Source organism: Triticum dicoccoides, chromosome 1A (assembly GCF_002162155.2).
Source record: "Triticum dicoccoides isolate Atlit2015 ecotype Zavitan chromosome 1A, WEW_v2.0, whole genome shotgun sequence".
Lineage (NCBI taxonomy): Eukaryota > Viridiplantae > Streptophyta > Magnoliopsida > Poales > Poaceae > Triticum > Triticum dicoccoides.
Genome location: NC_041380.1, coordinates 543192672 through 543257809, shown reverse-complemented (window position 1 = coordinate 543257809; position 65138 = coordinate 543192672). Strand labels below are relative to the sequence as shown.

The following is a 65138-nucleotide window of genomic DNA, read 5'->3' as shown; positions in this document are numbered from 1 at the left end:
GGTATGAACCATGGTGAAGTTGGAATACAGTAGATATAGTTCTAATATGAAATTGGAATGAGTTTGCGGCAGTACCTAAAGGTAGTGATTTGCTTTATTATACTAACGGATCTCACAAAGTTTTTGTTAAAGTTTTGTGTGGATGAAGTGTTCAAAGAACGAGGAGTTACCGATGTGAGAAGAATAAAGAGAGGCAAGATCTCAATCTTGGGGATGCCCAAGGAACCCCAAGTAAATATTCCAAGGATACTCAAGCATCTAGGCTTGGGGATGCCCCGGTTGGCATCCCATCTTTTTTCTTCAACAATTAACGATATACCTCGGTCTATGTTTTGTTCACATGATTTGTGTCCTTTGTGCTTTTGTTTTTTCTTTAAGAATAATGCTAGTATGAGACATCCCTTTATTGATTTATATAATACTTCATGTGCTTCACTTATATCTTTTAAGTATGATCTTATAGAATTGCTCTTTGTGCTTCACTTAAACCTTTTGAGTATGGTTTTATAGAATGCTTCGTGTGCTTCACTTATATATTTTGAGCTTGGATATTGGTTAGTCTATATTAATTGTAGAATGCTCCATGAACTTCACTTATATCTTTTGGATTATGAATAATACTATCATCTAAAGTGGAATTAGAAGAAGTTTGCTCCCACTATTCCGAATGAGAAGAATTTTGCTTATATGGAGAGTAGTAAAAAATTTATGCTCGTAGATCATGAAAAGAATGCTTTATGTGCTGGTTATATTGTTGAACTCATCCATGATGCTACTGAAAATTATTATGAGGGAGTAATATATGCTTGTAGGAGTTGCAATAATATCATTTTTCCTCTCTATGTGCTTAAAGTTTTGAAGTTATTCTTGTTTTGCCTTCCTATGCTAGTTGATCCTTGTTCCTATAAATTGTGTACTCACAAAATCCCTAGGCATAGGAAGTGGGTTAGATTTAAATATGCTAGTCATATTCTTCATGATGCTCTCTTTATGTTTCAATTCTTATCTTTTATGTGAGCATCATTGAAACCATCATGCCTAGCTAAAAGGCATTAAAGAAAAGCGCTTGTTGGGGGACAATCCAATATTTAACCTTACTGTTTTTGTGTGTTCTCATGATTAATCTACTGTATTAATCATGTATTATAGGTTTTGTTTCAATAAAATGCCAAGTAAGACCTTTGAGAAGACTTTGGTGAAAGTTAATGTGATCTTGCTGTAAAAAAACAAAAACTTTGCGCTCACGAGATTAGATGCCATTTTTTACAGAGGAGTACGTTTGAGTTGATTCTTTTTAAGAAGATTAATAGGAAAATTCCTCACGTCCACCAATTTATTTCATAATTTTTGGAGTAGTAGAAGTATGGTTGGTGTTCAGATCATTACAGACTGTTCTGTTTCTGACAGATTCTGTTTTCATTGCATAGTTTGCTTATTTTCTGGTTTCTATGGCTTATATTCCTCAATATAAATTGTACAAATGATATGGTACAGTAGGCATTGTGTGAGAACAATTATGAACCTTGTCTTTGACAGTACCAAAGTGAATGGTTTACTCTTTATCATACTAACCTATTTCACGAAGTTCTGTTAAGTTTTGTGTGACTGAAGTTTTCAAGCTTTGGGTGAGATATCGATATGAGGAGAATAAGGAGTGAAAAGACCCTAAGATTGGGGATGCCCAAGGCACCCCAAGCTAATATTCAAGGAAGACTCAAGCGCCTAAGCTTGGGGATGCCCTGGAAGGCATCCCCTTTTTCGTCTTCAAAACTATCGGCATACCTTGCTCGGAGCTATATTTTTATTCGTCACATGATATGTGTTTTGCTTGGAGCGTATTTTCAATTTTACTTGTTGTTTGAATAAAATCATTGGATCTGAAATCTTGAATGAAAAATAATCCTCCCATGGCTATTTAATTATTTGACTACTCAGTATTCTTCACTTATATCTTTTTGGAGTAGTTTATCATTTACTCACGCGCTTCATCTATATCCTATGAGTAAATGGTTGAATGAATTGAATATCATAAATCTGAATTTATATATGTTTCATATGCTTATAACATGGGAAGTTATGATTTCACACATAATAAGTATATGTAGTAAACTTATTGAAAGTTAGAAAACGCAGAATTGGTAACTTGAACAATTCATGAAAGAATATTGAAGGAAGAGAGATTTCGCATATAAATATACTATCTTGGAAATCTTTTGCAATTGTGAGCACTCATTAAAATATGACATGCAAAAAGGTTGATGTTGGACAAGGAAGACAACTTAATGGGTTATGTTTTCCTATATCCGAAACGCTATATTGTCTTGGATCATCCAACATGTTGAGCTTGCCTTTCCCTCTCATGCTAGCCAAATTCTTTGCACCAAGTAGAGATACTACTTATGCTTCCAAATATCCTTAAACCCAGTTTTGCCATGAGAGTCCACCATATCTACCTATGGATTGAGTAATATCCTTCAAGTAAGTTGTCATTGTTGCAAGCAATAAAAATTGCTCTATGATTTATTAGTGTGGAGAAAATAAGCTGTATACGATCTTGTGATGTGAAAGAAATAAAAGCGACAGAGTGCATAATAAAGGTCCATATCAGAAGTGGCAATATAAAGTGACGTTCTTTTGCATTAAGATTTCATGCATCCAACCATAAAAACACATGACAACCTCTGCTTCCCTCTGCGAAGGGCCTATCTTTTATTTTTGTCTTATACCTTATACAAGAGTCATGGTGATCTTCACCTTCCCTTTTTACATTTTATCCTTTGGCAAGCACTGTGTATTGGAAAGATCCTGATATATATAGCTAATTGGATGTGGGTTTTCATAAACTATTATTGTTGACATTACCCTTGAGGTAAAAGGTTGGGATGCGAAACTATAAGCCTGTATCTTTCTCTGTGTCCAATTAAAACTTTGAACCCATTAATATCACATGAGTATTAGCAATTATGAAAGATTAAATGATAGTTGAGTATGTGGAGTTTGCTGAATCAAAGCTCTTACATAGACTCTTCCCGAAAATAAGATGAATTGCAATTGTTTGATGACTAAGAGCATGGTTTGTTAGTTCTCAAGAAAGTTTATGATCTATACTTTAACATGTGAATAGCTTGTTACTTGATCATGAGAAGTTTTATGAGTTGAGCTACTGTTATGATATATAATGATGCTAGAAAAAGTGATTGGCACTATCATTGATTAAATTTATGCACTTGTTATCATTCACACTTCATAAATTATTTCTTTTATCATTTACCTACTCGAGGACGAGCATGAATTAAGCTTGGGGATGCTGATACGTCTCCAGTGTATCTATAATTTATGAAGTATTCATGCCATGTTTACAATAGTTTTATATGATTTGAAAAGAACTAATCCGGACGGATGCTGTTTTCAGCAGAACTACCGTGGTGTTGTTTTTGTGCAGAAATAAAAGTTCTTGGAATGTGATGAAAATCAACGGAGAATTTTTTGGAAAATATAAAAAATACTATAACAAAAATCTACCAGAGGGGAGTCCCGTGGGCCCCACGAGGGTGGGGGCGTGCCCCTGTGCCTCGTGGACTTCCCGTGGGGCCCCCTGACTTGTTCTCGACGCCAACCGCTCCTATAAATGCCCAAACCTCTAGAAAATAACCTAGATCAGAAGTTCCGCCGCCGCAAGCCTCTATAGCCACGAGAAATCAATCTAGGCCCTCTCTGGCACCCTACCGGAGGGGCCATCATCACCGGAGGGCATGGAGGAGGATCTCGGAGGGGCCATCATCACCATGAAGGCCAAGGACCAGAGGGGGAACCTCTCCCCATGCAGGGGGGAGGCCATGGAGGAGGAAGCACAAGGGGGAGAACCTCTCCTCCTCTCTCTCGGTGGCGCTGGAGTGCCATCGGGAGGGGAATCATCGTCGCGATGATCGTCTTCATCAACATCACCATCATCATCACCATCCTCATCCTTTTACGTGATCCACTCTCCCGCACCCCGCTGTAATCCCTACTTGAACATGGTGCTTTATGCCACATATTATGATCCAATGATGTGTTGCCATCCTATAATGTTTTAAGTATATATCCTTTGTCTTTGGGTTGATTGATGATCTAGATTGGTATGAGTTGTATGTTTTATTTTGGTGCTGTCCTATTGTGCCCTCCTTGTCACGCAAGCGTGAAGGATTTCCACTGTAGGGTGTTGCAATACGTTCATGATTCGCTTATAGTGGGTTGCTTGAGTGACAGAAGCATAAACCCGAGTAAGGGGATTATTGCGTATGGGATAAAGGGGACTTGATGCTTTAATGCTATGGTTGGGTTTTACCTTAATGATCTTTAGTAGTTGCGGATGCTTGCTAGAGTTCCAATCATAAGTGCATATGATCCAAGAAAAGAAAGTATGTTAGCTTATGCCTCTCCCTCATACAAAATTGCAATGACGACTATCGGTCTTGTTAACAATTTCCTAAGACAATTCCGCACACTGATCCACCATTATTCCACACTCGCTATTTATAATATTTAGTAATATATTCTAACTTTATGATAACAGCACCTAATTTTATGTTTTAGCTCTCCTATATCATGCAAAGTTATCCTCTTCATACCCACGACGTAGTTTTATTTTTCGTTTCTAGTTGGAAGAAAACGTTCGGTGTACGTATAGTCGTATCAGTGGCAGATAGGGCTTGAGATAATATTGATCTTATCTTTAGCTCCTTGTGGGTTCGACACTCCATACTTATCACTTCCACCTTTGGGAATTGCTACGATGATTCCCTGCACTTGGGGATTATCATGCGCCATCCCCAGGGTGCGCTGCCGGCCACTGGTGCGGCTGCAGGGCAGGCCGCTGTTGCGGTTATGGGGCCGGAGTTCTCGGTGCCTTTCAACAAGCGGGCGCCCGTGCTGCCGGTGGCGGTGCGGGCGCATGAGGAGCACGATGACCTGGTGGAGGCCTGCTTCCTGGAGGCGGCCGACGACACCTGGCAGATGGACGCAGAGCTCGCCCGTGCCGTCCTGGTTATGGTGACTGGCAACAGGCCTACGGCGGATCTAGTGTCAGCGGCAGAGGCCTTGCATGCGGCGTTCGATATCGGTCCGGCTGATATGTCTATCCAGGCCTTCTTCCCCGACGACTTCCTTGTGCTATGTCGGGAGGGAGCGACCCGCGATAGGATGATTCGTGCAGGCCGCACGCATTCATCTTGGTTCGAGCTGAACTTGCGGCCATGGAACAGGCAGGCACAGGCCACGGCGGCATCGCTGCCATTTTTGGTCCCGATTGCTCTGTGCGGTGTTCCGGTGCCCGCCTGAAACCAGAGGAAGGCGAGTGTGATCCTGTGTGGCCTTGGGTATGTCGTGGGGGTCGATGATAGCACTGCTCGGCGGCTGGATATGGCGGATTTTCGTGTGTGGCTTCGAACGGACCGGCCGCGGCGGATCCCGCGTCGCCGGATGCTCTACGTCGACGAGCCAAGGCGGAATCTTTGGGCGGAGGAGAACGGTCATCAGGTGGCTACTGGATGGTGGGCCAAGATGTTGTGGCGTCGGATCGACATTACTGTTCTCACGGAGCCGGTGATGGTCAAAACAAATGGTTGTTTTTTCATCCCCATGAATTAGTCCCTGTGATTTGTATTGAAGCGGAAACAACTAATATGGATCGGAGGGAGTAACAATTTTAGATGAGTATATACTATATGATTTTTGGAAGCAACGAATACATTCAATCGGTTTGGCTAGCGGAACAGCGTAATAGATTATGTCTACGGGTCATCTAATCTTGCACGCTGATGTGCGGCGCTTATGCGAGCACTGCAGCATGGGTCGCTCACACGTCCCCGTTTCATGAGTTTGCCCAGCGAGCGGAGTAGACGCTAGCTAGTGAGTGCGGGGCACTAGCAAGCGAGCGACCACCCGTATTAATTTTATTTAGCCCACCCGTAAAAATGAGTCGACCACACGTCCCCCTTTTTTTTCAATCCATGAATATGAAAAACTGTTCGTAAATTTTGAATTGTTCATCAATTTTAAAAATAATCAAGAATTTTAGAAATGTTGCAATGTAAACATTGTTCAAGAGCTTCCAAAAATGTTCACGACTTTTATAGAAAATTATTAATTTGAAAAAGTATTTAAAATTTTAAAAATATCTGCATTTAAAAAAGTTACACACTTCAAAAAATGTTCGAGAATTTGAGAAACGACTGCAAAATTCTAAAATGTTCTGAATAAAAAATAAAAAATAAAAAATTTAAGCATAAAAAAAATATTATGAATTTAAAATGAGAAAAACGAAAACAAACCCTAGAAAATTTTGTGAAAAAAAGAAAGAAAACTAGAAAACCGGTGGATAAAACCCCTAAATAGAAGGTTCCCAAAACCTGCGTAGAACCTCTGCAAACCGTTCCCCGAGAATTTCCTATTTGCCGCACGTTGAGGAAAACTGTCTCAGAAACACACAGTTTTTTGTTGTTGAGGGATGCAGAAACGCACAGGTGAGGTCGACATTGAGCGAATTGGGGCCGGCAATTTTTGGGAACCTTCTCAAAGTTCCTGAACCATTTTTGTTATTTCTTTTATCATTTTTCCTATGATTTTTAGTTTTTGTTTTTTTATTCTTCTTTTTTCACTTTTCATAAATTCATAATTCTTCAAAAAATATTTGGGAATTCAAATCTTGTTTGGTTTAAAAAATATTTGGAATTTAAAAAAGTCACATTTTCAAAAAATGTTTGAATCTTCAAAAATTGAAAACAAAATCAGATTTTTTTTCATGGTTTTAATTTTTTGGGGGAATTTCATATTTTTTTCAGTTTTATTTAAAACAGTTTGGATTTTGGAAATTTGTTCGACAATTTTCAAAAATGTTCAGAATTTCAATAAAAATTCATGTTTACAAAATGTGTTCGTGTTTTCCAAACATTGATTGCATTTTAAAAAAGGATTTTTTTTCTAACTTATATGACAAATGAATACGGTACACTGGAATTGCCAGCATCACAAGTAAAATTTTGATATACAGCTTTACACAATACTAAATTTACACCCCTAGTGCCACACTAACCAAAACTTCCGTATAGCGAAGTTCAAACAAGTCTCATACACCATATATTTCTCAACAAAGAAAAAGAATAATGACCTATAAATCAAATATACTAATTACACGTTGAAAGCTTGTGCTCCCTTGGCAACCTTGATGAAGACATCCTCCAAGGTGGTGTCAGCGAGGCCCCAAGCGTGTATGCTAAAACGGCCCTTTGCACTCTCAACTTCATTGAAAACGTCTGCTATCTTCACCTCCTGCTTTGGCAGCTCAAATTTCTGTGTTCCAGATATGTGATATATCCTGTTTGCATTTGGCGACAAACGGCGAACCAGCTGTTCAACCTCCTGCTCATGTTCTGAAGATGTTGTCATTGTGAACACGTAGGTGCCCCCGTATCTTGCTTTGAGCTGCAGAACATTGCAGAGGAAAATATTGCAAGTGTTTAATAAAGTAGCATACAGTTACACAAATTGTAGTTCTGTCATTCTGTGCTTCATACAAGTGAATAGGTAATTTACCTCTTTCGGATTTCCAATGCACTGGAAACCACCATCAACAAAAATACCCAGTCTATCACATAGTACCTCTGCCTCTTCCATTGAATGCGCTGCCAAAAAAACATACTTGATGATTCACAGTATCCATCGAAGCAATGAGGAGATGGTCAGGAAAGTTGAATACTTGTAAGAATAATGGCACGGTTTTTCTTTGCTTCTTTCACAACACTCCACAGGTTATTTCTTGACGCTGGATCTAGTCCAGTGCTTGGCTCGTCCATGAAAACAACCTAAAATTATTTACGAAATTTTTAGTCGCAGATTCCATTATATTCTGTGCATGTGGAAAGAGAACAGGAATCAGGTAAGTACTTTGGGGTCTCCAATTAAGGAGATTGCGACACTAAGCCGCCGTTTCATGCCTCCACTGTACTTCCCCACTTGCTTATCCCCGACACCGCCACGGAATAGGTTAACACTCTTCAGAGAGTCATCAGTTGCCTGACAGCACAAAATATTTTGCATTTCATATGTTGATGCATTCATGCATATTATAGTCTGAACTATTGCTGCATGGCAGAACCAATGAACATATAGCACCGCATTTCACAATGAGGCAAACAACAATAGATACTGGTGCAGACATAAAGAAATTGCAGAACTATACCTTCAGTAATTCAGCGCCTTTAAGATTTTTTAATCTTCCATAAAACAATAGATGCTCTCTTCCCGTCAATGTTTCCCAAAGCAAGCTATATTTCAAAAGGCAATAACATTTTTGGCATTATAGTGTGCACGGAGAGTTATACTGAAAATATCATTAGATCAAGGCCATACTCGTGTTGTGGGCAGACACCCATATTTGTGTATATTTCATTCATATCAGTCCGTATGTCCATTCCATGGACATAAGCAGTGCCAGATGTAGGTGGAATAAGCCCAATCATCTGTGGAAGAAAAATGGAAAATACATCCGCAAGGAGTGAATATGTTGGTTAGCTTTGTCAAAAAATGAACACACTATATGTCTTGTCACCATACCATACTGATGAAGGATGTTTTCCCTGCCCCATTCGGGCCAAGCATTCCAAAACATTGGCCTTTTGGGAGGGCAAGAGACAACCCACGAACTGCAAGCTTGTCAGGATTCCCATCCTTTCCATGGTAAACCTTCGTTAGGTTATCAGATATAATAGCATGGTTTGCACTGGGTTCCAGCAGAAGCTGCTCAACTACCTCTCTCTGAACATAAAAAGAAATCAATTATCAATGAACACATATATTGTCAGGGCCTTTTCAAATAAAAAATGAATAGGCATCTTTGAGAAATATGCAAGGGATTAACCTACTTCTTGAGTAGTGTCAGGGTTCTCCATTTCGACTACGACTTTAGATCCTTGCCGCCCGAAGCTATACCTCCGAAATGACGCAGCTCGCTTCTTAAAGCATTTCAAGGAGATCAACAACCTCTTTCGGAGTCCACCACCCAATGATGAGACTTGATCAAGATAAAATGCCAAGGGGAGAAGTATTGCCCATTCGATAACCATGATAATCAATACAGTACGCATTCCATTGACCGGGTCACTCAAATTAGTCCACTCCATACCACTGGTTCCCATTGCAGTTCCAGAGAATGCATATTGACCAAACTCATATAACCCTCGGTAAAGTGAAAATCCAGGGATGATCTCCATGACTACTATCCAACCCTCTTTGTATGGAAAAACATAACTTGTCATGCATATGATGCAAACAGAGTTGTCAAACATAAATAAGGAAGTAACTTACTTGGGAAACTATTATCCTCAACAAAAAAACGCAGAAGAAATGCGCCTAGTAAACCAGAACCAAATACATAAATGTAACCAACCACTGCAACACCGTAACTTCAGATTAGTTACTCACAAATATATTATAACCACTCCTATCTTACTTTAGACATAACAAATTTTAGTGACAGACCTGTGGCGATTTTGACTGAAGAAAAGAACGACGCTGCGAAAAATGCGAGTGCAATCTGCAGATTTATGTAGATGAAGTAGAAAACAATCTGAATGCTGTAATTATTTGCTGTGAAGAAGCGCAGACCTGTACGAAATCAAACCATTTTAAGGAGATTAAATTACGTAAATAAAAGATACTTCTTGATGATTTTCGAAATATGATTTACCTATCACGGAGCCAAAAATGATAAATAGTAGCATATAGACAGCTGATAGAGCAAAGAAGTAAGTGTAAGTTATCATCCAGTAAGGGCCGTCCTTCAAACCATGCATCTTCATCATAATTTTCAGCTTTTGTTGTTTCTCATACACGAGATATGTTAGTACAACCTGAAAAAGGTATTGTACCAACTCATCATTTTATCCATTTTTGTGAACTTAAACAAGGTTGTGTCTCATACTCACTGGAAAGAGTAGTTCAACGATCCAGGTGAAGAAGAGTGCGCCAAGAAGCGAAGACAGGTCAAATTTTAATTTCGTTCCTACTTTAGGCATATCTTTAACATATTCAAGCAGCATTTCTACTCCACTTCCTCTGAGAAATTTGATGTATGCGTTGGAAGCCTATAAGAAAGATAGAGCAGTTTGTAGTAATAGTTAAAATACAAATGAAATTCACTTAATATGAATTGTGCACCAGTTAAAAGCACATACCATGTTAACCAAGCGTGGCACTCGTAGTAGTGCAATTTCAGTAAACGCAGTATTGTTGCTATATGTAGAGTTGAACCAAATACTAATGTCAAGGCTATCCTTATTTGTGCTCAAGAAGTTGTAACCTGTGAAGAGAAACATGTTATACACAAAACATGAAGAACCAATGGTAACACTTCACTGAACTAGATCAGTGGGTACCTGCAGCAAATTCATTCGCCTTCTCTCTTCCACTTTCCCTTTGTTGTCTATATCCCCTAAATAGTTCGTCATTGACAATTGATTCGCTTTCACGCCATAACATCAAACCTTGAATGCACTCTACATCTAGACATTCAAAAGAACATTGGGAATGGAGAAATTAGTAAGCACCCAAGGGATACAAAATGTATGAAAAAACTGTCACCAATGGCATATTCTCATAAAATAAAATAAACTATTTCAGTAAAAAAAGAGTAAATTTCATGCTGACTAACTTACATCCTGATGTTTTAACTCTTCAAAGGAATAGTTTAAATTCCAGTCCCATCTAATCATTTGATGAGACCTGGTCAGCTGATATGTTCCTCCTTTGGTAAATATTAACTAATACAATTAACATTCAAGCAACGAAGCTGATTATAAATTTTGATGAAGACGGAAAACACTCTAAAATCACCATTTTACAAGGTCCAATATTTTAAATGTGGTCGCCTGCTACTCCCAAAAAACTACGTTACTGGCATTTTTTTAATAGAAATCAACAAAGCAGCTTGTTGTCTTTTAAAAAAAAGTGCCACTCTCAACGCAATTAAAGCTTAGAAACATGAGGTAGTAATCCTTTTCTTTGTTGAGATCACGAAGTGGTAATTCCAAATGTTCATGCTTTTCTCCTCGCTTCATCTTAACTAACTCCTTGTTCAGAAAGCATGTATTTCTGCATCTTCGATGAAATGAGGATTCCAGTTCCAACAAAGGAAAAAAGTTACTTACTGAGTTGAAGCGGTATTATCCCAGCATTGACCAAAACTGTTTGCGACAAATTGGAGCGACACTGAGGTTGGACAATATACAGAGTGTTCCCTGGAGTAAATGCTGGCTCTAGAAGCTGTCTAAACTCTGGCGTCGTGTCCGAGCCCTGAGAGAGACAGATCCAACCAAAAGCTTCGTACATTAAAAAACAAACATGGCAGCACGACTGTATAATCTATAGGCCTGGAAGAAACTCACAGGAACAATCTTGGAGAGCGCACCCAGATAGTCGGTGAAATTCAGAGGCGAAGACAGAGCAGGGAACAGTTGACCCGAAAGACCTGCCGTTCAAAAGCACGCACGAAGATTGAGCCTGAATTATGAACGAAATAGGCGCATGTCATCATCTCCTTGTGTGGCATGAGAGGGGGGATAACATACTTTCGGCGAGCGAGCGGTTGGCTCCGGTGACGAGGAAGGCGGCGGGGCAAGACCCGGCGTCGCGGCACGTCTGGCCGGGCAAACCGTCGAACGGCTGGGAGGCGGTGCTGATGGCTCTGGACTCGGGGGTGGGCAGCTGGACCAGGGCCGGCCAGCGCGGCGGGGTGGGGATCGGGCAGCTGGCGACCTGGTCCAGCGTGGAGTACTGGACGCCGCACTCGGTCCTCCGGCAGGTCCCGTCGGCGGCCGCGTCGACGCAAGCGCAGCCGCAGCGGTACTTGGGCTTGTCGATCTCGCGGTCGATGGCGCCCTGCAGCAGCACGAGCAGGACGCAGAGGAGGATCGGGAAGAGCGTGATGCACACGTTCGTCTTCAGGTTCCTCTTCTGCAGCAGCCATGGATCACAGCAAGCAAACGGGACAACAAATCAGAAAAAGTCGGCAAATTCAAATCAGTTCACGACCATATCGCCGTATTGCGCAGGTAATCAAACCATGGAAGTGAGAAACAGAGGAGCAAGAAGGCGGAGAGAAGGGAGACCTGGAAGCAGAGGTTCTTGCGGAGGAGGGCGTTGGCCTGCGTGGAGAAGCCGGCGGGGCCCCTCGAGGAGCCGGTGGAGGAGTCCATTGCTGGCCGGATTCGGAGGAGAAAGATGGAGCTCCACTGGTCGTCGTCTCCAAATTTTATAGCCGCCTTCGGCCTCCTTGGTCAGCTCCCGCCATTTCTGCGTCACGCCGTCACGGTGGTGTGGTGTGGTGTGGTGCCTTCTCTCTGCAGCCGGTGGGGGTGCAATTTAGAGACATTACCAAGGGGTTAAATGTGATTATTAGCAAAACAAAAGTCGTCCGTTTTTTGTTTGATTGACTTCTCAAGTTTCTCGGAACCTATGTGGGCCCCACTCGCCATGTAGTTCTACGCGTAGTGCTCCTAGTACTTGTCTTCTAGAGTCCGTTGAACGAACTGTGTCAAAAAAACAAGAGGCAAACAAGCTGCCACACATTCTTGATTTGATGGTCTGTAAGATTGCTAGCCGTTCACGTCGACGATAATAAGTCACTCTTGTTTGTTTTTTTAAAAACTTTCGATCTACTCATATTCAATCAGGGCGGTATAACGAACAGTCGAACACCAGAAATAATAAAAATTACATCCAGATCTGTAGACCATCTAACGACGTCCACAAGCACTCAAGCGAGCTGAAGGTGCCCCGCCGTCACCCCCCTCCCTCGTCAGAGCCGGACAAAAGTTGTTGTAGGAGACGGTCGGAAAGTTATCGTACTAAAGCCCTGTAGTACCAAAACACCAGAACAACAATTGCCGCCGATGAAGAGTAGCGTAAATCGGAAGGATCCAATCTGAAGGCACACAAATGAAGACGAACGATGAGCAAACCCAAGCAAACCCATCAAAGACAGATCCACCGGGGACACACCTTAACACGTCTACCGACGATGCTAGATGAACCACCGGAATGGGGGCTAAACGGTGAGAACCTTATATTATCTTCAGTGAGCCGTCACTGCCTCGTCTTCCTGAGTAGGACACGAACCTTAACAAAACTCAAAAAATATCTAAAAACAGTGCCCTCCGCCGGCAAGGGCCGAGATCCACCGCGCCTCCATGACCCTAAGGCAGGCCACGGGAGACGAGGCGGACCAGCTACGGCGCCGACGAGAGGTGGAATAACCCTAATCTTTTTAGGGGAGAGGAGCCAGAGGCGGCGGCGGCTGTAACCCGAGGTACTCCTACTCTATTCGTACAGTCGCCATATTTGTTCACATAGGCTAAATCCTTTTATCCGTTAATAACAATTGAAGTATTTTCTTAGAATATCAACTCAAGCTGCCTATTAGTCAGTGATGATTGCAAATGTTGTAATCATTTTTGTTTTGTCAATGTTGCGGAAAGGTGGTAAAGAGGAGGAAACGATGACAAGATCTAGAGCTACTTCAAACGAGTATCATTCCCATGTCTAAGAAGTTACCAGAACGAAAGTTGAGCACTAGCACGAGCACAGTCCGCTTCATCACATCCAACCACACAACATTATGGAAAGTCGTCTCTTCGTTATATTTGCTTCGCACAAGTACACCCCAGCCACCATAGTCTTCGCCATCGCCATAACAACTCAACCATAGACTGAACTTGTACTCCATTTGCTTCCATGGCGGTCATTAAGATTGTAAGTCATTTTTTAACCATGCATTTTGAAAAACCATATGTAATACTCCCTCTGTTTCTAAATATAAGTCATTTTAGATATTCCATGCACTATAAAGACTACATTCAGATGTATATAGACGTCTTTTAGAATATAGGTTCACTTATCTGTTCCGTATGTAGTCTACAGTGAAATCTCTGGAAAAACTTATACGTATTTAAGAATGGAGGAAGTATATTTTTTGTACGATTCGATCATGGTGTGCGGGTAATCTCATCGGGTTAAGTATTTTGGTCAGCTGATGTTGACCAAGGCCACTACAAAGTTGTCCTTATATAGTTCTATTGTGTTTCGTTATTATTTTCTTATATATCTTTATGAAGTTGGAAAAGCTCTTGCCTGTCATTGCATTAAAAGAACAATTGACTATTTCCTTGATAGTTGATACCCTCCCGTAGCTTCATCCCCAAGTATCCAGTTTTTCAGATTCAGATAGTACAGTTAGACCATGAAGGATTATTCAAACTAATCAATTGAGTGAATCTTAGCAGAAGGCTATCCACCCACGCACCTCGATCTTTTTTTTTTGCAGCAAACCTTCATCGCAATTTGCAACAAAGTAATTGATCACCACAGATGCATCAAGTCAATGGTTACCGTGGCCCAGAGTAGTGCAAGGGCTAACCATGCACGTGGGAAAGTCACCCGGTCATCTCCATGCCAGGTCCACATCAATCACTCATGCTAGAACCATGAGACCCAAATTCTCTGAAAGAATATGCAGCATACATCCAAAAACATCGCTCTCCACCCGGGTCCATTCGTTGTGAGAACAACGTTTGGCTCAAAGGGATGGAATATGCCTCAACAATGAGAAGCCGGGGGTTTAAGCTCCTTTGGTTTTATTGGCTATATGGTCAAGAAAAAAAATATGCCCATAATATTCAGCTTTGGCTTTATTACACTCTTGTGAAATGTATATACATATTTATTCTAGAAAAAAAACATGTCACCAAATTTATCTAGGGCTCCTCAAATGCCTCCTACGTCCGGGCAGATGGCCGATGAGTGACCGGTCACAAAATCGTGATTCAGCCGCCCCCTCAAACCGGCTATTGAGGCTGACCGACAAACTCATATCGAGCACATATCTGTGGCGGATATGGGGAGGCCTAGACCGGACCCATCTCAGATTCCACCAAATTGACCAAATCCACCGCCTTCCTCCCCCATCCATCCTCCATTTCCCGCATCAAGCCGCCGCCATCCTCCACCCTTGCTCCCCGATCCGCGCTGCCGCCCCCATCCGCCGCCCTAGATGTCATCGTCAGGTACCCTGTCCCCCACCGCCAGCACGGATGATGCCTCGGTGTCGTCCGTGGGGGTCCCATCCTTGGGAGCGAGCTATAAGTCGGAGAACATCGGAGGGAGTGGCGAGCGTACCAGCGCGAGCGGGAAGCGGCGACAAAGGAAGTTCCAGCCAAGGAGGTTGTGGACGTCAACGTGGATATGTCCCCTCTATTGTGCACGGCTGCCCTGCGCGTGTCTGCCCTGCGGCCGATAAGGAAGCTGGCATCCCCCCTACTCGCAACTGGCAATGATATGATGTCCGAATGGGCGATTACGGATGGCTGGAAGCAACCGAGGCACCGGAGATGGTGTGCAACTCACCGCAACTCCAGTGCCTGCAGACAAGCACGAGAAGCGCCGGCGCCCGGTCTGCCCAGGTCCCATTTGACAAAATGTTGCAGCAGGACACGGTACATTTTTTGCTACATTTTGCATCGCTTTCGTTATTCACTATGCCATTGAATAAATTTTTGCATATGTCATTGGGTCAGTTAGTTGCATATGTCATTGGATCAATGAAGGAAATATGCCTTAGAGGCAATAATAAAGTTGTTATTTATATTTCCTTATATCATGATAAATGTTTATTATTCATGCTAGAATTGTATTAACCGGAAACTTAGTACATGTGTGAATACATAGACAAACAGAGTGTCCCTAGTATGCCTCTACTTGACTAGCTCGTTAATCAAAGATGGTTAGGTTTCTTGACCATAGACATGTGTTGTCATTTGATGAACGGGATCACATCATTAGAGAATGATGTGATGGACAAGACCCATCAGTTAGCTTACCATTATGATCGTTTAGTTTTATTGTCATTGCTTTCTCCATGACTTATACATATTCCTCTCACTATGAGATTATGCAACTCCCGAATACCGGAGGAACACCTTGTGTGCTATCAAATGTCACAATGTAACTGGGTGATTATATATAAAGATGCTCTACAGATGTCTCCAAAGGTGTTTGTTGAGTTGGCATAGATCGAGATTATGATTTGTCACTCTGTGTATCGGAGAGGTATCTCTGGGCCCTCTCTGTAATGCACATCACTATAAGCCTTGAAAGCAATGTGACTAATGAGTTAGTTGTGGGATGATGCATTACGGAGCGAGTAAAGAGACTTGCCGGTAACGAGATTGAACTAGGTATGAGGATACCGACGATCGAATCTCGGGCAAGTAACATACCGATGAAAAAGGGAATAACGTATGTTGTTATGCGGTTTGACCGATAAAGATCTTCGTAAAATATGTAGGAGCCAATATGAGCATCCAGGTTCCGCTATTGGTTTTTGACCGGAGATGTGTGTCGGTCATGTCTACATAGTTCTCGAACCCGTAGGGTTCGCACGCTTAAATGTTCGATGACAATTTGTATTATGAGTTATGTGTTTTGGTGACCGAAGTTTGTTCGGAGTCCCGGATGAGATCACGGATATGACAAGGAGTCTCGGAATGGTCGAGAGGTAAAGATTCATATATTGGAAGGTTGTATTCGGACATCGGAATGGTTCCGAGTGATTTGGGTATTTTTCCAGAGTACCGGAAGGTTACCGGAACCCCCCGGGGAAGTAATTGGGCCTTATTGGGCCATAAGGGAGAAGAGGAGGCGGGCCAAGGGAGGAGGCGCCCCCCATGGAGTCCGAATTGGACTAGGGGAGGGGGCGACGCCCCCCTTGCCCTTTCCTACTCCCTCTCCCTTTCCCTCTTTCCGCCTCCGGAAAAGGAAAGGCGAATCCTACTAGGACTTGGGAGTCCTAGTAGGACTCCCCACACTTGGCGCGCCCTTAGGCGGCCGGCCTCCTCCCTCTCCTCCTTTATATACGGGGGCAGGGGGCACCCCAAAACACATCAATTGTTCCTCAGTCGTGTGCGGTGCCCCCCTCCACAGTTTACCACCTCGGTCATATTGTCGTAGTCTTAGGCGAAGCCCTGCGTGGATCACATCACCAACACCGTCGCTACGCCGTCGTGCTGACGGAACTCTCCCTTGACCCTTTGCTGGATCAAGAGCTCGAGAGATGTCATCGTGCTGAACATGTGCTGAACACGGAGGTGCCGTACGTTCGGTACTTGGATTGGTTGGATCGTGAAGACGTTCGACTACATCAACCGCGTTACTAAATGCTTCCGCTTTCGGTCTACGAGGGTACGTGGGCACACTCTCCTCTCTCGTTGCTATGCATCTCCTAGATAGATCTTGCGTGTTCGTAGAATTTTTTTTGAATTACTACGTTCCCCAACAATCAATTTGTTGCATATGTCGTTAGTTTATTTGGAATCATGATCATGTTAGGACAATTTCATGGCGAACATGATCAATGAGGGTCAAGAGCTTGGCATGGGGGATACCAATTGGCATATGTATGATTTTGGGGGAATATCATGCACTAACAAGAAAAACGTTAAAGGTACCCAAGGCAAGAGGTCAGGCATTCACAACCTTTGAGGATGTTTTGTTAGTTGAATCATGGTTGGAAACAAGCATGGACCCTATATGTGGCGCAGCACAAATGGTCAATAAGTATTGGGAAAAAGATTCACAAACGCTATCATGAACACAAGGAATATGTGAAGGCGAAGCCTATCCATATCACCCGCAATGTGGCCTCTCTCCAATATAGATGGTCCATCATCCAAGACAACGTGAATAAGTTTGTTGCTCACTATGCTTCTGTGCTTGGCCGGAATCAAAGTGGGATTGAAGTCGCAAGTCACGTAAGTTAAAAATTGCTTCGTGTTGTCATCATTTGGATTGCTAGTTTTGTTTGTTGCATTCTCATGATTACTTATTGTTTGATAAATGGTGTTGGCAGCCACTTTGTACCAACAAACCGAGAAGAAGCCATTTGATTCTAGTCATTGTTGGATGCAATTGAGTGACAAACCAATATAGCAACATCTCGTGGATGACCTCAAGAACGACAACAGAAGGTTGAAGAAAAATGATGGCTCAGATATCTCAACAAATCCATTGGATTGGGGGAGAAGATTTGGGGCACGCATGTGCCGGGGCACTGAGTCCCTCGCGCGTGATTTTTCTGCTTTTGATTTTCAAACTTTCATATCTTTTAAATAAAAAGTCCAAATTAAGTTATGTTTTCATATTCGTGTTTTTTCACGAGGGTTTTTGAATAGGATACATTTTGATGAATTTTGAAAAACAAATATTAAGTTTCAAGTCTTGAAACTTAGTATGAGCGACCAATAAAATCATGATTTTATTGTCTGCGACTGGCAAAAGAACCGCTTATAGTTTCAACTATGAAACTATATACTCGTGACCAAGAAAAATCAGAATTTTCAGATGCAAAATTGTAAGTTCCAACCACTAAAACTTAAAAATTAGTGTGCCCTCCTGTGGGATCCAACTACTTCGCGAATCGCAAGGCAATCGAGCAGTCAGGCTCACCGGCGGCGGAGGCGGGCAGGTGGAAGCGAAATGAAGGTGGTTGGGCGGTTGGCGGGTGGCTGCTAGTTTACATCTCGTGAAGATGGAGATGCAAATTTGCATTTCTAGGTTGTATTTTACATCTTCTGAAGGTGGAGATGTAAATTTGTTTGCGTCTACATCATCGGTTGGAGGTGGGTTTTGGGGCCCGTGAGATGTATAAGTTAGTTATTTTTGCATCTACATCATATATTGGAGATGCTCTTATCTATATGAATGCGCACACCTACGCCCCACTTCTATGAGTATCTGGGACTGAGTCGATCAATCTTGAGATTAATTAGGGTTTTTTTCCGGACATGAGATTGCTCAGGTCATCACACGCGCCTCATAGCTGAGGACAATGTCGTCTTCTCTTAAATGAATATCGCCGAAAAGTCAGGAATACATCTAAAAAATGCAAATACATATGCTAAGTTTAAGGCTTGAATCTGGATGGTTGCATGTATTAATTACACCACAAAAAACATAATCATTTGGGCTACGCTCACTTACAAGGTTTTGACTCTCATAAACTCATGCTATGAGCTAGAAATGCCAAAAGGATTTGGACATAGGTTATGAAACACAAATAGTGACCGAAAACAGACGGCAGCCTGCGGCGATCCCATGTTTGCGGCAGACATGAGAAGTGAGCATGTGAGCCGTGAGCGTGACCGACCTTATGGAGGTTGGAGAGGTCAGAGTTGGCTAAAAAAAGCTGCAGTAAAACCCTTGGTGCTGTAGCTATTTACAGAGACGTATAAAATGGATCAATTTAGTCAAGTCAACCCTAATCTTGTGGTCGTCACATGATTTTTCTCGTGACTTGTTAGAGAACCACACAATGGTATTCCCAAAAGAGAACCACACAACGTTTGTTGTTAGTGGTTATCTTCACACGGAAGTTTCTTCGCCAGTATAGAGTTGAACTAACACCTCTCTGACCGGTGACCATTGATAATTTTAATCCCTCATGCTCATGGTAATGAACTAATGATTGGTACACACTTGCGTGATACCGCATCAAGGAAGATCACCTTTGGCTAAAAACGGTGGAACATCACGTAAACACGGTTTATAGCTTTGAACAATCGGCTCAAGATTCTTTATTCGTTAGGGACTGTGGCTGGAGGACCATAGTTTAGATTTTGTGATGATGGAAGGAGACATGACTTGAACTGTCTCAAAGCAGAACGCTGACAATTACTTGGTTGGATGAACATCCAGTATGTCAACTATGACAGGGAACAAAGAGTATACACGGCTCGGGTCCGAGGTTTGTTTTTTCTTTGCATCGAGTCTGAGGGCATATGCGAACAAGAGATTCCATTTGAATCAACAATATTCTTGTCAGAGCAACTCTTTTATTTTTGCGAGTAAAACAAAAACTTGTCGGAGTAACTCTAGCCGGTAGTTCTATCTGCAGCCTTCGTAATGTGTATGAAGCATGCTTTATAATTTTTTTGAAGTTGTTGAGGCAACGCGCAAATATAGAATCGCTGTAACGGAATCTTCAAAATGTCCCTCCATGTGGGACCCGTTTGTCATTGGGTTAACAAGATTATTTCTTGCCCATCTCATCAAGCAACAATTCAAACTTGAAACTTAGATTTCAACATCGACTTATAGTGTGAATTCAATTACACTATCTACTGCGATTTAATAAACAACATAACAAATATTAATCTCTAGAATGATTTGAAGCTTCAAAAACATATATCTCTTCCCCATTTAGTTTGCTCAAAACCCGGATGAATCGGTTGGGTCAGAACTGAAATGGCAGAATCTCTTGTCCCTGCGAGATCACCGAATTGTGAGACCCGTTGAAGCTGGGCGAGAAATCCGGGCCTCAATTATAGAAAAATCTGCATGAAGATTGATGCTCCAATTATCAAGAATGGCGTTCTTATTGTGAAAGATCGTATATCATTCCCATGTCCCCAAATTGATGTGTGTAAATTCCAGATATATTCAGGTGGGGAGTCTTCTCCCACGTTGGCAGTTAAAAAAAATTAATAGTATAAATTTATTTATTTATTTTACAAAAATCTCAATTATCCATTATGTTTTTCTAGTCATCATTTTGAATATAAAAAAACACAGTGCGATTGTCTCTCACGAAGCACTTAGCTCAGGCAAGATTCGAGCTTAACTAATTACTACACATAGCTACTACTCCACTTGCGACCGTCTGAAGCAAATGATGTGCAAAAAATTTCGGTCGCAAAGAACGAGATGGCGTTGCTTGGTCCCAAAGAAATCCTAGCAGATGAACCGTGAAGACGTACAGAGGCACCAAAGGACGCAGCAGGTTTCTGTGAAAAGAGTTTACTGTGTTCCACGATCTCATTCAGCCCACCGTGTAAGCAGCTATAGGACAAAGGCACGCACGCGTTGCCACACCGGAAAGCAAACAAATAACCAGGTGCGATCTGCTCACGTTTTGCTTTGTCAGCCGAATTTGCTCACGCTGATCGTCCATAATTTAAACATCGGAAACCGGGGTCAATTACTTGATGAGCAAGTATACCCCTCCTGGTAAGTTCTTGGTCACCGTGCCACATTATCGTCTGACGTGCAGTTTAAAAAACTTATCGTGTGACGTGTGATAAGAGGGTACACATAATTATTTTGAGTTCTTTTATTATAAGTCAAACATACTTAATTATTTTGAATAGTAGTGTTTTCGTGGAGCTGGTAAAACGACTACCTGACTGGAAATTTCACTGGTGCCCCCACTTCATCTCTGTTTGACCATTGCAAATTGACCACGGAAACACAATTTCCAAATAAGTAAGCTATTTGCAAACTTGACCATGAAAAGCACTACTCTTCAAAATAATTAAGAACTTATTTGGAAATAGTAGTGACTGTTTGATCTAAGAGATCCGCTCATGGCCAGCAATGACTATATTTTTCTCCGGAATGTATTTGACTATTAATCGTTTGATCTTTCCCTTTGATCCTCAATCAGGTAGCAGGACATATTTATGTGGTAGCAAACCAATCCGGGCTCGATGCGTTGCTTGGAGATGAAGAATTTCTGGTGTTGCTGCTCAATTTCCTGGGTGTTTCTTAGCCGATTAAGAGTTGACTTGGGAATGCACAACGTGTATGATGATTGGTCTTATGATGGATGCAAATGTAAGCAGCTTTAGAAAAGTCAGCCCCCGTCAAATAACATTTGCGGTGAATAGGCACATGTATACGTGCATGTGCAAACGTGCTATAGCTTTGAACGGAAATTAAGAATTGGGATATTTACATTTTGGCTCATAGTTCGTGTCAACTACTCGCTCTGCCCGTCGTCTATCAGCCTCCTGAAATTTCTAGTCAAATTTTGACTAGAAATATAACTAGTAAAATATTAGTGAAATATGAGTTAAATGCCACAAAAAGTTTATCATTGGATTCATATTCGAAAGAAGTTTCCAGTGATATATCTTTTGTGGCATATAACTCATAATTTATTAAGTCAAGTTTTTGTCAAAATTAGGCTCAAAATTGGAGGGAGGCTGGGTGTGTTGACTAACACATGATTGAAATTGTCTACATACTTTCCGACATTGCCACTTACACCTTAACATCACTTTTGAAAAATAATAAGAAATAAAACCTCACAATCTCTCCTCATCCCATTTGTCCTCCTATGGCAACTCACCCCTTCGCAAGCTCGAGCAACCTCAATCCATACAGATATCTGAACAGCTTGAGACCATGAGGGTGGGCGGAAAAATCCTCACACGAAGGGACAAAGATGGTGGGAACCAAAACAACCCTTAGTGCCAGGTGGTATGTGTGATCCCATACACCACGGACGCTCCAGCGCAAACGGGGAAAGGAGATATCTGAGGCCACATGAGAGATGGTCAACCAGAACCACCATACAATCTCCAGAACGAATAGCAATAATTTGCCCCTCCGCTAGAAAGGAAGTGTAATCATCGGAAACGAGCCTCGACCGAACCATCTTGTCCAAGTGCTTTTACAAAACAATGGATTCTAGCCACAACGGAACCCGAAGTCTCTTAGAGTAATAATAGCATAGCCACAATATTTGCGGTCGCCATTACACATATGGAGCGTGCTCCATATGGATAGGCAGTTACTTTCTCTGGAGAGAGTTACATTAGCACCTTCTTCCTCGGGGCAACTGAGATACCCAGTGAGGGCGTCAAAATCAACGAGATAGCCGAGGTAGAAGCCCCGCCCCGGAGCGAGTGCCATTGACAGGGCAACGATTCTGATGGTGGGGAACGAGATCCTCTGACTTAGATCGATCTACTGCCGAGGGAAGTAGTACGCGTTGCGCCGTCCGTTGGCGATCTGACGACTCGCTGTGAGGTGGGCTCTTTCCTTCTCTCTTGTTCACAGCCTGCGCTATCCTTCTCGCTCAGAAATAACGGCCCATACGGCCCAGTCTGACTCTAGCGAGGGAAGCCAGGGAAAAAGGCGCGAGATGCCACAGAAAAAGGGCACCAGCAGCAGCCAGGAGTACAAAACGGCGCCAAAGTTAATCGGAAGGTGATCCGGCGGCCGGCTGGGACTACTGCTCTGCTCGTCTCGTCAATCTCAGTAAGTCCCCTTTCTCTGAAATCTAACACATGAATGAAACTCTAAAATTGATTGAACTTTCACCATCAGATTACTACAGAAATTGATCAAATTTCCCTTTTCTAATTGATCGGAAGAAGCAATCTACAAGTTGATTGGAAGGAGTTCCCCGGCGCCCAACGGGAACGGCTGCTCTCCTCGTCAATCTCAGTAAGTCTCCATAGTCCTTTCTCTGACATCTAACACGTGAATAAAACACTGAGTTTCACCATCAGATTACTTCAAATATCCCTTTTCTGATGGAAGAAGCAACCTCTTGAACTGTGATCAGGCATCCCTTTTCTGATGGAAGAAGCGGCCTGCTAAGATCTAATTAGGCATCCCTTTTTCTGATGGAAGAAGCAACTGAGATGGAAGAGGAGGCTAATACAGTGCAGCATGATCCTAATTCCGATAAGTAATTTTCCTATCCAAATTGTCGCTACTCTTTGCTTATTCTCCTATAGAAATCTTTTTCCAGTACTATTAGCCCCAACATTTTGTATGCACGTCCACAAGTCTAATGTTCATGTTGCTTTTACATTACAGAGTTGTATTGCCTAGTTTGGTACCTCATGTTGGCATGGAATTCAGAGATTCAAATGAGGCTTGGGCATTTTGGCTTACCTACAGTGGACAAAAAGGATTTGAGGTCAGAAAAAGGTACACAAACAAAAGGCCAACAGATGGCAAGGTCACATCATGTAGATTTGTTTGTGCAAATGAGGGTCATCGAACACAAGACAAGAGGGATTATTTAACAAAATGCCCTCGAGCTGAAACTAGAACCGATTGTCAAGTCTACATGAATCTTAAAATGGATCGAAAGAAGGAAAATCTGAAAGTGTCTGAGTTGGTTTTGGAACACAATCACACACTACACCTGCCAGAAACCTTGCACCTAATGGTATCACAAAGGAAAATTTCAGAGTTGCAAGCATTTGAAATTGAAACGGCGGATGATGCAGGAATTGGGCCAAAAGCTGCACATGAATTGGCTAGTCGCCAAGTTGGTGGATCACTCAATCTTAGTTATACCCTCCGTGATCACAAGAACTACTTGCGTACCAAGCGCCAATGAGAAATGGCATATGGTCAAGCAGGTAGCGTGCTTAAATATTTTCAAGACAAAATTGCTGAAAACTCGTCATTCCAATATGCATTGCAAATGGATTGTGAAGAACAAATAGCAAACATATTTTGGGCTGATGCAAAGATGATCATGGACTATGCACATTTTGGTGATGTTGTCAGTTTTGACACTACTTTTGGAACAAATAAGGAGAGCAGGCCCTTTGGTGTGTTTGTCGGTTTCAACCATTTTAGAGAAACTGTAGTTTTTGGTGCTGCTCTCATGTATGATGAAACATTTGCATCCTTCAAGTGGTTGTTTGAGGCCTTTCTAATAGCTCATAAAGGAAAGGGGCCTAAAACATTCTATACCGATCAAGATGTTGCAATGGGAAAGGCAGTTGGGGAAGTGTTTACAGAAGCATGGCATGGATTATGCACCTTTCACATTATGCAAAATGCTGTCAAACATCTACGTGAAGAGAAGGATGAAGAGCTGAATGAAGAGAACAAAAAAGAGAAGAAAATGGGGAAGAAGAAAGGGAAGAAGAAAGAGAAAAATGAAGAGAAGAATGAAGAGGAGGATGAAGATACAAGTATTCTATCTGATTTTAGCGCGTGCATGTTTGAGTATGAAGACATTGCAGAATTTGAACAGAAGTTTGACCTCATGAGGAAAAAGGTGAGTAAGCAAACCTGGTTGGATAGTATATATAAGTTAAAGGAAAAATGGGTTGAATGTTATATGAAGGACATCTTCACATTAGGAATGAGAAGTACACAGTTGAGTGAGAGTTTAAACAATGACTTGAAAATCCATTTCAAAGCAGATTTTGATATCATCCGGTTCTTTAAGCATTTTGAAAGGGTTGTGCAAGGGAAAAGGAATAATGAACTGAATTCAGAATTTGAATCAAGGAAAAAGTTGCCTAAATTATTTATGAAGATACCACCACCTATATTGGTGCAAGCTAGCAAGTTGTATACACCATGTATATTTGAAGCTTTTCAAGGCGAATATGAAATATCCTTATCAGCTTGTACCAAAGCATTGGATGGTTGTAATGAATATCTTGTTGGAGATTTTACCTATGAGGAGGAGTATAAAGTTATCGACGATCCTTTGAAGCAAACAGTTGAGTGCAGCTGCTGGCAGTTTGATAGAATTGGGATATTATGTGGTCATGCCCTGAAAATTCTTGATTTGATGAATATCAAGTCACTACCGGCACATTATGTGTTAAAGCGATGGTCACGAGAAGTACGAAGCGGAACTGTACAAGACAACATGGGAAGAAATATAATCGCAAATTCAAATATGGATGCCATTCTTGGCTACCGATATATGTCCCTCAAATTTCAAAATTTGGCACATCGAGCAGCCAACTTTCAAGAATGCATCGTGTTAGTAGATAGCACACTTGACATCCTTGGTAAGCAGATTGAAGAAAAAATTACTGCATGTACAAGCACATTTGGGTACCCATGTACTATTCCCACAAATGCTAGCCCACCAAATGACTTGTTGGCTAATGCACGCCTAAAGAAAAAGGATATCGAAGCAAAAAGTGCAAAACGAAAAAGAAATTGGCTTGAGATGAAGCACAAGGCTAGGAAAAAGAGAGAAAACAAAACTACATCACAGTTCGAGGAAGAGGTATGTTTCTAAATAACTATTGTCTTTTCAATGTTAATATTTTGCCCATCAATTCTCATAACCCTCAAATTTTCTTTCATTAGAAGAAACAAGAGGTTGGACAAGTTGCAGATGTTATAGTTTACAAGGACAATATGAAGGAGTCTCAAGATTACAAGGACAGTCTTAGCTTTACTCAACTTTTGATGGTAATCTTGCCCATATAATTAGTCTACAAATTTAGGGGATGGCAATTATTCTTATAAATACTTACTTATTTAATTCAATTTCCAGGGACCAATTACAGATGATCTATTTACTGGGTCGTGGTGAAGTGCTACTGTTTTTGGGAAACCATGTGCTATTTACTTGAATGAGAGCACAAACAAGCATGGTTTTGTGAAATTTGGCCATTCAGTTCAGTTTAGGTTCTAGTTGATCAATCAGCTTTTTCATGCATTTCAGAGATATACTCCCTGGGTTGGCATCTATTTTGTTCAATGCACCTGCAATTTCTGTATGCATGCTCATTTACATTCAGCAGCCAAAGCAGGCATTATGACTTGCAAATCATTTTATTCTTGGAAGGACATGCTCACAAATTGTCAATAGCAGGTGCTATCCTCTTTAACTACACCTGTTATATGCTTTCAAATTTACTGGAACAATTCTTCAGCCAAAACAAACATTCAAGAAAGGAGAAACATTTTCCATACAAATCTGTTCAACTCTGCACATGTACAAGTACCATCCAAGTTGGACCAATGCAAATGTAGAAGTACAAACTAGAACAGTAATTCAATCATAACATTCAAAATGCTGCTGTAGCTTCTCTCTTTTTACTCTGAAAACATTAGTACATCAAGACACAGTACAAGCAGCAGAGCAGATGGGCCGCAGAAGCCTTGACGAGGTTGGCTTCGTGGCCTCGGCAGCTCCACGGCCTCGACGGCGCCGGCTCCGCAGCTCCACGGCCTCGATGGCTCTGACGCATCGCGCCCTGGACGAGGCAGCTGCTGGCTCCGCTGCCTCCACTGCTAGGCGGCCTGACACCTGGACGAAGCGGCGGCTATCTGCCGCCTCCACGGCTAGGCGGCGTCCCGTCCTCCCGGAGCTGCTACTCCCCGCCGGCGAACCCTAAGGCGAGGCGAGAGTTCCTTTTTTTAACGAGACGAGAGCTGATGCGATGAATCGATGGGTGCCGTCCTGTTGGGCCGGATGGGCTGCTTGTGTTCGTGTGGACACGAATGAGAGAGAAGGAAAGAGCGCACCTCACAGCGAGTCGTCAGATCGCCAACGGACGGCGCAACGCGTACTACTTCCCTCGGCAGTAGATCGATCTAAGTCAGAGGATCTCGTTCCGATGGTGGGGTATCGATTCTGGTGATTGGGTGCCGATTCCGGGTTGCCGGGCAGCGAGGTGCTAATTTTGGTGGGCATGAAGTAGAGAGAAGGGGAAGGAGAGGAGATGACCGGCGCGGGAGCCTAAGGAGGGACCTGAAACATTCCTTCCGGCGCAAGCGGTTGACGGATGGAATGCCCTCCAAACCAGCGCCCTCAGTCTCCAAAATATGGAGGCTTGTAGGCTCGATATGGAGTGCCCTCCATAAATTATGGCGACTCGGTCCGGATGTCAACTCTGCTAAAGTGACCTTTTAGGTCAAAACACCATATTGGCGGTTATTATGCCGATCGAGCCGATATGGCGACTTTGGTAGAGTTGTTCTTTGTTCAACAACCAAGGGGTGCCCCATTGGAGTCTTCCCTTTCTCTTGGAGGATAGATTTTCCCCTCAAAACAATTTTCTTAGGACCCATGAGGTTTTTTTCTTGTCTATGGCATCTAAATAAGGTGGGGCAGGGTGATAATCTCCTGATGGATAAAAGAAGAAGAATATAAAGCCTCATCCCCACACATCCTCAAAAGCTAAAACGATGAGTGATAAAAGCGTAGGGCAGATCGAGGCGGCAAAAGGCGCACCACCCGTAATTCACGTCTCTTAGGGAAAAAGCCACGTGACGGTGGAATGCGAGGCAGACGAGCAGTCTAACAAAGACAATGTGTTAGACTAAGGCCGGGTAAACATGGAACAAGTCACCTGTCGATGACAAGACAACGTGAAGGACTTGGCAACTCACCCGTGGTCTCATTACACATACTGATTGGGTTGGGGGGGGGGCTTATCGAGGGGGAGTGGGTTCAACACTTACCTATGCATCAGATGTTATATTGTGGGTCGTATGTTCCCGCTTGTGCACGGTATGGGAGGGTCGTGCCTGGATGACCAATTCCTCAAACGTGACACCCCTAGTTTCCTTTAAAGAACGCATGCAGTTACTAGACATAGAGAAGTCTAATGCTTGTATGCCAAGAAGATCGAGACAGAGGACGATGGCCCCAACCAAGAGCACTATATAAGGGTCTGGACCCGACCAAGAGCCCTATATAAGGGTCCCGACCAAACAAGAGAAGGGAAGGGAAGAGCATAATTGGTTTGGTGCCAAAAGTTGGCATGCCAATATTTGGCAAATGCCAAATGCTGGCTAGCGATTGGTTGGCTACCAAATTTTCTTGTCAATCTCATAAAAAGTTGCCAACTTTTGGCAACTTATGATTTTGCCGAATGTTGGCAATGCCAAATGTTGGCATCAAACCAATTATGCTCACTCCAGAATTGCTAGAAGCGTAGAATAGCTCTTCAGTAGATCTAATCTAGACATCGCATCTAGATCATCCACCTCCAACACCGGTGACTCAACTCCCAACTTGTCGGATCAAATTTACAAAATTTATCTTAAAAACATATACACTACATTAAGGAATGCAAAGAGTAATACATGGAGTACTAATTTAATGATGCATGCTTTGGTAGGATAGTATGTATTTATTGTGAGAGATATCTTCATGAATCCCCAGAATCCAATTTATACCCGCAACAATGGAGTATCCATAATAGTAACTAAATGAGATTATCTTAAATAACAACCAATAGTACTCCATTCGTTCCAAAATATAAGGTGCGTCAGTTTTGACGCAAGTCAAACTTATGCATGTTTGACCAAGATTTTAGAATAAAATATAAGCATCTACAATACACAATAAATAAAATATGAAAGTACTTTTCATGGTGGATCTAGTGATAAAAGTTTGGTATTGTACTCAAAACTTGGTCAAACATGCACATATTTGACTTAAAAAAATAACACACCTTATATTTTGGGGCGAATTATTTACTTTGCATATTATCTTTGTCTCAAGTCAAACGTTGATGAAGTATATAAAATAAATGTTAACATCCACGATATCAAATCAATACCGTTACAATGATCATAGAATATATTTTCACATCATATATGTTTGACACTACGGTAGTGTCAAAAGAAGGTCTTATATTTTGATACAGATGGGGGCATTCATTATTGTGAAAGGGTATAATATGTTCTGTAAACTTGATCAAACTCTATAAACTTTGAGTTATATCGGAACTAATACAGAGTAAATAGAAACGAGAGGACTGTATAAATTGTACTCTCTCCAATCCAAAATAAACGTCGCAGTTTTAAACTAAGATTAGTTCAAGCTTAGTTTAGAATTACAACACTTACTATGGAACGGAGGAAGTATTTGACCAAACTTATAGATCAAAGTATCAACATTCACAATACCAAATTGCTATTACTAGATTCAATATGGAATTTAGTTTCATATTACATTATCTAGTATTGTAAATGTTGATATTTTAAATATAAATTTGCAAAGTTTGACTTAACACAAATCTCATACATACAGAGTAAAAAAGAAACGGAGGGAGTACACTAATTTCCTGCATATCTTGTGTGCGATACTCACCACGGTGGCTGGTGTTAAAAAAATGAGACCAACCCAAGGACCAATCCTCATTGGCTTTTCTTTATAGAAAAAACTTCGTAAACACCATGTATCCGTGCCAAGACTCGAACTCGGATGGGCTGGCAGCAACGTCAGCTACCCAGCCAACAGGTCGACGCCCCGTCCTCTACGGTGGCCGGTGTTAAAAACTGAGGAACACAGCTAGGACAGGAGGACAGTCCGGCGCGGCTGCCTCTCCTCCAGTTTTCCGGCCGTTTTCAGTCGCCCCCCTAATAAATACCCAAACCATTCTCGGAGACCCAGGGAACTCGAACTCCTCCGCCCCCAGTCCACCCCCACCTCCACCCCCGATGGAGCTCCTGAGCGGGCCGGCGCTGGCGTGGCAGCAGTACCGCTCCCTGCTCCGCAAGAACGCGGCGCTCGCCTGGCGCCACCGGCGCTCGTCGGCGCTGCAGCTGCTCTCCTCCCTCCTCTTCATCTTCCTCATCTTCTGCATCGACCGCGCCGTCCGCTCCCGCTTCTCCTACACCACCGCCTACCAGAACGTGCGCGACCCCAAGGCGCTCGTCGCGCCGCCCATCCCGCCCTGCGAGGACAAGTTCTTCGTCAAGACCCCCTGCTACGACTTCCTCTGGAGCGGCGGCGGCAGCGCCCGCGTCTCGGCGCTCGTCGACGCCATCCGCAGGAACAACCCCGGCCGGACGATCCCCGCCGAGAAGGTCAGAGATTTGATTCCTCTGTTTTTTTGTTTTTCCAGTCATCGGTTTGACTCTGCGCGCAATTATTCGTGGTGGATTAATTTCGCGGCGTGCGTTCGGCCGGTCTTCGTGCCGCGGAGTTGGTTGCTCGCACGTTTAGCGTGACGATTTGGGGGTTTTTTCGGTGAGGGGGGTCGAAATTCTCCGTGCGTTCTTGTCGAGAGAAAACTGCCTGAATTATTTTGAGGAACTGAGTTGATTTTAACCGCTCCATGAGGTCGTCAGACTGAACTGTTTGGACTCATGTAGTAGCATTGTGGTTTGGTCCCAGGTCTGAAGGTTTTCAGTTTTTTTACTGCTCGGTACAGACAGATTTTAACTTTCTTATTGGGTGAAAACTTGATTTTGGTGGAGGACCGGCTTATGTGCGACGTCAATTTTTTAATTTATATATATCCTTCAAGCCTTTTTGAGGAGATTCGCTGATTTGATGTTGAACTTAGATCATCATTTGGGTTTGATGTTGACAATGTCGCTATGTGGTTTGCTTCCATTTGGCTTACCACCGCACTCCAACCAAACGGTGGGCACCCACTTTGGATGCCAGAATTTTGCGATTTTTCCTAAGAAAATGTTGGGGGAAAAGAGCCTATTTTGTTTCTACTTGGATGCATGCAGGTCTACCTGGAACAGCCAAATTCAGTTCTGGCTTGTCTTAGATGACTTTGATGTCATTTTCGTGCCACAGTTTAATTTATTTATCTGAGTACACAATGTCTTTCCTTGGAAACGAAGACGGTGTGAATGTAGATTTGAATCTAACTGAAAATATGCTTGCTTTAGCACAGAAGAGACGATGATATCAAAGAGTGGTGTTGGTTTATTTTTCAAAAATAATATGTTTTCTTTGCAAACATTTTTAAATGCAACCACAACCTCTTGTTAATTGAATGTAATGGTCAAATCAACTAATGTACAGGCCCTGTTTTCCTCTGTACTGTGGTCTGAAATACAGTAGTATACTTCAATTCAGCTGCTGAAGCTTTTCATTATTTTTCATACACAACTTGAATAAATTAAGGATGGTATTCGGGATAAAATAAATTTTAACTAATAGTTTACTGTCAGTTGAATAAATTTGAATTTTGTGATAAACTGCAACCTATAGCATGTGGACTAGTTAAAGTTCTTGAGTTTCTTCAGGGTTACTCAAACAACTTTGCAGGTCACCCTTGAATTGTTTATTACTCGATATGCGACAGTACATGCTACCTAAATTGTTTCATGGTGAGTTTCTCAGGTCTTAGGTTTTAGCACTCCAGATGAAGTCGATGCTTGGCTATTTGCAAACCCGATGCGCTGCCCTGGCGCTTTGCATTTTCAAGATATAAATGCCACCCAGATGTCGTATGGTATTCAGACAAACTCCACTCCAGTAGCTCGAAGAGGAACATATGAGGACCCCACCTTCAAGTTCCAGATACCGCTTCAAGTTGCAGCTGAGAGAGAAATGGCAAGGCTGATTCTTGGAGGTATTGCTGCTTCTGTGGTATTTTAAGGAATGCTTTTGTTTCACGCGTACCAATTAGTATGTAGTACCACACTTTTCATATCCTTTGGCAACAATTTTCAGATTATATGTATGCAGCATAAATAAGTGTTGCTTCCATTTTATAGTAGTACTTGGGAATAACAGTAAATTTCATGATTGACAGATCCAAATTTTAGCTGGACTGTGGGATTCAAGGAATTTGCTCACCCAGCAACTGAAACCTTCTCTACAATTGCCCAAGCAGGGCCAACTTTCTTCCTTGCCATTGCAATGTTTGGATTTGTTTTCCAAATCAGTGCCTTGGTTACAGAGAAAGAACTTAAACTTCGTCAGGTTCAAGCTTTTTCCGTCTCTCCATCTGCATGCTACGATTTGTGTATCTTTTTTTTTGTCGAGGTTTTTATGGCTTCATGCTTGGCATCACTATTAAGTTTGGTACCATTCACAGGCTATGTCTATCATGGGTCTCTATGAATCGGCTTATTGGTTATCATGGCTTACCTGGGAGGCCTTGCTTACATTACTCTCAGCACTTTTCACGGTGCTCTTTGGGATGATGTTCCAGTTTGACTTCTTCCTGAACAATAGCTTTGGAATCTTATTCATCCTATTCTTCCTCTTCCAACTGAACATGGTAAGCTATATATACTGATCGGTATGCTTGTTTTGCTTGTCTCTATTTGGAGTGTTAAATATAGATAAATATCATGCTTCCATGAATGAATTTTGTTTATTAATTTTCTGAATTTCTATCAGAATCTGCAGACAAATGTTTTTTTTTCTTTTTTCCTTAACAGTCTTCTTCATGATAATTTCTGCAGCTTGGTTTTGCTTTCATGATATCCACATTTGTAGCAAAAGCAGCATCAGCTACTACTGTTGGATTTGCAATATTCATCATTGGATTCTTGACACAGGTAATGCTTGCTTAATCATCATCTTACAGATACAGTATTTCAAGTTGTCAGAAAATAAGCAAACCCCTTGGTTACTTGCTTGTGCAGCTTGTTACAACCTTCGGGTTCCCATATTCAAATACCTATGAGGCGTACTACCGGACAATATGGTCCTTCTTTCCTCCTAATGTTTTTGCCCAAGCCCTCAATATTCTAGGTAAGGCAACAGCAACTCCAGAAGACAAAGGTATTAGCTGGAACCAGCGTAAAACGTGCCAATCCTTTGAGACGGACTGCGTCATTACAGTAGTATGTACAAAACTTTGCTCATTAGCAGGTATTTACTTTTAGTGCTTATGCAACTTAAATCCCTGATTGTTTGCAAACATCTGTCAGGATGACATCTACATATGGCTCATCTCCACATTTTTCTTGTGGTTTATCCTGGCGATCTACTTCGACAACATAATTCCAAATGTCAATGGTGTTAGAAAGTCAGTGTTTTACTTTCTGACGCCTTCATACTGGACAGGGAAAGGAGGCAAGATGCGAGGTCAGAGTTTATTTAAGTGTGCAGTAGTTCTTCACCATGTTTTTAGCTGTATTATGTAACGATACTCATTAATCTGATTGATCCACTCCAGAGGGAGGCCTTTGTAGCTGTTTTGGTTCGAACCGGCCGGCTGATGATGCTAGCCCTACTGATGAGGATGTTCTTACCGAGGAAAATCTAGTAAAAGAACAAGCTGCAGGCAATGAGGTAGATCCTGGTGTTGCGGTTCAAATACGCGGCTTGCGGAAAACCTATCCAGGAAGTTTTAATATGGGTTGCTGCAAGTGCAAAACAACTAAGCCATTCCATTCTGTCAAAGTGAGCTCTCAGTGATCTTCTAGTCTAGTACTAAAAGCAAGCAAGCTTTGGTTCCTATGATATTAACCACCTAATAAATCTCACCAGGGCTTATGGGTTAACCTTGAGAAGGACCAGCTATTTTGTCTTCTTGGCCCAAATGGAGCTGGTAAAACAACTACAATCAGTTGCCTGACTGGTATCACACCAATTACCGGCGGCGATGGTCAGTGTCATTCCTTCCCTGCAGCAATGGTTGGTGATATGATATGTTATCAGTAACTATGAATATGCTAACAAGCCACTTTGAACATGTGACAGCTTTGATTTATGGTCATTCCGTTCGAAGCTCTGCGGGTATGTCTAATATTCGCAGAATGATTGGAGTCTGTCCGCAGGTTGGTCTTTTAAACATTCATTCACATATTATCATGCAGGCGCTGTCCAGTTTTAATGGAAGATAAATATGTTTGCTTTGCAGTTTGACATCCTATGGGATGCATTGACGGCTAAGGAGCACATGGAGTTGTTTGCCAGCATCAAGGGGTTGCCATCATCAACAATCAAGTCGGTATGTTTCTTAAGAACCTATAGACAACTACTCCCCAACACTCTCCATTGTTTTGCATATTAATCTTTCTCTGTTCATCCAATGCAGGTAGCAGAACAGTCACTAGCCCAAGTGAAGCTCAGCCAGGCAGCTAATGTTAGAGCAGGTAGCTACAGTGGTGGAATGAAACGGCGGTTAAGTGTTGCGATTGCTCTAATTGGTGACCCAAAATTGGTGTTTCTTGATGAGCCGGTAGAGACCTGTCAGATTTTCATCGGTTCACTTGCTACACATAAAATGCAACATGTTAATCTAACCATTTATATCCTACACAGACAACTGGCATGGATCCAATAACAAGGAGGCATGTCTGGGACATCATCGAGGAGGCAAAGAAGGGAAGAGCCATTGTATTGACCACACATTCAATGGAGGAAGCTGACATCTTAAGTGACAGAATCGCTATCATGGCAAAGGGGAGATTGCGGTGTATCGGCACTTCAATAAGGCTGAAGTCGAAATTTGGAACTGGGTACATCGCTAATGTGAATTTCTCAGGAAATGGTCACACACAGAGCCCTAACATCAACGGTGATGCAGAGGCCGCAGTTAATCCTAACATAGAATCTGTCAAATCATTCTTCAAGGAAGTATGTGTCTCATCCTTAAACTAAATGTCATTCAGATTCGTTTCTCTTATTATGCGGAAATGTTAAACCGCAAAAAATGTTTCTGAAACAGAGGCTTGATGTGGACTCGAAAGAGGAAAGCAGGACATTCTTAACGTTTGTCATCCCCCATGAGAAAGAACCACTTCTGACGGTAATACCTTGACACCCAAATTATGTCACACATCATTAACTGAATTTATGACACAAGAGTACTTTTTACCAACAGAGGTTCTTTGGGGAACTCCAAGACAGAGAAAGGGAATTTGGGATATCAGACATTCAACTCGGTCTCACGACACTTGAAGAAGTCTTCCTGAACATTGCAAAGCAAGCCGAGCTGGAGAGCTCTACCGCCGAGGGGACACTAGTGACTCTTAACCTGTCATCCGGAGCATCAATTCAGGTTTTCCCTCACTAATCCTAGGAACATAACTGCACCTGCGAACATGAAAGATAACTTGTCTGAGATGCATATAGCTGACATCCAGTATCATATGGTGGAGATACCTCTAGTCTTTATTCAGCCCATTGTGAACATCTCTCTGAATTCACCAACTTTGTGAATGCAGATACCCAAGGGGGCGCGTTTCGTGGGCATTCCTGGAACCGAGACGGAGGAGCATCCGAGAGGAGTCATGGTGGAGGTGTTCTGGGACCAGGATGACAGCGGAACGCTCTGCGTCTCTGGCCACTCTGATGAAACCCCTGTGCCGGCAAATGTGGAGCTGACAAGGCCTCCTTCACTTTCGCGCAGGGGGTCGGTCGGCCGCGGAGGCCCTGTAGGGTACGTCATTGACGAAAACCAGGTCCCCACAGCAAGATGATGAGCTTGACGCAGGAGGTCGACCGATTTTCGTGTGAACTATCTCAGGGGTGGTTGTAAGTATAGAAAGGCTGGTAATGTACATTATGTTTGTACTAGAGCATTGTGGTATCCTGTTTGCCGTGGTTAATTAAGGGCTTGGTAATTAATAGATGGAAGATGATGTCGTTTTTGTCTTGTGGCAAGTGTGATGACACATATTGTAGGGTTGGTTGAAAAGTATATTATGTTACAGCGAGTTGATTTGTTGCTTCGGGATTGTATCAATGGTCACTTTTCTCAAGAGTGGACTGTAATCTGGTCATCTGATAGCCTCCCAACCTTCACCAGAAAAACATCAAGGAACCAACCAGTTAATACCAAAAAAAACCAACCAGTTAATTTTTTTGAGACAATAAAAAACCAACCAGTCAATGGCACATCCATACCTTTCTTGCACGGTTTCGATCGGGCGGGGATATGTCTTGCTTTGTGCTAGACGAATGATGCCTTCAGCTTAAGGATGCCTTAAATTAGCCAGCCCAACTTGACGTACATATTTTTTGTACTTTTTTTTATTTTTTTATATTCAAAATATTATACTAATATACACATATTCCTAAAAATTAATTTACTTAAATTCAAAAAATATTCACTGCGTATTTGGGAAATATTAACAAGTATTATTTAAAAAATGTTGATAGTATTTTCGCAAAAAACATGTTGATAGTATTAAAAAAATATCCATGATATTTAAAAAACATACAGGCTTTTAAAAAATTTATGTGATTTTTAAAATGTTATACAATGTTTCTGTAATTCAAAACTAAATTTCCGACCATTTAAAAATGTATTTTACATTTTCAAAAATATGTTGTTGACCTTCAATTTTTTATACAATGTAAAAAATATTCGCATAGTTTTAAAGTTGTTTTGTGTGATTCAAAAAATGCTTCACAATGTGTATTTGAAAACTGTTTTAACATGTATTTAAGAAAATATTAATCATGTATTTAAAAATATTAAATTTGTTAAAATGTACAACATGTACGAAAAAATATACATCATTTTTTTAAATGTACCTAATTATTTGAAACATCGTAAACATGTATAAAAATGTTTCTGATGTGTACGAAAAATGTACAATGTGCACACAAAAAAATGTAGACATATGTTTAAAGAGCAAAAAGAATAAAAAGGAAACGTAGAAAACCAGTAAGAAAGAAAAAAAGGAAAGGAAAAAGAAAAAGCCAACAGCATATTTCACACACACACACACAGAAAAAAAGCCCACGGCATAGTCCGGGCGGCGCGGACGCCATCTCCGCCTCGGGCTTCGCTTCGTCTGTTGTGGCTTGAAAAGGGGGAATCGGGACTGGATTCTCGAAACGAAAACTGAGGTTTGGCAATCGGGAGAGCGCGCTGTGTCGTCGATCCTTGACGCGTCGGCGTGTCATGGTGCTCCCGGAGTCGGAGCGGCTCATGGCCACACACCAAGAGCAAGAGCAAGAGCCAGCCCGTGGTGAGAACCCCAGCTCACTCGAACCTTGTTTTTTTCCCGCCACCGCTCTCGTAGCAAGCCATCGACTGCCGGTGTATATATCTGGAGTTCTCAGTCAGACTGCGAGGAGCTTCTGACGCAACGAACGATCCCGCGATATTCAGAAGTTTATTTTGAACAAAATTGCCGTTTTGTTTCGTCAGTGTTCCCAAACTTGTTTACAAAACTGAAACAAGCTGTCAGTGTTCCTGCAGTGAAGTTGAACTTAAACTGAAACAAAATTGGAGTCTACGGTCACTCGTTTTCCATTACTGTCTGTTCTAATTATTCATTACCGCTCATGGTGTGCTACAGATGGATCCACTGCTTCGCGAAACAAAAGAAAAGGCTCGGCATGCCAACAAGATTTGGTTGCTGACGGATCGGTTGCTTCGCCGGGTAAAAGAAAGTACTCGTCCTGCCAGCAAGATTATGTTGCAGATGGATCGGTTGTTTTACGGGCTGACATAAATAGCATGACCTGCGAAAAGGATGAAACTTCTCACGGCGGTCGAGCAGATGAATTTTCACGGCCACACCTTCCGGAGCTATTTCATTAACTCCTTCCAGTGTGTGAGGATTAAGGTATTACCATAGCAGATATATTGCATGTACCACTAAAGTTCAATTTACCTTCGGATTTACTAGGCTTCTTGCTTTTGCAATTAAATCGCTCAATATACCCGCCACAAATGTACACTGTCAATCATGCATAGAGCACCTAGGGTGAAATGTTGTTGCCCAATACAGATATATCGTTGTTCTTTTCCCAGTACAACTAACTGTATGCCTTCATAGTTCTAACGTTACACTTTTCTCCCTGTTTGTGCGTGTAGGACATCTGGTGTCATATACATTCCCTAATGCCAATCCGAGATGCCGCCCGAGCTGCTTGCGTGTCTCGTGCCTTCAAATTCTCCTGGGGATGCTTTCCCAACCTCACTTTCAGTGAAGAAACATTGGGTTTGGATGGACATGTGCATCAAAATGCTGAAACAACATTTGGTTTGGATGGACATGTGCATCAAAATGCTGAAACAGCAACAGCTTTTACTACCAAAGTTGACCATATTCTTGAAAACCACTCAGGCATTGGCATCAAGACACTCGAGCTTCTAGGAGCTCCAAATTACAATGACAAAGACCGTTGTTATCTTGACAAATGGCTTCAAAAGGGAATTACACCAGTACTTGAGGAACTCATTCTTTATTTATCTCCAGTAAATAACAAGTACGAATTCCCATGCTTACTACTATCGCATGGGAATGCAGCGTCGATTCGATGCCTTCGCCTTTCTTATTGTACCTTTGGTCCCACAATTGGCCTTGGTTGCTTGAGAAGCCTGGCAGTATTAAATCTGTTCCGAGTACAGGGGATGAGTTAGGTTCCCTTATTTCCTAGTTCTTTTGCTTTGGAGCGGTTGCAACTCGGGCATTGTGATAACATAAGGTACTTGATGGTACCTTGCCTTCTTTTGAGGCTCAACTGCCTAGAGGTGTTATTTTGCGAGAAGCTGCGAGCCATGGAGAGCAGAGCTCCAAATCTCACCCATTTTACACTTCAAAGTCATTCCCTGGTACAATTGTCACTTCTAGCATCATCGCAAATGAAGAGTGTATGCATGGGTTCATTGGGTTGTCCTGGCGTTATTGGTTATACTCACGCGAAGCTTGCATCTAGCGTGCCAAACCTTCAATCCCTTGTCATATTCTCACCCAAGGAGGTATGCTCTAAAACTGCAAGTGACTATATACTAGTCATACGCATGCGAATATAATCATATACTGTCACAAAAGTTAACCTTGAAACATTACTAATCATACAAAGTTTATGTAGATGGTTGACACACCAATATCCAACAAATTTCTCCATCTCAAGTATTTGAATATCGTCTCACAAGAGAAACATTTCCCTAAGCTATGACTATCTCTCTTTGACATCTTTCTTGGACGCTTCCCCTTCCTTGGAAACCTTCATTTTGGAAGTAAGTTACAGCTCATACTCAAAACATATAATATTGACCAAGGCGGTCCTGCTAATCAAAGCTAATTATTTCATCTTTAGGTATGGCAACTACACATGGAGCATGTCTCGGCTTCCACCGATCCCTCGGAGCCAAGGGAGATTCCTGGACACAACCATGACAAGCTCAAGAATGTGAGGATCCACGGCTTCTCGTCCACGAAGAGCTTGATCGAGCTGACGTGCCATATTGTTCAGACCGCAACGTCGCTCGAGTGGCTTGTATTGGACACACGGGAAGGGCTTGCCTTGCCTGATTGTTCTGTCAACAAAATCGGCAAATGCTTGAGTATGCCAAGGAAAATTATTCTTGAAGCCCATAAAGCACTTGTGGCTGTCCAAACTTACATCAAGCCGAAGGTTCCATCTACAGTCCAGTTTCGTGTTCTGGAGCCTTGTAGCCGATGCCATGTTGTAGATGATCATTAGCGGTAGCTATCATCATTTTCTCAAATTTATCAGAATTGCTCATTGTTCAGCACTAAGTTAAGTAGTTGATTGCCTATGCATTGCAAGTTTGCAACGGGGGCATATTCTACTGATCCTCGCGTCCAACACTTGATGATACTTTTCATAATTAACGTGATCCTCCGGTTCAAAGAATGATACTTTTCATAATTAACATGAAACCAACAAACATATGAAACCAAACAAAACCAAGACGTACCACCACGATCGCAGACTCCCCTTTAATAGTAGAGATAATTAACATGGTGCTCCTGTCCAAAGAATGATACTTTCCATAATTAACATGATACCTGTTAAGCTTCACGCACTAGCCAACGCTACCAAAAGTCCGAATTGATGGAAAGGGCTAGGCAATCCACATATTCACTTCAACACCCCCTCTCACGTGTGACGCGGAAAGTAAACACGTGAACAGACTCAGAAGTATGGCTCAAGAGGCCCATCAGTTTGAACTTTTGACTGCGTTGTCTAGTGCATGCATCTTAACATGGTATCGGAGTCTAAGGTCTTGAGTTCAAGTCCTAGCCTTGGCAACTTATTCAAAAATTACTGCCGCCCCCTTCGCGTCCACGTATAGGCCTCTTGTGCCACACCTCTCAATGATCTTCTAGCACAAAAGTAAGCAAGCTTTGCTTCCTATGATATTAAGCACCTAATAAAATCTCACAAGGGCTTACGAGTGAACCTTGAGAAGGACCAGCTATTTTGTCTACTTGGGCCAAATGGAGTTGGTAAAACAACTACAATCAGTTGCCTGACTGTAATCACATCAATTACCGGCGGCGATGGTTAGTGTCATTCCTTGAAGCAATAGTGGGCAATATGTTCTCATTAACTGTGAATATGCTAACAAGCCACTTTGAACATTTGACAGCATTGATTTATGGTCATTCTATTCGAAGCACTGCGGGTATGTCTAATATTCGTAATGATTGGAATCCGTCCGCAGGTTAGGTCTTTTTAAAAATTCACATATCATCATAGAGGCACATGGAGTTGTTTGCCAACATCAAGGGGTTGCCACCATCAATAATCAAGTCGGTATGTTTCTCAAGAACCTATCGGCAAGTACTCCCCAACACTTTCCATGGTTTAGCATATCAATCATTCTCTATTCATCCAATCCTGGTAGCAGAACATTCGCTAGCCCAAGTGAAGCTCGGGCAGGCAGCTAATGTCAGAGCAGGTAGCTATAGTGGTGGAATGAAATGACGATTAAGTATTGTGATTGCTCTAATTGGTGGCCCAAAAGTGTGTTGGAAATATGCCCTAGAGGCAATAATAAATTAGTTATTATTATATTTCCTTGTTCATGATAATCGTTTATTATCCATGCTAGAATTGTATTGATAGGAAACTCGGATACATGTGTGGATACATAGACAACACCATGTCCCTAGTAAGCCTCTAGTTGACTAGCTCGTTGATCAATAGATGGTTATGATTTCCTGACCATGGACATTGGATATCGTTGATAACGGGATCACATCATTAGGAGAATGATGTGATGGACAAGACCCAATCCTAAGCCTAGCACAAGATCGTGTAGTTCGTATGCTAAAACTTTTCTAATGTCAAGTATCATTTCCTTAGACCATGAGATTGTGCAACTCCCGGATACCGTAGGAATGCTTTGGGTGTACCAAACGTCACAACATAACTGGGTGGCTATAAAGGTGCACTACGGGTATCTCCGAAAGTGTCTGTTGGGTTGGCACGAATCAAGACTGAGATTTGTCACTCCGTGTAACGGAGAGGTATCTCTGGGCCCACTCGGTAGGACATCATCATAATGTGCACAATGTGACCAAGGAGTTGATCACGGGATGATGTGTTACGGAACGAGTAAAGAGACTTGCCGGTAACGAGATTGAACGAGGTATCGGGATACCGACGATCGAATCTCGGGCAAGTATCGTACCGATTGACAAAGGGAATTGTATACGAGATTGATTGAATCCTCGACATCGTGGTTCATCCGATGAGATCATCATGGAACATGTGGGAGAGAACATGGATATCCAGATCCCGATGTTGCTTATTGACCGGAGAGTCGTCTCGGTCATGTCTGTGTGTCTCCCGAACCCGTAGGGTCTACACACTTAAGGTTCGGTGACGCTAGGGTTGTAGAGATATTAGTATGCGGTAACCCGAAAGTTGTTCGGAGTCCCGGATGAGATCGCGGACGTCACGAGGAGTTCCGGAATGGTCTGGAGGTGAAGATTTATATATAGGAAGTCCAGTTTCGGTCATCGAAAAAGTTTCGGGGGTAATCGGTGTTGTACCGGGACCACCGAAAGGGTCCCAGGGATCCACCAGGTGGGGCCACCTATCCCGGAGGGCCCCATGGGCTGAAGTGGGAGGGGAACCAGCCCCTGGTGGGCTGGTGCGCCCCCCATGGGCCTCCCCCTGCGCCTAGGGTTGGAAACCCTAGGGGTGGGGGCGCACCACCTGACTTGGGGGGCAAGTCCCCCCCTTGGCCGCCGCCCCCCTTGGAGATTGGATCTCCTAGGGCCGGCGCCCCCTAGGGGCCCTATATATAGTGGGGGGAGGGAGGGCAGCCGTACCCAAGTCCCTGGCGCCTCCCTCTCCCTCTCGTTGGTGCTTAGCGAAGCCCTGCCGAGATCCCGCTGCTTCCACCACCACGCCGTCGTGCTGCTGGATCTCCATCAACCTCTCCTCTCCCCTTGCTGGATCAAGAAGGAGGAGACGTCTCTCCGTTCCGTACGTGTGTTGAATGTGGAGGTGCCGTCCGTTCGGCGCTAGGATCATCGGTGATTTGGATCACGACGAGTACGACTCCATCAACCCCGTTCTCTTGAACGCTTCCGCTTAGCGATCTTCAAGGGTATGAAGATGCACTTCCTCTCTCTCGTTGCTAGTATATCCTAGATTGATCTTGGTGACACGTAGGAAAATTTTGAATTATTGCTACGTTCCCTACAGTGGCATCATGAGCTAGGTCTATGCGTAGATTCTATGCACGAGTAGAACACAAAGCAGTTGTGGGCGATGATTTGTTCAATTTGCTTACTGTTACTAGTCTTATCTTGATCCGGTGGCATTGTGGGATGAAGCGGCCCGGACCGACCTTACACGTACGCTTACGTGAGACTGGTTCCACCGACTGACATGCACTTGATGCATAAGGTGGCTGGCGGGTGTCTGTCTCTCCCACTTTAGTCGGATCGGATTCGATGAAAAGGGTCCTTATGAAGGGTAAATAGCAATTGGCATATCACGTTGTGGTCTTTGCGTAGGTAAGAAACGTTCTTGCTAGAAACCCATAGCAGCCACGTAAAACATGCAAACAACAATTAGAGGACGTCTAACTTGTTTTTGCAGAGTATGCTATGTGATGTGATATGGCCAAAAGGATGTGATGAATGATATATGTGATGTATGAGATTGATCATGTTCTTGTAATAGGAATCACGACTTGCATGTCGATGAGTATGACAACCGACAGAAGCCATAGGAGTTGTCTTAATTTATTTATGACATGCGTGTCAATGAAAACGCCATGTAATTACTTTACTTTACTGCTAACCGTTAGCCATAGTAGTAGAAGTAATAGTTGGCGAGGCAACTTCATGAAGACACGATGATGGAGATCATGATGATGGAGATCATGGTGTCATGCCGGTGATGAAGGTGATCATGCCACACCTCGAAGATGGAGATCAAAAGGCACAAGATGATATTGGCCATATCATGTCACTTTATGATTTGCATGTGATGTTTGTCATGTTTACATCTTATTTGCTTAGAACGACGGTAGCATAAATAAGATGATCCCTCGCTGAAATTTCAAGAAAAGTGTTCCCCCTAACTGTGCACCGTTGCGAAGGTTCGTTGTTTTGAAGCACCACGTGATGATTGGGTGTGATAGATTCTAACGTTCGCATACAACGGGTGTAAGCCAGATTTACACATGCGAAACACTTAGATTGACTTGACGAGCCTAGCATGTACAGACATGGCCTCGGAACACGGAAGACCGAAAGGTCGAACATGAGTCGTATAGTGGATACGATCAACATGAAGATGTTCACCGATGATGACTAGTCCGTCTCACATGATGATCGGACACGTCCTAGTTGACTCGGATCATGTATCACTTAGATGACTAGAGGGATGTCTATCAAAGTGGGAGTTCATTGAATAATTTGATTAGATAAACTTAATTATCATGAACGTAGTCAAAAGGTCTTTGCAAATTATGTCATAGCTCACGCTTTGGTTCTACTGTTTTAGATATGTTCCTAGAGAAAATTTAGTTGAGAGTTGACAGTAGCAATTATGCGGATTGGGTCCGTGAACTGAGGATTGACCTCGTTGCTGCACAGAAGGGCTATGTCCTTAATGCACCGCTCAGTGCGCTGAATCTCAAGTGTCGTCTGTAGATGTTGGGAAACATCTGACATACACGTTTTGATCAGTACGTGATAGTTCAGTGCGTAATACTAACGGTTTAGAATTGTGGCACCAAAGACGTTTTTAAAACGTCGCAGAACATATGAGATATTCCAAAGACTGAAATTGGGATTTCAGACTAGTGCCCATGTCAAGAGGTATGAGACCTCTGACAAGTTTCTTAAGCCTGCAAACTAAGGGAGAAAAGCTCAATCGTTGAGGATGTGCTCAGATTGTCTGAGTACTACAATCGCTTGAATCGAGTGAGAGTTAATCTTTCAGATGAAATAGTGATGATTCTCCATAGTCACTGCCACCAAGCTATTGGAGCTTCGTGATGAACTATAACATATCAGGGATAGACATGATGATCCTTGAGCAACTCGCGATGTTTGACACCGCGAAAGTAGAAATCGAGTAGGAGCATCAATTGTTGATGGTTAAACCACTAGTTTCAAGAAGGGCAAGGGAAAGAATGGATACTTCATGAGACGGCAAATCAATTGTTGCTCTAGTGAAGAAACCCAAGGTTGAACCAAACCTGAGACTAAGTGCTTCTGTAATGAGGGAACGGTCACTGAAGATGAACTACCCTAGATACTTGATAGATGAGAAGGCTGGCAAGGTCGACAGAAGTATTTTGGAAATACATTATATTAATGTGTACTTTACTAGTACTCCTAGTAGCACCAGGGTATTAAAATACCGGTTTGGTTGCTAAGTGTTAGTAACTCGAAATAAAAGGCTACGGAGTAAACGGAGACTAGCTGAAGGTGAGATGACGATATGTGTTGGAAGTATTTCCAAGGTTGATGTGATCAAGCATCGCATGCTCCCTCTACCATCGAGATTGGTGTTAAACCTAAATAATTGTTATTTGGTGTTTGCGTTGAGCATAGACATGATTGGATTATGTTTATCGCAATATGGTTATTCATTTAAAGAGAATAATGGTTACTCTGTTTATTTGAATAATACCTTCAATGGTCTTGCACCTAAAATGAATGGTTTATTGAATCTCGATCGTAGTGATACGCATGTTCATGCCAAAAGATATAAGATAGTAATGATAGTACCACATACTTGTGGCACTGCCATTTGAGTCATGTTGGTATAAAACGCATGAAGAAGCTCCATGTTGATGGATCTTTGGACTCACTCGTTTTTGGAAAAGATTAAGACGTGCGAACCATGTCTATTAGTAGATATGCATGAAGAAACTCCATACAGATGGATCATTTGGACTCACTTGATTTTGAATCACTTGAGACATGCAAATCATACCACATAGGTAAGATGACTGAAATGCCTCGTTTTCAGTAAGATGGAACAAGAAAGCAACTTGTTGGAAGTAATACATTTTGATGTGTGCAGTCCAATGAGTGCGGAGGCACGCAGTGGATATCATTATGTTCTTACTTCACAGATGATTTGAGTAGATACTGAGTATATTTACTTGATGAAACACAAGTCTGAATTATTGAAAGGTTTAAGTAATTTCAGAGTGAAGTTGAAGATCGTCGTGACAAGATGATAAAATGTCTATGATATGATCATAGAGATGAATATCTGAGTTACGAGTTTGCCACACAATTAAGACATTGTGGAAATTGTTTCACAACTAATACCGCTTGGACCACCATAGTGTGATGGTGTGTCCGAACATCACAACTGCACCGTATTGGATATGGTGCATACCATGATGTCTCTTATCGAATTTCCACTATCGTTTATGGGTTAGGCATTAGGGACGACCGCACTCACTTTAAATAGGGCACCACACAATTCTGTTGAGACGACATCCTGCGAACTATGGTTTAGAGAAACCTAAGCTGTCGTTTCTTAAAAGTTTGGGGCTGCGATGCTTATATGAAAAGGTTTCAGGCTGATAAGCTCGAATCCAAAGCGGATGAATGCATCTTCATAGAATACCCAAAACAGTTGGGTATACCTCCTATTTCAGATCCGGAAGCAAAATTGATTGTTTCTAGAAACGGGTCCTTTCTCGAGGAAAAGTTTCTCTCGAAAGAATTGAGTGGGAGGATGGTGGAGACTTGATGAGGATATTGAACCGTCACTTCAACTAATGTGTAGCAGGGCACAGAAAGTTGTTCCTGTGGCACCTACACCAATTGAAGTGGAAGCTTATGATAGTGATCATGAAACTTCGGATCAAGTCACTACCAAACCTCATAGGTCGACAAGGATGTGTACTACATCAGAGTGGTACGTAATCCTGTCTTGGAAGTCATGTTGCTAGACAACAATGAACCTACGAGCTATGGAGAAGTAATGGTGGGCCCAGATTCCGACGAATGGCTCGAGGCCATAAAATCCGAGAGTGGATCCATGTATAAAACAAAGTATATACTTTGAAAGAACTACTTGATGGTCGTAAGGCTGTTGGGTGCAGATGGATTTTAGAAGGAAGACAGACAATGATGGTAAGTGTCACCATTAAGAAAGCTCGACTTGTCGTTAAGATGTTTCCCGACAAGTTCAAGGAGTTGACTACTGAACCAGAATCCTAACCACTGAACCAAGGCTCTGTCTCCTAAAATTTAGGAGAGAATTTCACTTCCCGACCGCTGCACCACCAAGGAATGCATACAACCTTTTTTGTATCAATATCAAGATTTTTATCTTAAAGTGTAGTCCCACCACACATTAAGCCTGATCCTCAAAGATTTTTTTTGTGTACCAAGTTTTATCTTGACAAGTGGTCACATCACACATCAATCTTGATCAATAAATGCTGGAAACCTCCCGTGCATCATGTGTCAATTCTAGAAATTGAACACGAATGGTTAGGCTGCACAACTGCAAGTCTAACCACTGAGCTAAGACTCTGTTTGCTTAAAATTTGGGAGAGAATTTCACTTCTCCCGACCTCTGCGCCAACTAAGGATGCACATAGCCTTTTTAAATATGAGTACCAAGATTTTTTTATCTTGTGTAGCCCCACCACACATCAAGCATGGGCCTCAAAGAAATTTATTTCTGAGTACCAAAATTGTATTTTTGATGAGTGCTCTCACCACCAAGCTAGATCCTGTAAAATTTTTGGGAGAGAATTTCACTTCCTGGCCTCTGAATCAATTAGGGATGCACATCAACATGGCATTTGCAGGGTTTGGGTGCTGGTAATGCTCACCCAAACCAGTATTCGTCCCAATATTTTTCACCCAAACCTGTACCCATACCCTTACCTCGGGTTTCATATTGTTCACATACCTGTACCGGTCGGGTGCGAGTAATACCCGCGGGAATAAATATCCATCTCGGTCACCTTTCAATTCACATTTTACCATGTATAATTTTAGCATTTTAGTATCTAAAACACAACATTTCATCATGTATATTAAGCATTTCAGCCGAGGCGGGACGGGGAGATGGGGTTTGTGTTTTCTGAGTGTGAAGGAGCGATGGGTATGTGATGGGATTTTGTGTGCGGGCCGTGGTTGGGTCAGGCCAGGGTTTTCCATATTTTTTAGTGAATGACACAGGGGACCTACCTGTAAGATGTACTAATATGCGGGTAGGCGAGTACATGGGTATGGGTATTGCCTACCCGTACCCGTTCCCAACTTACCCATTTTTTATACAAGAAGGGCCACCCTTCCGATTTTCATTATAAAAAACACTAGCAAAACGGCTGGTGTGTTGCAATGGGAGAAAAAATAATCATAATCTCCGCCCATGACCATATTTTCTTGCATCACCGAGATACACTACTTTTATTTTCTGAAATCGTGAACAATTTTTGAAAATCATGAACATTTTTTTAAACTCGTGAACATATCTGAATTCATGAACATATTTACAGATTTCAAACATTTTCTAAAATCATGGACATTTTTTGAATTCATGAACATTTTATACTGTTTGCAACATTTTTTTAAAAGTGTGAACATTTCTTAAACATTTTTCTTTAATAGGAAAACATTTCTAGAATCGGCAAACATATTTTGGAAATTGGTGGAACAATTTTTGAAATTCAGGAACATTTTTATGATTTAACAAATATTTTTTGAAATGCATGATCATTTTTCGTATCAGCGATTATTTTATGAATCAGTAAACTATTTTGTAAGTCACGCATAATTTTTGAAACTTTAGGATATTTTTCAATTCATGAACATTTTTTGAATTAGCGATTTGTTTTTCAATTTCATTAACATTTATTAATACACGAACTTTTTTAAAAAAGTAATGAACATTTTTTTGTTTCCCCAACATTTGTTTTCAAAATTACGAACATCTTTTGAATATGCGAATATTTTCTATTTTCTGAATTGACAAACATTTATGAATTATTAAACAATTTAGTTCAAAATAATCTTTTTAATTTTTAAACATTTTTGAACTCCCAAATTATTTAAAGTAGAAAAAAGACGAAAAAAGAAAACATAAAATTTAAATCAAAATTTAAAAAACAGACCACCTGGACATGGACCGGCCCAAAGAGCCGTGTTGTGTCTTCCCCGGTGCGTAGAGCGCAGTATAGAAAGATCCTACTGCATGGGCCGGCCCAGGCAGGGATTCCCCTGTGTGAAGCGTAATATTTTGAATGAAATATGTATATGGCAACGGTGTGGCAGATTGCAAAAACGATCACACCAATCCAACGCCGTTAGATCCCGATCTCCCTCAAAACACGTCCGCTCCCTTCGATAAATAATCAGGCGAGTGCTCCACCATGAATCCCCTTCTTCCCACTGCCACCTCCCTGTTTCTCACGCGCCTACATCGATGAAGCTCCAATCCATGTTATGCTGCTGACCATCCCCATATCACAGTAGTGCCGTTGTCCGGAGGAGACGTCGATAAGGAGGGGGAGCCGTCGGAACGGCGCCGCCGATAGAGATGAGCTGCGGGAGCGAGGTGCGGTCCAAGGGTGGCAGGGGAGGCTGTTCCCAAGGACAACGAGAAACGATTGGGTTCATGGTCGTCCGGGGCGGCGACCGAGCGCGCGCCACGAGCTCCCGACATCGCTGCCGATAGGCATAGGTCGAAAGTGCGGCGGCCATGGCTGGACCTCCTTGGCATCGGGGACCACGAACATGAGCGCTTCTGCGGCGGACGCGCATGCTGATCTAATTCTGAAACAGGAGCACTTCAGCGGCGGACAGGCGTTGGGCCCAGGCGTGCGCCGAGGCCGTAGAAGCAGCCCTACTCGCTGGCCATCGGCAGCGGCATGCCGCTCCTATACCCAAAGCAGCAGCAGACCTCTGCCGATGAGAGCCTCCACGGCCTCCACGCAGTGGCGGAGCTTGGAAGAAAAAGTTGGGCGGGCCATCTCAAAGGAGAGCACAAATATCGAGTCTGCAACTCGGTGGGCACGATCTGAACCCAGGGGCATCTGCATCCACTTTTCAAAAAATGCATTTTAAGTATGTTTTAAAATCTAAAAAAACAAAAGAAATTCCATGCATACATGTTCACAAATGTATGTGCGCAGCGCAAGGTTTTGTGAAAAAATATCCTTTTGTTTCATCTTCGTAAAAAGAGAAATTTCAATGCTTTTAAATAGCGTTTCACGATATTATTTTTTGTCTTTTTTGCACCACTACTAGGAAAAGGGCTATAGATGGAAATGACACTAATGGCGCACCAGACAAGTGGTGCGCCATTAGTATATACTAATGGCGCACCACCCTCTGATGCGCCATTAGTGTTGAAACTACTAATGGCGCACCCTGACCACGGTGCGCCATTAGTACCAATTTTTTTTTGAACTAGTGCGCCTTTCCAAACATACTAATGGCGCATCCAGACACAGTGCGCCATTACGAGGTGCGCCACTAATGTTATTTTTTTTATTATTGCTTTTATTCCTTTTTTTGCAAAACTACTAATGGCGCACTGTTCCATCGTGCGCCATTACTAGTTTTAACTAGTAATAGCGCACCAGTAAGAGATGCGCCATTGCTATCTATACGTATGGCGCACCCCTACCAGTGCGCCATTGCTATCACCCCTTATCCCCTCCCTCTTGTCACGTTCTCTCCCCCTCACCTTCCTCCTGACACACCCACCCACCTCCCTCGACTTTGATTTAGATCGGGAACCCCCGGCCGCCCGCCTCTTCCTCTCCCTCCTGACCACGGCGAGCTCCCTTCCCCCTCCCTCACACCAGATCCAGGGCATGGAGCCGTGGTGAGCTCCTTCCCCAACCCTCCTCACCGGATCCAGAGGAGAGCAGGTGACCAAGTCCTCCGGCGACGGCGTTGCTCCGGGGTGTGGAGGCCGCCGAGCTGCAGGAGGAGGAGCTCCCTGCCACCCCAAGGCCCCAGATCCAGCCGCCACGGACAAGGAGCCCGCGGCCATGGCGACCTAGCAGGCACCACAGGAGGAGGCCGGCCATGGCGACACCGGATCTGGCATCTCCGGGGTCCTCTACAAGTGGGTCAACTACGGCCGCGGGTGGCGGCCCCGCTGGTTCGCGCTCAGCGACGGCGTGCTCTCCTACTACAAGATCCACGGGCCCGACCGCATCGACCTCTCCCGCGACACCGACCGCGGCGCCAAGGTCATCGGCGAGGACTCGCTCCGCCGCCTCGCGCGCCCCTCCTCCGCCTCCGCCCCCCACTCCAACGGCCACGGCCACCACCAGACGCCCCGCAAGCCCCTCGGCGAAATCCACCTCAAGGTCAGTCGCCCGCTCGATGCTTCGATTCGCTCCTCTGATCCGCAGATCCATTTCCCTCTGTCTCTGACGCTGAAACGGGTGGTTGACGTGCAGGTGTCGACCGTCAGAGAGAGCAGATCGGACGACAGGAGGTTCTCCATCTTCTCGGGGACCAAGAGGCTGCACCTGCGGGCCGAGACGAGGGAGGACAGGGCCGCGTGGCTCGAGGCGCTCCGTGCCACCAAGGAGATGTTCCCGAGGATGTCCACCAGCGAGATGGTCGGGCCGGGGGACACTGCGGCGGCCGCGGCGGTCTCCACCGAGCGCCTGAAGAAGCGCCTGCAGCAGGAAGGGGTCAGCGATGCTGCCATTGCTGACAGCGAGAGGATCGTGCGGGAGGAGTTCGAGGCGCTGCACAAGCAGCTTGTGCTTCTCAAGCAGAAGCAGGCGCTACTCCTTGACACGCTCCGCCACCTAGAGGTATTCATATCTATCTGACCCTGCTTCGAACAGAACTTGATCCTGCATGGGAGTAGGAAATTTTGAGTCCACTGCATGGTGTGATATTGTGCCATTCTCTACATGGTTTAATTAATGAAGAAACAAGTACAGAGCTACTGACGTACGCTGGTGAATTTCTGACTTACGCTGGTGAATAACTCCACACACATATACCATCTAAAATAGCTGTAACTCTAGAATGTCAGACAAAACTGTGGTGGTTTGGTTCAATATGAGCATTGCTGATTGGTTAGCCGAAGTGTAAGCAAACTATATACATGCATGAGCGGATGGACATCATATTTACTAGGGCTGTCTTTGGTTCACGGGATAGCTTTGAGTGGCTATGGGTATCCCAAATGGTTAGAGATAGCCATCTATGCTTTTGGTTCGAGGGACGAGGGGTGGATAGGTTGACCATTCAATCAGCATGGACCGTTTGATAACTGTTTGATACGTGATAACCACTTTTTTAGTTGTAAATTAGTAACTTGTAGTTCCGTTAGCAACAGTTTTGGAGATCAGTCTAGATCTTCTCCCTCTCTCCCTTTCCATTCATGATTTCTTCATTTGCTGTTCTTAGATACCAACTTTCCGAGGTCTTGAATGCACATACTGGATTTCTCTTTTATGGAGTCCTCGGTGTTCCTTGCAAACTCTCTTTGGATTATATCATGAATGTCGATTCAATATTTGATTTACTTTTGTCGACAACTTAAATTACCATTCCTCTTTTTTCAGAAGGAAGTGGTAGCGAGTCTGATGATTACAATGAACCACAAGATCCTGTTGAAGAGGAGACTGACGATGAAGAGAACATACTCAGGGGGATAGTGTGATGAGGATTCTAAGCGTTGCAGCATTTGTTGTTTCTAGTTATGCCTCTACGGATGGAAGGAGTTGTAAGCCCTTCAACCCTCTTCTTGGGGAGACCTATGAAGCAGATTATCCAGATAAAGGTCTTCGTTTTTTCTCAGAAAAGGTATTTTTATGAACCTTTAGAAATCCAGTAATATGAAGAACAGGTTCTTACTGTTGGTTAGCATAGTCCACTGTTCATTCTCCTAACTTATTTCTTACATTCTGATAGTGAGTTTATGTAACGTAACACCTTAAACTTCTCCATGAACTAGTTTGAATACTGCTTTCAGAACAGCCCGCTGCAATACTGCTGCAGTGCCCCATGTAGTCGTTACTTCGGATTTTCTACTCTGTACATGTTGAATCATCAAATAGCCTTTCTTTTGTAGACTAACAGATATTTGAGGCCACTACAGATTTTCTTGAAGTTTAGTTTATTTTCTTCTGCATGTTGGTTTATATAAAAATATTCAATACCACTTGCCAGGTTAGTCATCATCCAATGGTTGTTGCATGCCACTGTGAGGGAAATGGCTGGAGGTTTTGGGCAGATAGCAACCTAAAGAGCAAGTTCTGGGGTCGCTCCATTCAACTTGATCCTGTTGGTGTGTTAACACTGGAGTTTGATGATGGTGAAGTTTTCCAGTGGAGCAAGGTATTATTACCTAGTTATCAAGAAATGGTTAACTCTGTGAAATGATTGACTCTGTGAAATGATTAACTGAAAATATGCTATCACAGGTGAGTAAGTGAATGGTTTCATTAGTTACGAATGGTTTCATTAGATAATAATGAGTAAGTGAAGAAGTTGAATGGAAATAGTCGATATTTGCATTGTGGCTGTTGGATTAATCAGCCTATGTAGTATGTACAGATGCTTAGAAGGTGATCCGAAGTTTAGTTGGTTGTCGAAGAAGAATAAATTCATAAATCAAATGTGCAAAATTAGTCCAGTCATCTCAGTTTCAGGTTCATAGAGAAGATACTGATTTCTATATATGATTTAGCCCATTGAAATTCACACTGCACTGTGCCTGTCTCACTGAAGTTGTTAGTTACTTGGTCTGAAAAAAATGACAGTATTGACATGTTATAAATAGTTTGTTTGTGTTTTTGTTTATTTTGTTACATTTTGCAGGGATAAAGTGAAGAAAAAGAAGAAAAGATTACTAGAAGATTAGCTTTAGTTTTTTTTTATTTCCTTGCAATTTTCCTTTTATTGGAAACTTGTAAAGACATTGTAATATTCTTACTATAATAAAAATTGGAGACTAATATGATGAATTGTATTCGGAGATTAATATGATGAATTGTATTCAAAGACTAATCTTCTATTGTATTCGATGAATCTGTTGTTGATGTGTGCTGTCTATATTTTGTCAAATTATACATTTTGTAACCTGTGCAAAAAACAGAAAATAAAAAATAAAAAAAACTAATATTCATACTAATGGCGCATCACATGACAATGCGCCATTACTATGACAAAGCATACTAATGGCGCATCACTGGACAGTGCGCCATTAGTATGCCGCTGTTACTAATGGCGCATCTCGTGGTCGTGCGCCATTAGTATGCCAAAGCACCTGGGTATACATGGCCCCTGGGACGCATACTAATGGTGCACCGTGGCCTATACTAATAGTATACCAGATACTAATGGCGCACCACTGATGCGCCATTAGTAAAAATTACTAATGGCGTGCTGTTAATGGCGCACCACAGATGCGCCATTAATGGCCATATTAGGTGCGCCATTAGTAGGGGTTTTTCTAGTAGTGCATATGCCACAAAAGAAGTTATTTTTTCGTGAAACTTTATGCACGCACATAGAATATGAATACGTACTGTGCCACCTTCTTTGGATTCTTTTAGCATTTTAAAATGTGTTTTTCAAAGTGGATTCATATATACCCGGGTTCATCCATGCACTTCTCGTCTGCAACTACCTTAGTTTCTTAGAGCATCTACAACCACTATTAGCTAAACTGGCTTCCTATTTGCGTGCGGATGCGCCCGGCAGTGAACGGGCGTGTCCATTTCAAACCTCTAATTGTCTCTGCATCCAATCACACCCTTTAAATTTTCTTTCCTACTTTAAACATTTCATCGAACAGATTGCGTGCAACACCGCTAGAGCATGCGCAGAGCACACCCGGATGTCGCACGACCACACGGACAACATGCGCGCCGGAGAAGTTCTGCGGCCGGAGTGCGCGAGTTCGGGTGGCCTTGCCGGCCTTCTAATGGTGTAGTGTAGTGGTGGTGGAGCTACGCGACTATGGGAGGACGAGAGGAGAGGAGGAGAGGAGCACCATGTACCGTGCCTCCTTGTACGCTGCTGGGTGGCTTTGGATCGATCGGGAAGGGCCGAAGGGGTGACTGGCTAGAAAGCATATGTATATCAGTATATGTATTAAAGAAGTTGGCCAAAATCCTGGGCGGGCCATGGCTCTGCCCCAACGAAGCTCCGCCCCTGCCTCCACGGACTCACGCCCCGAGCCACCAGGTCCTGCACACAACTTCGTCACTTTGCTGTTGCTACTGAATTCATCTGTGAATATGGTGTGTTCTCCTTGGTTCAGTTTACCTTGCTTAACTAGTTCAGTGGCTGGTTCTAGCAGCGCCTACTAACCACTCGTGATGAATCCCTCAAGGTGGTGATGGTGATTGAATGAACAACTCTATTTTTCGCAAGACGGTTCATTGAGATGAAGACATGGTTAGTATACAAGTAGTACTTACTACTACCTCCGTTGAGAAATATTTGTCTTAGAAATAGATAAAAATAATATAACTAGAACTAAAATACGTCTATATACATCTATCTCTTGGACAAGTATTTCCGGAAGGAGGAAGTACATTGTAGGCAAACTTTGCTGGAAAACCGAAGCAAGAATATTTGCATGTTTTTTAACAAATTCCCCATGTCTTGCTTCTGTTTAATTGTTAACATCACCTAGGATAGAAGAAGCAAGTGGCTCAGTATGCTGATGAGCAAGAAGTTATACTCAGAGAGGTGGACGAGCAATAACCAAAAGAAACTGATCGGCAGATTTTTGGCTTCCTTTTCCCCCCTTTTGTTGGGATCAGGATCAGGTATTACCATGATTTATAATCTTTGAGAACATGAGTTGGTCACTGGGTTTTGAGGATTCTCACATTTTTGTGTCAGTGATTAGCATTTGGAATTTCCTGGGACGTATTTTTGGGGCTTCTTTTCAGAGACTATTTTCAAGTATGAATTATGATTTATGAGGCACCTCTTTTGTTGACCTTTTACATCTCATCTGTGAGCAGTATATTTTGCTTAGTTCATATGGAAGAGCTCCAATAGAGAGTGTGTCTTGCAACACTAATTAATGTTCATGCTGATTAAGCTTCTTCTAAAATACATTTATTTAGAACTATTACAAAAAATTACCCATTTGAAGCGAAAGATCTGATCAAGGCTAACAGGGAACTTGTAATTCATGAAAATTAATCGGGAGGGAGCAGAATAGAGTAGCAGGTCTTTTTAGCCAAATTAGTGTGGTAATTTTTGTGTACATCACTCATGATCAAACAATGTGGTAACTTTGAACCGGGGGAAATTAGTTATTGAAAACATGCCTCTGTAACTTCTTTGCAAATAGCATAATAATATACACACCATAACCTGATAAATTACATACAAGCACCACGGTAATTTGACCCAAGAAAATTTTTATTGAAAAATATACCCCAATAACTCAAGTGTAAAATAACATGGTAATATACACACAATAAATCTGATAACTCATATACAAATAACACAGTGACTTTTGACTCGAGTAAAAAATGTTGAAAAAGCATATCCTTCCCTGATAACTTCTGTGCAAATAGCATGATAATATACTCATGCAGACGTGATAATTTAGACACAAATAACACGGTAACTTTGACCAAACGGAAAAAAAGTTGTTAAAAATATAGCCCAGCAACTTATGTGAAAATAGCATGGTAACATATTATTTGCATATCCGTTAACTTACATACAAACACCGTGATAATTTTGACCAAAGGAAAAATGTTGTTGAAAAATATACACCCCCAGTAACTTATGTGATAAATAGCACCGCATTCCCGATGACTTACATACAAACACCATGGTAACTTTGACCAAAGAAAAACAAAGTTGTCGAAAAACATTCCCACAGTTTATGTGAAAATAGCACAATAAATACATACCCGATTATTTACTTACAAACATTGCGGTAACTTTGACCAAAGGGAAAAAGTTGTTGAAAACCCATACCCCGGTACTTATGTGAAAATGATAAGGTAATATAAGAACCGCATAGTGGATAGTTTATGTACAAACATCGTGGTAACTTTGTCCAAAGGGGAAAAAGTTATTGAAAACCGTACCCCAGTAATTTATGTAAAAATAGCACGGTAATATACGAACCACATATCTGACAATTTAGTACAAACACCGCGGTAAACTTAACCAGGGGAAAAAGTTATTGAAAAATAGCCCTCGATAACTTTTATGTAAATAGTATGATAATATACATACTTCATACCTCATAATTTAAGTGCAAACAACGTTGTAACATTTTTTAACGGGGGGAGGGGGTGTATTGAAAAATATCCTCGGGTAACTTCTATATAAATAGTATGATAATATACGAAGCTCACACGATAACTTAAGTACAATCACCACGGTAACATTTGACAAAGGGAAACCGTTGTTTACGAAGATACCCCGGTAATTTCTTTGTAAATACTCCCTCCGTTCCAAAATAGATGACCCAACTTTGTATTAAAGTTAGTACAAAATTGAGTCATCTATTTTGGAACGGAGGGAGTAGTATGGTAATATATGACCCTCATTTCTAATAAGTTAAGTGCAAACACCGTGGTAATTTGCATCTGAAAAGGAGGGAAGGGGACTTCCGGGTTTGTGAACCGATATGAAACACACAGAAAAAAAGATGGAACTAGAATGCATAGTCCTAAATCCCAAACAAATGAGGCTGGTGTTTTGGATTTTCGGTTACTGTTGGTTGTCTTTTTTTGTTTAATCTCGTCTCAAGTAGATACATCTAGTACGTAGATTGAATCTAATCAATAAAGCTGGCTAGCATAGATGGATGTCATTACATTCAATATATGTGACGGTGTGGGTTCGATCCACCATTTTTCCATTTTTTGCCTATTTTTAAATAGCTGACTACCCAGAAAATCGGATGGACCCCGCAACCTCAAAGTTGATTTGTTCGAGGGGAGGTGGGGTCGAAGGGTGGCAGCCCAGAATTGGGAGGAGCCCGCGATAGGAGGTAGGATCGAAGGGAGCGATTCGTTAGAGAGAAGTGGGTGGTGTGGTAGTTTTGCAATCTGCCACACAGTTGACAAATATCACAGTCCTATTTTGAAATTTTGAAGGCAATTTCAATAACGTACCGTCAGAAGCAATAGCATTATTATTATTATTATTATTATTATTATTATTATTATTATTATTATTATTATTATTATTATTATTATTATTATTATTATTATTATTATTATATATAGTATAGATATGGTCTGTTGGCATTACAGGAAAAAAAATAAAAACACCCTACTAACAAACTACCATCAGGATGGACCAACTATCAGAAAAGAGTGATAAGCCAGCTACTACCCGAGAAGACCAGCACAAGCGCCAGGACACGGGAGAATAAAACTAGCCCAGAAACGACAACTCACAAGCACCCAACACCAAAAACAATTCAATTTACCCGTTGTGTGCATTTTCCCCTTTAAAAACCGATGGGTATTTAACTTTCCATAACCCTTATACCTAATAGGGTTTTTACCCGTCTGGTTCATGGTAGCGGGTATCCATTGCCATGTTGATCATGCACATAAATCTTTTTAGTATGAGTATTAAGTTTTATCTTGAAGTGTAGTCACACCACATATAAAGTCTGGTCCTCAAAGTTTTTTGTCTGAGCCACACATCAGGCTTGACCCTCAATAACTAACCAAAAACATTTGTGCATCAGCTGTAAATTTTAGGAATTGAATTCGAACATGGCGTCGAAGTCCTCCACGGTGGTGTCGGCGAGCGCCGGGTACTTGGGGTTGAGCAGCCCGGCGCAGGCGACCACGACGTGCGGCGGGGAGCCGAAGGCCTCCTCGGCGCGGTCGAAGAGCGCGCGCACGGCGGCCGGGTCGGACACGTCGGCCTGGGCCGCCACGGCGCGGAGGCCGCCGCCGCCGCCGCGCGAGTTGAGCTCCGCGGCGGCGCTGGCCGATTCCGACGCGTAGTTGATCAGGACGCGCGCGCCGAGGGCGGCCAGGTGGGAGGACACCTCCCGGCCGATGCCGCGGGAGCCGCCCGTGACGAGCGCGACGCGGCCGTCCAGCGGGAGCGGCGCCGTCTCCGAAGGCGCCGCGTTTGCCGCCATGGCAACAAAACCCAAGCGGCCTGCCGTCAAACTGCTGGCTCGTTACGTGGCGCGAGTGACTGGCTCACGATTTTCTACCTCACTTTACGTGTCTGCTCTGTTGGTTTGTGCACCAGGTTAATTTGCCCCGTTGCTGTAATACGAACGGCAATGCGTTATATAGGCATGGTAAGTAGTCCGACGTACATCACTTCTGCTCCATGGCGTACAGAGTGACGTATGGACTGATCATGACAAAGACGGCTCTCAAAATTCCAGGTGGTTAAACACTTGATCTTTCTAACCGGATCTTTCTAACCTTATTCTTTTCGATGACACATTTGATGACGGCGGCTCCGCTGCTGCTCGATCGTTTGTGATGACAACCATAGAGCTCCACAACCCTTTTCTCCGCTTACTGACCAACAACATCGACCTCACTGTGCTAGCCGCACGCTGCCATGTCCACCGAAAACATCAGTGTATATTGTCGGTGGCGGTGAGGAAAGTAGAGGCTATGGACGGCGGTGGTGAGAAAGTGGAGGCTATGGGCGGCGGTGGTGAGGAAGTTGGCACGCGGCGGATACTATTAGCTAACAGGCTTCCCAATGCCATGGCCATCTGCGTCATTGGCTGGAAGAGGAGATAGGCCTTGCAGGAGTCTGATGATGGAGGTGAAACTTCCCTCCCACGTAAGCGGTTGGTAGATGACGCATCCTCCAAACCAACTTCCCCTATCCTCTAAATATGGAGGCTTGTGGACTGAATACGGAGGCCCTCCATGAATTATGGTGACCCGTGATAGGATGGCGTCTCTGCTAGAGTGTCCTTTTCGGCGGTTATTATGCCAATTAGCCCGATATAGCGACCTTGTGGAGTTGCTCTTACGCATGTATATAATCTGAACAATCACACTGCAGCTCCGGGACTCGGATGGTACTCACATGTACTACATATGAATAAAGTTCACGCTCCGGAGCACACACCATGCACTTCAAAGTCATACACACACAAAGGTGTTAACTACTTTGCTTCAAGACTGGCAATCGTCTTTTCCAAATAATTATTTTGAAATTCAGGCCAACAGGGCAAGACTAAATGTTCCAAGTGTTGATTCAAATATTATGAAACACTATACACAAGTATAACATTAGTCCTTGATTACAATGTTCTGCAGAAAAATATGTATGGGAATAGCATTGTCCCATTATTTAAATATATAGAAAAAATGGGTCCTTAAATAAAATCCACGCAGTCGATTATTGTCCTTTTACGAGACCATGTTGGTGGTTTCTGCAGCCTTGCGAGTTTGCAACTATGATTAGTTCCTCAGACTCTGCAGGATATATTCTGCGTATAGGTCCCTGAAACAGCGGCACAATGGTTAATAATAATATATTGTACTCTCTCTGTTCGAAGTTATTTTAAAGTTGCAACTTTGTTCTAAGTCAAAAAAAAATAAGCTTGACGAAGTCTATAATATCAACATATACTATACCAATTTGCATTCATTAGATTCATCATAAAATATATTTTTATATTATACTATATATATTTGATGTTGTAGATATTAGCATATTTTCTTATACACTTCGTTAAATGTTTAGAAGTTTGACTTTGTGCAAAGCTAGAGCATCAAATAATTGGAACAAAGGGAGTATGCTTTAACTACAAATTTGTCTTCAATCAGGTAATGTATGTTAAATTAGCTTCTGTAGACATCCTTATATATACTAACATAAACACGTTTATTTTTTTTTTGCGGGGAACATAAACACGTTTAAACTGTAGATGGTGTCAGTTTCCGTCTCATTATAATGTGGAGGCATGCCTCTGAAATGCGTTTGCATTACTAATTGCTGATAGATAACCCTGTAAAGCTATTTCAGAAACAACTCACATCGAGTGCTTAATGGCAGCCTGTGCAGTCTCCGGTGGCAAGAAGTCGTTGACAGCAACCTCCTTGTTCTCATTCTTCTTGTCTGCAGAAGCATAACATCAAATAAACTAAGCATTTAAGGAAACCATTTATGTCGCTATGGTTGGCGTAAATCCGATAATATGTGAGGAAACAGAATGTACAATCTTCGAAGAAGCGACGGATTTCAGCAAGGCGGTGGGGAGAGAGCTCCTTAAGGTCGTTGAGATGACGGTACTCGGGATCATCAACGCAAACAGCAATGAGCTTATCATCTTTCTCACCCTTTTTGTTCCAAAAAGTAATCACGGTATCAAGCAGACATAATGTGAGATTGATATACTCTATTCATAAATGAAACTCTTAAAAAAACTGTCTTGCCTGATCAATCATGGGCATCAGCCCAATAGCCTTAGCTCGAAGAAAGCAACCAGGTATGACTGGTTCCTGTGAAGGTGTAGGTTAGTCAGAACACATAAGACATTCTCGATTCTCGGACACAATGTGCATCACCTTGTGAGTTGCATAAACTTGAAATCAGTAATGCAAAACTCACCTGCATCAGGACCAAGACGTCAATTGGATCTCCATCTTCACACAGCGTCCGTGGTACGAAACCGTAGTTATGTGGGTAGACTACGGACGAGTACAGAATCCTGTCAACCTACAGAAATAGCTTAATTTTCATGTTCTCCATTGTGAAGAAGTTCTGTTTTTTAGCTTTCTTGTCATACACCACCAAGCTGAAAGTGAGGAATGTATGCGCGTACCTTTATCATCCCAGTCTTCTTGTCAAGTTCATACTTGACTTTGCTCCCCTTTGTGATCTCAACAACCTAAATTCATGCAAGACTATGATGCATATCTGAGCTATTTGCTGTAATTTACACAGCGTGCCAAGGCAATAGAGTATGTCAAGATGCTTACGGCGTTGAAGATCAGAGGGGCTTCAGGTCCTAGAATTTGGAGAAATTATACATGAGATTATATATGAACCTTCAGAAATACACTTTGAATCCCGATCGGGGCAAAGAATTTTGATGGGAGGCAAGACACTAGGATGTGCATTTACCTATCTCCAGATCATGCCAAGAATGTGCCGCGGCAGTTCGCTTCGAGAGAGATGATACCATCCGCTGGTTCAGCTTCGGAGAATCCTTCTTGCCTTCCGCCATTGTCCTACAATCCCACCACCCATGAATTTCCTTCCAAATGAACAACTAATGGAGAGGAAAAAAAAAGTAACCCCCTCTTTTTGTTCACACCAAACGGAAGATGTAAAATGATATCCGGGAGAAGGAGCGGGGTGTTTGGGAATTTACCGAATTTCGATAAGAATTGAGAAGGATGGCGGATATGAATGACTGGAGAAGAGCACGTGAAGCGCAGGAACGGTCGTTGCTTATATAGAGCTCTAGGTGGGTTGGGAGATCCTGGAGAAGTGGCGGGAGAAGCGGCGGCTCGGACACCTTCTGCATGCGCTCCCGAATTAGAACGTAATACTACATATACTATATATAGCTAGGATTCATTTTTGTTGTTTTTTAGAGTTTTTTTTACAGGCTAAATCTGGCCAATGAGAAGCTGACCGTTAATTCGTCTGCCATCTGGCTGGGTACATGAGTGGGTGCACATAGCGACTTGGTTTGTTATTTGGCTCCTGGCCAACAAGCATTTTTGTCCGGCGGTGTTGGGCGGTGGGCGGTGGGCCCAGTCCGGATATTTTCGGCGGATTTAACGTATTTGCATGTTTGGGGCCCGAGCAAATTTTTTATATTTGGCCTGGCTCATAAAAATATACGAGTGACCCGCAAAACCGACCCCGAGCAGCTATATCTACCGGCTACGAAGTGATTTAGAGTTCGCATCCTTCATTTCATCTGTCGTCTCCTTTCTCCTCCGCCGCCTCCCTTTCCAAACTTCGGTGAGAGATTCCACGGCGCGTCGTCCATTTCGTTCGGATCCATGGCGGGAGGGGCACATAGGCGTGTGGCCGAGGCGAAGGCAGGGGATCGCCGCCACGCAAGCGCACACAGCACGACGCGGAGACCTGCAGCTTCAGTCGGGCCGCCATCGGACCGTGGCGCTCGATGCATGCACGTGAATGCGGCGCACTCTCCCACAGCATGGCTAGGGCGCGTGGGCTCGCTTCCTCGAGCTCGACGACCAACTTTTGCCAAACACCAAGAGGCTCCGTGTGACGAAGATCGATCTCGAGGCGGCGAAGGACGCGGTGGCGGATGGTAAAGATGGCGACGCCGCCCGGCTTGAGGCGGCGTAGGAGGAGTATGAGCTCGCCAACATTCTTTACCCGTCGGTGACCGAGTACTACCTCAACGTCAAGTCGTGAGCCGCTGCCGCCGACGTCAAATTAGTTCTAGCTTTTATCTATGTTTTAGTTTAATGTAGATGATCTCCTATGTGTTCTGGACGACCTATGTTGCAGCGACCTTCACGCGTGATGTGATCATGTATATGAATTTTTTCCAGGATTCTCTTGACGGCCGACCCTCAGCCTAGGATGCCTACGGTCATCCTCTCCTCCCTGACCTGCTCGTTGCTGGCACGTACCTCGAGGGAGCCTTCACCGCCAGAACCCCATCTTCCCTTCCGGTGCAGCGGTGTCCGTGTGATGCATCTCCTCCCCTCCGCTTGAGTATGTAGGTGAAGGAAATATGCCCTAGAGGCAATAATAAAGTTGTTATTTATATTTCCTTATATCACAATAAATGTTTATTATTCATACTAGAATTGTATTAACCGAAAACTTAGTACATGTGTGAATACATAGACAAACAGAGTGTCACTAGTATGCCTCTACTTGACTAACTCGTTAATCAAAGATGGATAAGTTTTCTAGCTATGGACAAAGAGTTGTCATTAGATAAACGAGATCACATCATTAGAGAATTATATTGACTTGACCCATCCGTTAGCTTAGCACTATGATCGTTTAGTTTATTGTTATTGCTTTTTCCATAACTTATACATGTTCCTATGACTATGAGATTATGCAACTTCCGAATACCGGAGGAACACTTAGTGTGCTATCAAACGTCACAACGTAACTGGGTGACTATAAAGATGCTCTACAGGTGTCTCCGATGGTGTTCGTTGAGTTGGCATAGATCGAGATTAGGATTTGTCACTCCGTATATCGGAGAGGTATCTCTGGGCCGTCTCGGTAATGCACATCATTATAAGCCTTGCAAGCAATGTGACTAATGAGTTAGTTACGGGATGTAGCATTACGAAACGAGTAAAGAGACTTGTCGATAACGAGATTGAACTAGGTATTGAGATACCGACGATCGAATCTCAGGCAAGTAACATATCGATGACAAAGGGAACAACGTATGTTGTTATGCGGTTTGACCGATAAAGATATTCGTAGAATATGTAGGAGCCAATATGAACATCCAGGTTACGCTATTGGTTATTCACCGGAGACGTGTCTCGGTCATGTCTACATAGTTCTCGAACCCGTAAGGTCCGCACGCTTAACGTTTGGTGACGATCGGTACTATGAGTTTATGTGTTTTGATGTACCGAAGGTAGTTCGGAGTCCCATATGTGATCACGGACATGATGAGGAGTCTCGAAATGGTCGAGACATAAAGATTGATATATTGGACGCCTATATTCGGACTCGGAAGTGTTCTGGGTGATTTCGGAGAAACTCGGAGTGCCGGAGGGTTACCGGAACCCCCCGGGAACTAGTGGGCCTTAGTGGAGAGAGAGAGGGGCTGCCAGGGCAGGCCGCACGCCCCCTCCCCCTTGAGTCCAAATTGGACTAGGAGGGGGGTGTCGCCCCCCTTTCCTTCCCCTCTCCCACTCCTTCCTTCCCCCTCCTAGTATGACTAGGAAATGAGGAATCCTACTCCTACTAGGAGGAGGATTCCACCCCTCCTTGGCGCGCCCTAGGGCCGGCCGGCCTCTCCCTTGCTCCTTTATATACGGGGGCAGGGGGGCACCCTAGAAAACACAACAAACAACTGTCTTAGCCGTGTGCGGTGCCCCCCTCCACCATAATCCATCTCGTTCATATCGTTGTAGTGCTTAGACGAAGCCCTGTGTCGGTAACTTCATCATCACCGTCATCACGCCATCGTGCTGATGAAGCTCTCCCTCGACACTCAGCTGGATCGAGAGTTCGTGGGACGTCACCGAGCCGAACGTGTGCAGATCGCGGAGGTACCGTATTTTCGGTACTAGGATCGTGAAGACGTACGACTGCATCAACCGCGTTGTCATAACGCTTCCGCTTACGGTCTACGAGGGTACGTGGACAACACTCTTCCCCTCTCGTTACTATGCATCACCATGATATATCTTGCATGTGCGTAGGAATTTTTTTGAAATTACTGTGTTTAAAGTGGCATCCGAGCCAGGTCTATGCGTAGATGTTATATGCACGAGTAGAACACAAAGAAGTTGTGGGCGTGGGTATATACATATTGCTTGCCGTCACTAGTTGATTCTTGATTCAGCGGTATTGTTGGATGAAGCGGCTCGGACCGACATTACGCGTACGCTTACGCGAGACTGGTCCTACCGGCGTGCTTCGCACACAGGTGGCTGGTGGGTGTCAGTTTCTCCAACTTTAGTTGAATCGGATTCAATGAACAGGGTTCTTTCTGAAGATCAAAAAGCAATCACTAT

The 65138-nt window shown here is 42.9% G+C and overlaps 4 protein-coding genes across 4 annotated transcripts; 2 read left to right on the top strand and 2 right to left on the bottom strand.

Moving 5' to 3' along the window:
• Nucleotides 1–6987: 6987 nt before the first annotated feature.
• On the bottom strand, nucleotides 6988–12324 carry LOC119287538 (ABC transporter A family member 7-like). Its single transcript, XM_037567095.1, has 18 exons — nucleotides 12144–12324; nucleotides 11604–11988; nucleotides 11421–11503; nucleotides 11184–11328; nucleotides 10413–10538; nucleotides 10212–10336; nucleotides 9963–10121; nucleotides 9725–9887; nucleotides 9517–9642; nucleotides 9343–9426; nucleotides 8901–9265; nucleotides 8593–8793; nucleotides 8389–8498; nucleotides 8219–8303; nucleotides 7924–8052; nucleotides 7736–7841; nucleotides 7573–7661; nucleotides 6988–7461 (listed from the first exon to the last, which is right to left on the bottom strand). The coding sequence occupies exons 1-18, from the start codon at nucleotides 12228–12230 to the stop codon at nucleotides 7168–7170; spliced, it is 2862 nt and encodes a 953-aa protein (XP_037422992.1). The 5' UTR covers nucleotides 12231–12324; the 3' UTR covers nucleotides 6988–7167.
• Nucleotides 12325–30004: 17680 nt separating this feature from the next.
• On the top strand, nucleotides 30005–35995 carry LOC119287529 (ABC transporter A family member 2-like). The gene is made up of 16 exons (XM_037567084.1): nucleotides 30005–30420; nucleotides 31700–31931; nucleotides 32115–32284; nucleotides 32400–32585; nucleotides 32773–32868; nucleotides 32956–33156; nucleotides 33244–33400; nucleotides 33492–33718; nucleotides 33806–33923; nucleotides 34019–34095; nucleotides 34179–34268; nucleotides 34356–34499; nucleotides 34583–34897; nucleotides 34989–35069; nucleotides 35145–35321; nucleotides 35488–35995. The coding sequence occupies exons 1-16, from the start codon at nucleotides 30052–30054 to the stop codon at nucleotides 35740–35742; spliced, it is 2895 nt and encodes a 964-aa protein (XP_037422981.1). The 5' UTR covers nucleotides 30005–30051; the 3' UTR covers nucleotides 35743–35995.
• Nucleotides 35996–49364: 13369 nt separating this feature from the next.
• Nucleotides 49365–52133, top strand: LOC119354799 (oxysterol-binding protein-related protein 1C-like). Its single transcript, XM_037621545.1, has 4 exons — nucleotides 49365–49490; nucleotides 50511–50819; nucleotides 50913–51278; nucleotides 52041–52133. Exons 1-4 carry the CDS (start codon nucleotides 49365–49367, stop codon nucleotides 52131–52133), a joined length of 894 nt encoding a protein of 297 aa, XP_037477442.1.
• Nucleotides 52134–59649: 7516 nt separating this feature from the next.
• On the bottom strand, nucleotides 59650–61870 carry LOC119322668 (soluble inorganic pyrophosphatase 3-like). Its single transcript, XM_037596189.1, has 9 exons — nucleotides 61799–61870; nucleotides 61549–61655; nucleotides 61404–61432; nucleotides 61247–61312; nucleotides 61033–61140; nucleotides 60858–60923; nucleotides 60641–60761; nucleotides 60459–60540; nucleotides 59650–59922 (listed from the first exon to the last, which is right to left on the bottom strand). Exons 2-9 carry the CDS (start codon nucleotides 61649–61651, stop codon nucleotides 59880–59882), a joined length of 618 nt encoding a protein of 205 aa, XP_037452086.1. The 5' UTR covers nucleotides 61652–61655; nucleotides 61799–61870; the 3' UTR covers nucleotides 59650–59879.
• Nucleotides 61871–65138: the final 3268 nt, after the last annotated feature.

What these genes read in the sequence shown, in the direction of transcription:
- LOC119287529 (XM_037567084.1), top strand. Translation starts at nt 30,052, where the DNA reads ATGGAGCTCCTGAGCGGGCCGGCGCTGGCGTGGCAGCAGTACCGCTCC. An exon ending in CGGACTGCGTCATTACAGTA is followed by an intron (nt 33,157 to 33,243) that starts GTATGTACAAAA and finishes AACATCTGTCAG; the next exon opens with GATGACATCTACATATGGCT. An exon ending in AGCCATTCCATTCTGTCAAA is followed by an intron (nt 33,719 to 33,805) that starts GTGAGCTCTCAG and finishes AAATCTCACCAG; the next exon opens with GGCTTATGGGTTAACCTTGA.
- LOC119287538 (XM_037567095.1), bottom strand. Translation starts at nt 12,230, where the DNA reads ATGGACTCCTCCACCGGCTCCTCGAGGGGCCCCGCCGGCTTCTCCACG. An exon ending in TGCCACGCTTGGTTAACATG is followed by an intron (nt 10,122 to 10,211) that starts GTATGTGCTTTT and finishes TCTTTCTTATAG; the next exon opens with GCTTCCAACGCATACATCAA. An exon ending in GCATTGGAAATCCGAAAGAG is followed by an intron (nt 7,462 to 7,572) that starts GTAAATTACCTA and finishes AATGTTCTGCAG; the next exon opens with CTCAAAGCAAGATACGGGGG.
- LOC119322668 (XM_037596189.1), bottom strand. Translation starts at nt 61,651, where the DNA reads ATGGCGGAAGGCAAGAAGGATTCTCCGAAGCTGAACCAGCGGATGGTA. An exon ending in AGAAGACTGGGATGATAAAG is followed by an intron (nt 61,141 to 61,246) that starts GTACGCGCATAC and finishes CTATTTCTGTAG; the next exon opens with GTTGACAGGATTCTGTACTC. An exon ending in GCTGCCATTAAGCACTCGAT is followed by an intron (nt 59,923 to 60,458) that starts GTGAGTTGTTTC and finishes CCGCTGTTTCAG; the next exon opens with GGACCTATACGCAGAATATA.
- LOC119354799 (XM_037621545.1), top strand. Translation starts at nt 49,365, where the DNA reads ATGCCGCTCCTATACCCAAAGCAGCAGCAGACCTCTGCCGATGAGAGC. An exon ending in AAGGAGAGCACAAATATCGA is followed by an intron (nt 49,491 to 50,510) that starts GTCTGCAACTCG and finishes GCGACCTAGCAG; the next exon opens with GCACCACAGGAGGAGGCCGG. An exon ending in ACACGCTCCGCCACCTAGAG is followed by an intron (nt 51,279 to 52,040) that starts GTATTCATATCT and finishes CTCTTTTTTCAG; the next exon opens with AAGGAAGTGGTAGCGAGTCT.